Below are 60,948 nucleotides of genomic sequence, written 5' to 3'. Positions count from 1 at the left end.
GTACACTATACACACACACACACACTACACACACACACACACTATACACACACGTACACTATACACACACGTACACTATACACACACACACACACTACACACACACACACACTATACACACACGTACACTATACACACACACACACTATACACACACACACTATACACACACGTACACTATACACACACACACACACACACACTATACACACACACACTATACACACACACACACACACACTATACACACACACACTATACACACACACACACACTACACACACACACACACTATACACACACATACACTATACACACACACACACACACTATACACACACACACACACTACACACACACACACACTATACACACACGTACACTATACACACACACACACACACACTATACACACACGTACACTATACACACACACACACACTATACACACACACACACACTACACACACACACACTATACACACACGTACACTATACACACACACACACACACACACTATACACACACGTACACTATACACACACACTATACACACACACTATACACACACACACTATACACACACACACACACTACACACACACACACACTATACACACACGTACACTATACACACACACTATACACACACACTATACACACACACACTATACACACACACACACACTATACACACACGTACACTATATACACACACACACACTATACACACACGTACACTATATACACACATGTACACTATACACACACGTACACTATACACACACTATACACTTTACATACACACACACACTGAGATGATTGGATGTGTTAAACCATGGGATCCAATTTATTAAATATTTAATAGATAAAACCTGAATAAACCCGGTACTACAGAAACAGATCAGAACCGTGGTTCTCTGGACCTGACCGGGTTCAATTCGGTTCAGTTCTGTTACCGTGGCGATGGGGAAAACAGGTTTACTTCCTGGTCTGACTCTGACCCGGTTCTACAGGAAATAAACCCAAATACAAATAAAGCTTCATCAGCAGAACCTTCAGCAGAACCTTCAGCAGAACCGGTCTCTGTTCTTATGTTGCTGATTCTTTAACTGTACAGATATGAGTCAGATGTGCAAACGCACAAACACAGCTCGTCCAGTTCCAGCAGAGAAACACTGCCAGAAGAATAGGATCAGCTCAGTGTTTAAGAGTAAAAACTAATGTTATCAGAGTTTAACACTTATTCATCTCACCTGATAACCAGGTCAACAAAGGCCACGCCCACTTTCACCACACACACACTGATACCTGAATTACCCCAGACTCCCACCACCAGTCCTGATCTCTACTGACCACAGACCTGCCTGTATTACATCATATTAATCTCATATCACACAGAATAACAGTATAAAGTATGTAATTAGGTAAATATAAGCTCTGGTCTGAGAGCAATATCATTGGTCTGATCATTTGGTTTGATATGTAAATGAGGCTTGAGTCTGAGAAAGGTGAAGACAGCGTTTATTGAAATTATAAACACAGTTTATTACACTGTTTAAATCAGTAAATATAAATATTGCAGTTTATATATTCTGTATAATATTTCAGTAATACTGCAGAGTGATGAGTTATATAATCATCCAGCTTTTAATAATCACACAGAACCAGAACCCCCCCTGGATCAGAACACCACCCCCGCCCCGTCCTGCACGCGCTCAGTACAGCGCTCCGGGGTTAACGTGTGAGCTAAGCTAAAGCTAGGCTAATGGTCAGAGCTGCAGTATAAAACGCCAGTAAGGCTTTAGTGTGTTAATCAGGTTCTGCTGGACCCGGCCGTCACCTCGCCCGACTCCTCACCCCGCCTTCTTAGCCACCGCCAACCCGATCAGACCCGCCAACCCGGCCACGCCCAGCCCGATGCCTCCCACTATCGCCATGCCGACCAGCCCATCTGCAGAGGAAGATCAAAGAGAAAAGATCAGCAGGTGATCAGAGTATTAGTGGCAGGTGACAGGTACAGAGTGACAGGTACAGGGTGACGGGTACAGGGTGACGGCTACAGGGTGACGGGTACAGGGTGACGGGTACAGTGCTGGGTTCATGGTGACGGGTACAGGGTGACGGGCACAATGCTGGGTTCATGGTGACGGGTACAGGGTAAAGGGTACAGGGTGACGGGCACAGTGCTGGGTACAGGGTGACGGGTACAGGGTGATGGGTACAGGGAGACGGGTACAGGGTGACGTACAGGGTGAGGGGTACAGACTGGGGGCTACAGGGTGACGGGCACAGTGCTGGGTTCATGGTGATGGGTACAGGGTGACGGGTACAGGGTGACGGGCACAGTGCTGGGTTCATGGTGACGGGTACAGGGTGACGGGCACAGTGCTGGGTTCATGGTGACGGGTACAGGGTAAAGTGTACAGGGTGACGGGCACAGTGCTGGGTACAGGGTGACGGGTACAGGGTGATGGGTACAGGGAGACGGGTACAGGGAGACGGGTACAGACTGGCGGCTACAGGGTGACGTACAGGGTGAGGGGTACAGACTGGTGGCTACAGGGTGACAGGTACAGGGTAACGGGTACAGGGAGACGGGTACAGGGTGACGTACAGGGTGAGGGGTACAGACTGGTGGCTACAGGGTGACGGGTACAGGGTAACGGGTACAGGGAGACGGGTACAGGGTGAGGGGTACAGACTGGTGGCTACAGGGTGAGGGGTACTGACCTCTCCGCATGGCCTTGTCGATCAGCTTCTCGAGCTCCAGGGCCTGAGTGTTCCCCGGCTCGTTCTTCAGCAGCGTCCTCACGAACTTCAGCGCCCTCTCGTACTCCTGAACACCAACAACAGGTCAAGCGGTGTGTTTGTGAGTGAGGGGTGGGGTTGTGAGTGAGGGGTGTGTGGTTGTGAGTGAAGGGGTGTGGTTATGGTACAGCGGTGTGGTTGTGAGTGAGGGGGGTGGGGTTGTGAGTGAGGGGGTGTGGTTATGGTACGGGGGTGTGGCTATGAGTGAGGGGTGGGGTTGTGAGTGAGGGGTGGGGTTGTGAGTGAGGGGGTGGGGTTGTGAGTGAGGGGGTGTGGTTGTGAGTGAGGGGGTGTGGTTGTGAGTGAGGGGGTGGGGTTGTGAGTGAGGGGGTGTGAGTGAGGGGGTGGGGTTGTGAGTGAGGGGGTGGGGTTGTGAGTGAGGGGGTGTGAGTGAGGGGGTGGGGTTGTGAGTGAGGGGGTGTGGTTGTGAGTGAGGGGGTGGGGTTGTGAGTGAGGGGGTGTGAGTGAGGGGGTGGGGTTGTGAGTGAGGGGGTGTGGTTGTGAGTGAGGGGGTGGGGTTGTGAGTGAGGGGGTGGGGTTGTGAGTGAGGGGGTGTGGTTGTGAGTGAGGGGGTGGGGTTGTGAGTGAGGGGGTGTGAGTGAGGGGGTGTGGTTGTGAGTGAGGGGGTGTGGTTGTGAGTGAGGGGGTGGGGTTGTGAGTGAGGGGGTGTGAGTGAGGGGGTGGGGTTGTGAGTGAGGGGGTGTGAGTGAGGGGGTGGGGTTGTGAGTGAGGGGGTGTGGTTGTGAGTGAGGGGGTGGGGTTGTGAGTGAGGGGGTGTGAGTGAGGGGGTGGGGTTGTGAGTGAGGGGGTGTGAGTGAGGGGGTGGGGTTGTGAGTGAGGGGGTGTGGTTATGTGTAAGGGGGTGTGGTTATGGAACTCTGCATCTTCACCTTGAGTTTGTAGTTCCCGACGGCCAGGTAAAACAGGTAATCCCTCTGATCATCTTTAGTCCCTTTGTGAATCAGATCTGCAAGAAGAGCAAAAGAACATTACAGCACCTCCCGGCCACTATATCGGAAACACCTCCACTGTACCTCCACCTTACTGGTGCTCAGCACTGGGACTGTGGCTCCACCTGCTGGGTAACAGGGTGTACTGCCTCCTCTGCAGTGGTTCGTGTGTGCTTTAACAACATCTGCCCTGTGCTTATTAACTATAGCTAGGTGTTTCTGATAAAGTGGCCAGGGACTGAAGGGGGGGTTCTCACCATCCAGCAGTTCGATGCCTGTTTTGATATCAGTGCTGGATTTACTCCGGATTAAACACCAGGCGTATTCAAATTTAGTGTTTTTAGACACGCTGCCTTTTTCCAGCTCTGCTTTATACTTCCTCCCAAACTTCTGTAAATAAACACAGAAATACATATAGCAGAATTACAGTTATATATATGTATATATATATATATATATATATATATATATATATATATATATATATATATATGTGTGTGTGTGTGTGTATATATATATATATATATATGTGTGTGTGTGTGTGTGTGTTTGTGTATATATATATATATATATATATACATATTGCAGAATTACAGTTCTAAACAGAATTACAGTTATACATCAGAACTACAGCTATATTACTACAGTTCTATATTACAATTACAGTTATATTGATCAGAAATACAGTTAAAAACATAATTAGTTATTCATAAAAAAGTTATTCATTAGACCTACAGCTATATAATGAGGATTGCAGTTATATACAAAAAAGTTATATATCAAAATTAAACTAATAAATCTCTTTGAATCCTTGAAACTCTACAGCATCACTGCACTTTAGATGGGTTCTATCAGTACAGAAGAGTCTGTAGGGCTAATATTAGTATATTAAATAGTGTATTAATTGCTGTATTAGTGTATTAATAAGTATATTAGTGTATTAATTTATAAAATAGTGTATTTTTACCTCCAGATCTTCAGGAGCTACGATCTCCTCCACCACCGCCTCCATGTCTGTTTGTGTTGACGTCAGCAGGTCATGTGATCAACGGAGGCTAAACTCTGACAAAAGTCCTACCGGATGTGTTTTATATGGATATTTATTCAGTTTTTGTTGCACTAAATAAGATAGTCAGGATTCTTTTGTATTATAATAATAGAATAAATTACAAAAGCTGGTGTTTTACCTCAGATTAGCCACAGTCCGCCAACTTCAATTTAAAAACATCAGTTCCATCTTAAATGCTTTATTAGTTCCGTAGGAGGACCTGAGGTGCCCATAAAAACAGCAGCACCATTTAAGGTGGAACGGGAAGTTTCTAAAGCTGGCTATTTGCAAGCTAACTAATCACATAAATGCCTCACTATTAAATAATATGAGTGATTAGTGATTATTGGAGTATTAGTGATCATTAGACACTATTAGTACTATTAGCACGCTTCGATATTTAACGCACGTAGTTCTGGTCTGTCAAACAGGAAGCAAATAATAAATAATATATTTTGGAAAAAATTAACAGTCTAATAATAATAAATAAAAATATGTAAACTATCATTGTAAAAATACATATATATTATTATCTCCTCTAATATGCACGTTTCTATATATATATATATTATTTAGGAGCCTCGACAGGTCACGTGGTTCGTGAGGTTAATTAGTGAGGCTCACCTGTCAGGTGTGTGGGTGAATCGTGAAGCTGTAGTGAAGCTTTAGATTGTGAAACGTTATTTTCTGATTTATTATAATCACATAATTAATTATTAACGATGAATGAGAAGAAAATGATTCGGTGGGTGTTTAGAAGTGAGAATGTGTTAATTCAGCTTAATCTAAGTGGGTTTATTGTGTAACTGTAGTGTAATTTGTGTATTTTGTGTGTTTTTAGTGTTTTTTGGTTTGTATTGTTCTTTGTAACGCGCGTTGGCTGTGCAGTGGACGGTAAGTGACGTGTTACTGTTTTTTATTGAATAGTCTTTACTGATTTTTTTGTGTTAAATCTGTTTATTGATTAGTTTGTTTATTGATTAGTTATACTTTTGTTGATTAGTTTGTTTATTGATTAGTTATAATTTTGTCTAAAACGATTTCGTTTAATGTAAACACGTTTAATTTAGCTTTCACACACCTTTTTTTTAGAATTCTGTTTCACCTTAAATTATTCTGTACTATTTAAGGTGGAACAGAGAGTTCCATAAATACTACCGAGGCGCCCCCAATGTTCCTCTTGCACTATTTAAGGTGGAATAGGAAGTTCCACAAATACTACTGCGGTACCCCATTGTATCTGCCTCACTATTTAAGGTGGAACTGGGAGTTCCATAAAAAAGCGAGTTTTAATCTCGTTTTGATGAGTTTAATTGCCTTATAAAGTTCTTTTATACAGTACACTTAAGTATATGAATAATTACTGAAGTTCTGATTTTCAGGCATGTTTAATATTGGATGCAGTGACCGTCAGTTCTGGCTGGTGGTGAAGTCTAATTTTCTGGGCAGCAGGTTCAGGTTTGAGGTAGAGGAAGGTAATCAGATCAAAGTTATTGATTGATTGATTGAATGTTTGATTGATGGTTTGATTGATGGATTGATTAGTTTGGAGTGTTACGATTTATTATGTCATTCATTTATATGATTACGATAGAGTTTTATACAGTACAGTATAAAACCAACATCACTGCTGTCCAACCAGATCTGTTCATTAAACTTACCCTGCCCCTTATGTGGTAGAAGGGTCAGGTGTGCGGCAGGTGTGGGGTCAGTGGGCGGCGGAGTGCGGATACACCCTGCAGCTGGACTCCTGGGGTGACCTCACACTCCGGGTGTCTTACCTGGCCTGTGGCGTCCAGAACCAGGTGAGTCTCAGGAGTAAAGGAACCCTGTAGTCCTTTTCCACCACCGGGGAACTGGTTCTGTTCCGGTTCCATCCCTAATTTAAACCAGTATTTGTGTTTGTGGGTGACTGTAGCTGGTTGGTGTTGGTGTTGCAGGGAGACTGGGTGTTTGAGGGTGACTGTAGCTGGTTGTTGGTGTTGCACGGAGACTCTGGGTGTTTGAGGGTGACTGTAGCTGGTTGTTGGTGTTGCAGGGAGACTCTGGGTGTTTGTGGGTGACTGTAGCTGGTTGTTGGTGTTGCACGGAGACTCTGGGTGTTTGCGGGTGACTGTAGCTGGTTGGTGTTGATGTTGCAGGGAGACTCTGGGTGTTTGTGGGTGACTGTAGCTGGTTGTTGGTGTTGCACGGAGACTCTGGGTGTTTGCGGGTGACTGTAGCTGGTTGGTGTTGATGTTGCAGGGAGACTCTGGGTGTTTGAGGGTGACTGTAGCTGGTTGTTGGTGTTACAGGGAGACTCGGAGTTCCGGCTGATGCTGTGGTTTGTGAATGAAGGTGCTGCTGAAGAGGGAACTTCTCAGCATCCTCTGCTGCTGTCCTGCAGACTGGAGGAACCCTGGCGGCCCAGAGAGGTCGTCTGTGAGAAGAACTACATGGAGGTACTCAATCCTGAACCCTCATAACCCAACACTCTAACCTGAAACAGCAGCAATTCAAATAACCTTATATAGATGTTGTCTAACGTATAGTTAGTATATACATAAAAAAAGTGTGTGTGTGTGTGTGTGTGTAGATTTCTGTGGAGAAACAGCTTCCTCCTGATAATCAGAAGGGAACCGAGTGGGTCGCCCCCGGACCTGCAGTAAGTGGGTGTGGTTTAGCGGGTCAGCTGGATTTGGTCAGTGTTTGGGGTTCTTCCAGAGGTTTCCATGGTTTGTCAGCAGGTTTAGTAGTTAAAGTTTAGGTGGGCTTTATATCGTGTGTGTGTGTATGTGTGTGTGTGTGTGTGTGTGTGTGTGTGTGTGTGTGTGTGTGTGTAGGATGATACACTGCGTGAATTGCGTGTGTTATTCCGAGTGCCTGATCTCCGGGAACGCCTGAGCTCCGGCTGGCCTCCTCTAAAGGAGGAGAGTATTCCGGGGCACCTGGTGCACCTGCTGGGCTACAGCATCAACATGACGACGTCCCGTATCGTCCTGCGCTGCGCCTATGGGTCCAGACTCGCATATACCCTGCAGGTCAGAGACCCGCCCCCCTAACACAGTGTTAAATCCATAAAGTTCATTTTTATAATTTATATATATTTTTGCAGGATGGTAATGTTACAGTGGAGATAGTCAGCACCACCCTCCTGTACCGACACCAGTGGACCCTGCTCAGAGTGGACACATCAGTGGCCTGCACCACCTGTACGCCTCCATTAACCTGCGCTGCGGTTGGGAATAGGGGGTGGGGTTTGGGGTGAGGTTGGAATTAAGAGTTCTGAAATAAGCCAGGGACTAGGACCAATTGCAATCAGTGTCTCAGAATAAATTATTAAAAGGAGTATTTTTTTGGGACAAAACTAAGTAAGAGAGAAAAGTCTCTGAACAAATAAGGCTATGATTTAAACCAATCACAGGCAGGAGGTGAAGTCTAATAATTAACGATGCAGAAATGCATTGCAGTAAGGGGGAGGAGTCTCAGAACATGGTTCTTGCTGTTCCCCTGGTGTAGATTTCACGCTCATGCTCTGCTATTAGATCTGGTGTTTACTGTTTGAGTTCAGATGTTCAGGAGCTCCAGGCTGCTCTGTAACGATGCTCTAACCCCAGCTCAGGGCAGTTCGGACGGGGCAGATGTTATCTGGATGTTGCCCTGGTTGCTGCCCCCCCTGGTTCAGACCCCACTCAAACAGAAGAGTCTGAAGGTGGCCGTGGGCGGGTACTACATCAGCCAGTGTGAGGCACGTGACCGCGGGTACAGGATTCAGGACAACAACGACACCATAGAGATCCGCATCCCGTTCGGAGCTGATGGAGGACGCCTGAAGGTACCCTCTTCTCTTACAGGTGCTAAAACAAACTAGCTAGAACATCCATTATCTGTTTAAACATCCAGAAATATCTGGAAACCTGGGTTTGTACTAGGGCTGCACAATATATCGTTTAAGCATCGTCATTGTGATGTGTGCATGTGCATAATTCACATTGCAGGACATGCAATGTCACTTAAGGCAATTAAATTAAACATGTCATGTTGCAGTGTTTTGATTCTTGACACAAGTAGTAGATACACAGCGCGGTCTCTGTGCAACTCTGTGTGAGTGACAGGCTGCTGCTGCCTGAGAAGCGCAAGGGGGGGGAGGGGGGGGGTGAATCTGTGCTCCTCAATCCAGCACAGTTTAGCACTGCAGATATTTCCAGTTACAGCTGAATTCATACTTTTAATCCTTTCTCATACAGAGTTCCCCAATGATGGAACAAACTACCCTCCACTACCAGATCAGGAGAATCTCTCACTATCTTTAATAAACTCCTGAAGACAGAGCTCTTCAAAGAGCACTTACTCTCCTAACACCTCTAACTAACTACCTTCTACTACCAGATCAGGAGAATCTCTCACTATCTTTAATAAACTCCTGAAGACAGAGCTCTTCAAAGAGTACTTACTCTCCTAACACCTCTAACTAACTACCTTCTACTACCAGATCAGGAGAATCTCTCACTATCTTTAATAAACTCCTGAAGACAGAGCTCTTCAAAGAGCACTTACTCTCCTAACACCTCTAACTAACTACCTTCCACTACCAGATCAGGAGAATCTCTCACTATCTTTAATAAACTCCTGAAGACAGAGCTCTTCAAAGAGCTCTTACTCTCCTAACACCTCTAACTAACTACCTTCCACTACCAGATCAGGAGAATCTCTCACTATCTTTAATAAACTCCTGAAGACAGAGCTCTTCAAAGAGCTCTTACTCTCCTAACACCTCTAACTAACTACCTTCTACTACCAGATCAGGAGAATCTCTCACTATCTTTAATAAACTCCTGAAGACAGAGCTCTTCAAAGAGCTCTTACTCTCCTAACACCTCTAACTAACTACCTTCCACTACCAGATCAGGAGAATCTCTCACTATCTTTAATAAACTCCTGAAGACAGAGCTCTTCAAAGAGCACTTACTCTCCTAACACCTCTAACTAACTACCTTCTACTACCAGATCAGGAGAATCTCTCACTATCTTTAATAAACTCCTGAAGACAGAGCTCTTCAAAGAGCTCTTACTCTCCTAACACCTCTAACACACTAACTACTTCTAACCTCATCTCCTTCTTCCTCTTCTCTACTCCTCTATCCCATTATTTCCCTCTGATCTCCTTAAGGCCCTATCTATAGATGCTTTATTTTTAACTTCTATTTTTTTTGTACTTAACCTCTTCTATTATTTGCACTTCAATATTGTAAGTCGCTTTGGACAAAAGCGTCTGCCACATGTAATGTAATGTATTGTAATGTAATCCCAGAAAAACGAACGCTCTTATTCACCTTTTAAAGAGACATTTAAATGCTGATTACTGAAGGGGTGATTACTGTTGTTTTGCTGTTTTGCTTGGGTTTTGAGTGTGTGGCACTGACTCAGCTCTTGATCGGTCTGGATGCGAGACAGCGCACAGGTGGGGGGCTGGTGACGTCATGGGCCCTGCAATATTGTGCAGCCCTAGGTTGTACCACAAAAAGCAATATAAGCCTGATAGTTTAAGCCCAAACTCCCATAATTCAACTGCACCCACTATCAGCCCTCACTCCAACTCCCATAATTCACCCGGCTTTACCATAAACACACTGACCAGTGTTCAACCTCACTGACAAGATAACACCTTACAACTGATACAGGTGTGGTTGTTCCCAAGCCTTGGTCCCCTCATGAACTTTGAAGGAACATCAGCGGCGTCAGCAAACTCTGAATACCTGATGTTTCACCCTGGGGGGTGTGTTTGATTGTGTGTTTGTGTGTGTGTGTGTGTGTGTGTGTGAAGAGTGGTGTAACTGAAGGACAGTACTCTCAGCTGTACGAGGTGGACGTGGTGCTGCTGAGGGAATGGGAGGATTCTGCCTGGGGACGAACACAGCAGCGCACCTTCAGGACCCTCAGCACCAACCGGAAACTCCCCGTCATCATCACCGACCGTGAGTTCACCCTCAGCACTGACAAGATACTTCCTGTAAAGACATTCTCTTAGCTTCAGAACAGTGTGACGTAATTGTGGAGAAAGTGAACCTCTGCAGGAATTTAGCAGGGAATTCACTCGCCGTGCTGCATAAACTGGGGGAACTCTGCGGCCGAAAGCAGTACGCAACAACAAATCTGATTGGTTGAGAACATAGACAACAGGCAAACTTGTGAAGGCGTGTTTGGCTTTGTTCAGCTTCATTTATCGCTTACAAATTTAGTTTTGCAGGATGTATTTAGAGGCCTTTATCTAGACCCAGTATTACAGCAGTGTTCAGGGAGAATTGCTAGTTGGGCACCTGAGCCACCTCTACAGGTGGACTTCCTTCCCAGGAGTGTTTTCTAGAGCCTTCCAGAATAATCCATAACCAGCAACAACCAGGTAAACGTGCACTAGCAGGGGGGCGTATAGAGCAGTTACCCACCTTATTCTTTCTGCCCTCTTTCTCTTTTAGACACGGCGCCCTCTGGTGGAGAGCTGCTGGTGTCGGTGGGTGTGTTCCTGCCAGATATTCTTCTGGTGAACGTGAGCACAGCAGATCAGGTGTTCACTTGGGATGAAGCTGAGCGGAACTCTGTCCGTATATCTCAGGTTTCATTCTCCAATGGTACTCACTCTTACCTGCTGCAGGTTCCCTTCAGGCACCCACTCGTCACACAGAAGGTGAGAACATGACGGCCTTTGTTACAGCCTATCTAGAACCCCAGGAGGAACTAATGATGTTCTGCTCACACTATAAGCCTGTTTGCAATGGTGCTGCACGATATGTCAATACTAGAAAAGTATCTCTGGTATTCTTTATTAAAAATTATACAATACTCTGTTTATTTAGTACCGGTACTTTAATAATGAACATGTGGTGTGTGTTTTTTTTTTTGCGCTCACACTACTGCTCACATTGATGTTCTGGCAGCAGAACTGATCTCCAACCCTAAAGGCCAAGTTCTAGTTCTGTGGTGAACACACTGTAGCCTATTTGTACCGTTACTGGTGCAGCCTGAAGCCTTAAACACTACAGAGCAGGTTAAAAACCGACAGGATTTATTTCACTACACGAGATTCCTGACCACGCCCTCCACCATGCTCAAAACTCACATTACTGAGGAGATTCAGAGGCCAACATCTCGCTGCTATTTATGAAAAAAAATGTTTTGGGTACCCTGAAGTATCTGTGCTTAGACCTTTTTATAGTGTCACTGCTGTTGTGTGGGCGGAGCCTTGGAGGATGCAGCTGTGGAGGGTGGGGTTAAGGTGTTGTGGTATGAGGGGTGTTTGTGATAAAGTGGCCGCTGTTTCTGCAGTATGTGGGAGAAGGTTACAGCAGCTACTCCCTCTCGCTGCTGCTCTCCTTCCTGCTTTCCCCCGATGGTCAGATCTTCCACGTCCCGCTGATCCTTCGCTCCACGCTGCAGGACGCAGGTGAGTCCGGCAGGTCCGTCCGGTTCGGTACCTGAACCCGTCCCACCCATCCTGATCCTGCTCCTCTTGTCTCCTCACCAGTGGTGCCTTGGCTGGAGGGGGCGTGTTCAGACCGCGGAGTGCGAATACAGGTGCATTATGGGAATTTGCAGAAACAGTGGGGCGTGTATGTGGGTGGATTGAAGCTGCAGCAGCTGCTTCAGAACAGACAGTACATCCTGGATACAACCGAAGAGTCCGTCTCCATAGAGATCCCACTGTTCGCACCGGGGATGGACTACAAGGTACACATCCACCCACACACAGCTGCTTTAATCATTTTGATGTTGCAGGGTGGTTTTATGGTTTTGGGGCTACACAGTGTTTTTTGTGGGACAGGGTGGTTTTGGGGGTACAGGGTGGTTTTGGGGGTACAGGGTAGTTGGGGCAGTTGGGGCTGAACTGTTTGTTTGAACTGCTGCTTTAATGCTGTGTCTCAGGGTCTGAGTCTGCAGGGACTGGAGGTCAGTGTTTGGGTCAGGTTGGTCCACGTAAAGACTATGGAGGAGCTCTCGCACCTGCAGGAATGTACCTTACCTGTGAAGGAGCTGCTGGGTAATTACAACACACTTGTTTATTTCTCTAGCCTGGGTTACAACCTTTAGACCAGGCTAAATCCTTTAGTCCTTGGTTAACTCCTCTAGTCCGGGTTGTCTCCTCTACTCTGGGGTAACTCCTCTAGTCCGGGTTAAATTGTTTATTTCTCTACTCTTGGGTTAACTTCTCTAGTCCGGGATAACTCCTCTAGTCCTGGGTTAACTCCTCTAGTCTGGGTTGTCTCCTCTACTCCGGGGTAACTTCTCTAGTCCTGGGTTCACTTTTCTAGTCCTCCTTTAGTTTTTCTAGTCTTGGGTTAACTCCTCTAGTCCGGGTTAAGTGTGTGTGATAGTAAGTGGTGTAGTGAAGTGCGCGTACTGAGTGGTGTATCTCTCGGCAGTGTGTCTGCCGGATGGTCAGATGGTGGCGCTGTTGGACGTCTCTGGTGTTTTTCCTCCTGTGGATCCTAAACGCATGGTTCTGCTGGACCCGTCCTGCGGTCCACTGGACACTGACAGTTCCAGAGTGCTCTTCAGCTTCCCCTCAGGATCCTGCGGTTCAGTAGTCACTGTGAGTCTGCAGATCCACACCCTGCTGCGGTTAGCAAAGTACTGCTAGCATTAGCATTAGCATTAACAGTATTCAGACCTCAACCTGGATGTATTTAGACCCAGAACACGGTTTAGTGGATCTGCTGGTTTCTTTATTATCGATAGTAATTAATGAATTGTTTAATTAATTAAAAGGTTAATTAATGCTGAGTAATTATAACACTATTAGATCTCCAGTAATTAAAGTAGAACTGCAGGTTAATTGCCTTTAACTGCTCCTCCAGCATGCAGACGGTCATGTGATCTACGCTAACACAGCAAGGTACCTGCCTCCAGATCCCGCCCATGCCAGACTGCACCCGCACCTGTACAGGTGAGTCTGTAAGGTGGAGTTTGGACTCTGTATAGTCTGTTGGTTCTACAGTAAAGTCTGTTCGAGACCACTAGGGGGGAGCTGGGGTTACTGCTTATATAAACTCACCTGTACACCTGTATCTCCAGCGTTCCTCTGATGTGTGTGTTTCCTGAGAGCGGACCCTACAGCATCTCCATCTACAGACCTCGCTCTACAGCGCCCCCTACAGCACCCCTCATTCCCATACCCTACCCACACACTCCACACACACACAGCGCAGGTGAGGTGTATACACACACACACACACGCACTGTGTTTCAGGTGTACTGACTGTTCTCTGTTCATTTAGATTTAAAATGGCTCCCCCTGCCTGCTGGAGGATGAAGGAACGTCCAGGTAAGAGACTAAGTTGGTCCCTGACGGCTGGAAGGAGTGTTCTGTAAATAATGCACATTAATTTTTGTGTGTGTGTGTGTGTGTGTGTGTGTGTGTAGCTACTTCTCTTGAAGTGTCACACTTACAACATTACCATGACGACAGCGCTGGACCCCAACAGGACAGTGAAATGCGATTGGTCGTCCCCGCAGTCAGGGGTTACTCAATTAAACCAGTTATTAAATAAAGTTTGCTATTTTTCATGCAGTCTGAATGTTGGTCTGATTTTATGGTTTCCTGCATGTCCCAATTCCCCCCAGTCATACCGAACACTCAACACACCAACAGCACTTCGAGTTAAAAATTTTATTTAAATTTATCTTAACACTCTATCTGAATCAATTCTCAGAGATTTTTCTGGTGAATATTAATTGTGCAAAACAAAAAAAAACTATTAAGAATTTTGATTTAATTTCGTTTCCTCTTTGTGATTGTCTGGCCGTGTTGCCATGTTGATCCGGTACTGCTCCCGGAGGTTTCGGCGTCTCTGATGTTCATTGGTCACTTCGACCACAGACTCCTGAGGGAACCACCCCCTCGCCCTGTCGGAGAGGCGCATGCCCTCGTACCATCCTGAGGGGGAAGAACATCAACACCGGTTACACAGCACACGAACGCACACACACACACACACACACACACACACATGCACTAACGCACACTAAAGCCTAGTTTTTACTTTTGCGTTGAGCCTCTACGCATTTCCAGTGAGAGTGCACTACACAGCAGAGCACGTTTATACTTATGCGACTGCATGTCAGCGACGCTCTGCACTTTAAACTGCAAAGGCGGAGGGAGGTGTACACAGAAGTATAAATTGGCTTTAACACACACCCACTAATGCACACACTAACACTCTTTAATAACAATGTTCAGCACGGTCTGGGCGGGTGGAGCCCCTACAGGTAGAACAATGTGAGTATCTGTACAGAACTGCAGTCTGGAGTTTAGTGTTTAATAAAATGACGTCACAAACAAAGTTGCCTCATTAGACGACCCTCGTTAGTGAACAACCCTTTATAACAGTGTTATAACAGGTCAGTCTTACCTTCGTTAGTTTTGCGAATAATGTTGATTATGTCCCAGGGTTCTAGACTCAGCTCATCTGCCTGTTTAGCAGCGTACTGCTGGATACACTGAACCTGTGGGCAGTCTGACACACACACACACACACACACACAGATAAGTAACAGGAAGCGTAGGGGGCGCTCTTTAATCTTCATATGACCCACTGGCTCGGTCTGATAGACTCTATAAGACATTGTAATTTTAACACAGACTGGAGGAACGGTTGTTTCCCTGTAGTTCCTGATCATAAACACCCTGCTGGTGAGATGAGGAACTGCAGCTCACCCCAGTCCTCGTACACTTTCTCCTGCTTCTCCTGCTGGAGCTCACAGACGGAGGGGAACACCGCCATCCACCTGTGCAGGTCAGACCTACAGACAGAGACCTGGTTGGTGCTGAAGGTTGTACAGAGTGAGAAACTGGGATGGTGTTGGTGTTCAGTGTGTGTCTTACTCAGTATTGGCCTTCAGCAGGTGCTCACAGGTGTTTCCCTGGTGGTTCTCCAGCAATGTGAGGCAGAAGGTGTGGTCCAGCTGTGGTCCAGAAGGCTCTATAGGCTGGACCTCCACCAGAGAGCGGTGGGCGTGATCCAGCACCACAAACCGCTCTGGACTTACGCTTATAGATTAGAGAGATCAGTTTAAGTAAAAGAGCAGAAAGAAACTTAGCAGTAAATCTGCTACAGGACCAAGTTCTAACGTTACTTAACAGAATCCTGCTAGGCTAAAAAATGTGCCCCCACAAGTCTGAGCTGTCTGGAGCAGGAGCTAGAAAGTAAATACAGGAAGAAGGTTCTGTGTTTCAGCTGTGAAGCTCTTTTAACACTGAATGTGTTTATAATCAGTGTTTTCAGTGGGATTTTAGCTCAAACTTGAGGAATAATTTGATAGTTGTTTCAGATCGAGGTCTGATCATGTTCTCATCACAAACAGAACCACTGTGGAGTTGGTTTTGAACTGAAGCGAAACCTCCTCTCGCGCGTCTCGGTACGGTCGTTTGAAAGTAAGTGTGATTTTTTTTTTTTCACACCTTCCTAAACAAACCGGCCCAAGAGTCCGATTTAATCAAACTAAACAGTGCTGGAGAGACAAAACCCTTACCATCTGGACCTGGACCTACATTTCTAAAGTGAAAAAAATCTAAAACTTTCGGGGCGTGGTCATGAGATTAGAGAGGGTAGAGGTACACACCTCTTCCTGGCAGTGAGGATGATGAGGTCGTTGAAGAGGAAGATGTACACAGGAGTGAAGCGAAAGCGCTGGCCGAAGAGTGACGCTCCTTTGACGAGCTCCTGCAGCTCGCCCTGCTTCTCCAGACAACGAGTTTTGGACACTAGCGGGATCGCCTGAGCACAGGAGGGACACCTGCTCAGTCACTGTTTCTACTGAAGTCATGAGTATTAAAAAGAGTTTATCCTGCTTTTGTTGGAGTAACTGTCTGGACAGGACTTTCAGCAATAAAAGCAGGTTAGTGAGGTCAGGGTGTTGAATGATCCTAATGTATTGTATGGAGCACCATCATTCTAGAGAACACAGTTCCACTGCTCCACAGATCAATACTGAGGGTTTATACCCCTCTAACACACTCCTGGCATTAGGCACGGACCCAACAGACTCGTGATTATTAATCTGCACCAGAAAGTTCTGATCTACTGGCAGAACTTCACTACAGGAACTAGACGAGCTGTTAGAAGTAATTCAGACTAAGACCGAATAACTTTGTAAATTTCGCACCTTCAGTTTATCGAACTCCAGAATGTTGGCCACGTGCATCAACTCCTCCATCTGCTTCATCTGACCCACCTGAGTGTTCGCCTCCCGTATGATCTGTCCAATCACATGCAAAGATTTCAAACTATTAAAACGTCACGTCTAAAGATTCAACCTAAACAGTGAAACTACGACACTTGGCAAAAAGTCAAACAGAAGGTCAGATTGTACCTCTGAGACGACGGCCAGAGCTCTGGAGGCGGACTCCTCCTCCGCTGAACCTTCAGTCGTCCTCTTCAGAATACTCTACAACAAAAAACAGCACAGTCCAGAACCCAAACCCACAGTCTGATCGCCCAGCTGGAGAAACAATAATCTCTCCAAGGACTTTATCCTGCCTTTACTGGACCTGGATTCTCCATCACTAACAACATCTAGTGTCCCAATGTTCTGCCACCTTACTGGAACCCAATCTGCACTTCTGGAGATGAGTGATCAGCCTTTAATCCTAAAGAACTGAAGACAGTAATCCCTGGTCCTGAAGAACCTCCTGCTCACAACTCACCTGATCAGCCAATCAGGGAACCAGAAACAGATAAATCTACAGTTACAGTAGATACAGGAACAGTGATCTGTGGAACCAAAACTGCTGTGTGATGCACCTGAACGCTGAGGGGAGTCTGATTTCTTTACCCTTTACACCTGTTTTAGATCAGACCAAACTAAAAAGAGGGTTCTCTACCTGTGCTGGTTCTCTACCTGTGCTGGTTTTCTACCTGTGCTGGTTCTCTACCTGTGCTGGTTTTCTACCTGTGCTGGTTCTCTACCTGTGCTGGTTTTCTACCTGTGCTGGTTCTCTACCTGTGCTGGTTTTCTACCTGTGCTGGTTCTCTACCTGTATGAGGATTTTGATGCGTGTGATTCGCTGGAAGGGCAGCAGCATGAAGGAGCTGAATGGAAGTCGCTTGCAGAGCGGAGATTCTTCCAGCCGTCGCATCACCGTACAGAACGCCCGGTTACACTGCCTACACACACACACACACACACACACACACACACACACACACACACACACGGATTGTTTGTTGTAAAGACCTGTGTAAAATCCTGATATATTTTTGTAATTGGAACAGGAAGAAGTTACAGCGTGACCACAGAGTGAAACAACACTCCTACAGGAACCGAAACACAGAACTGTGTGTGTGTGTGTGTTAGTGTGTGTGTGTGCGTGTGTGTGTGTGTGTGTATGCGTGTGTGTGTGTGTGTTTGTGTGTGTGTGTGTGTTAGTGTGTGTGTGTTAGTGTGTGTGTGTGTGTGTGTGTGTGTGTTAGTGTGTGTGTGTGTTAGTGTGTGTGTGTGTGTTAGTGTGTGTGTGTGTGTGTTAGTGTGTGTGTGTGTGTTAGTGTGTGTGTGTGTGTGTGTGTGTGTTAGTGTGTGTGTGTGTGTGTGTGTAGTGTGTGTTAGTGTGTGTTAGTGTGTGTGTAGTGTGTAGTGTGTGTGTGTGTGTTAGTGTGTGTGTGTGTGTGTGTGTAGTGTGTGTTAGTGAGTGTGTGTGTGTGTGTGTGTGTTAGTGTGTGTATGTGTGTGTGTGTGTGTTAGTGTGTGTGTGTGTGTTAGTGTGTGTGTGTGTGTGTTAGTGTGTGTGTGTGTGTTAGTGTGTGTGTGTGTGTGTGTTAGTGAGTGTGTGTGTTAGTGTGTGTGTTAGTGAGTGTGTGTGTGTGTTAGTGTGTGTGTGTGTGTTAGTGTGTGTGTGTGTGTGTGTTAGTGAGTGTGTGTGTTAGTGTGTGTGTTAGTGTGTGTGTGTGTGTGTGTTAGTGAGTGTGTGTGTTAGTGTGTGTGTTAGTGTGTGTGTGTGTGTGTGTTAGTGTGTGTGTTAGTGTGTGTGTGTGTGTGTGTGTGTTAGTGAGTGTGTGTGTGTGTGTGTGTGTGTATGTGTATGCGTGTGTGTGTGTGTGTGTGTTAGTGTGTGTGTGTGTGTGTGTGTGTGTGTTAGTGTGTGTGTGTGTGTGTGTTAGTGTGTGTGTGTGTGTGTGTGTATGTGTATGCGTGTGTGTGTGTGTGTGTGTGTTAGTGTGTGTTAGTGTGTGTGTGTGTGTTAGTGTGTGTGTGTGTGTTAGTGTGTGTGTGTGTGTGTGTGTAGTGTGTGTTAGTGTGTGTTAGTGTGTGTGTGTGTGTGTGTGTGTTAGTGTGTGTGTGTGTGTGTGTGTAGTGTGTGTTAGTGTGTGTTAGTGTGTGTGTGTGTGTTAGTGTGTGTGTGTGTGTGTGTGTTAGTGTGTGTGTGTGTGTGTGTGTATGTGTATGCGTGTGTGTGTGTGTGTGTGTGTTAGTGTGTGTTAGTGTGTGTGTGTGTGTGTGTTAGTGTGTGTGTGTGTGTTAGTGTGTGTGTGTGTGTTAGTGTGTGTGTGTGTGTGTGTGTAGTGTGTGTTAGTGTGTGTTAGTGTGTGTGTGTGTGTGTGTGTGTGTTAGTGTGTGTGTGTGTGTAGTGTGTGTGTGTGTGTTAGTGTGTGTGTGTGTGTGTGTGTAGTGTGTGTTAGTGTGTGTGTGTGTTAGTGTGTGTGTAGTGTGTAGTGTGTGTGTGTGTGTTAGTGTGTGTGTGTGTGTGTGTGTAGTGTGTGTTAGTGTGTGTATGTGTGTTAGTGTGTGTGTGTGTTAGTGTGTGTGTGTGTGTGTGTGTGTGTTAGTGTGTGTATGTGTGTGTGTGTGTGTTAGTGTGTGTTAGTGTGTGTGTAGTGTGTAGTGTGTGTGTAGTGTGTAGTGTGTGTGTGTGTGTTAGTGTGTGTGTGTGTGTGTGTAGTGTTTGTTAGTGAGTGTGTGTGTGTGTGTGTGTGTTAGTGTGTGTGTGTGTGTAGTGTGTGTTAGTGTGTGTGTGTGTTAGTGTGTGTATGTGTGTTAGTGTGTGTTAGTGTGTGTGTAGTGTGTAGTGTGTGTGTGTGTGTTAGTGTGTGTGTGTGTGTGTGTGTAGTGTGTGTTAGTGAGTGTGTGTGTGTGTGTGTGTTAGTGTGTGTATGTGTGTGTGTGTGTGTTAGTGTGTGTGTGTGTGTGTGTGTAGTGTGTGTTAGTGAGTGTGTGTGTGTGTGTGTGTGTTAGTGTGTGTGTGTGTGTGTGTGTGTGTGTTAGTGTGTGTGTGTGTGTGTGTTAGTGTGTGTGTGTGTGTGTGTGTGTGTGTGTTAGTGTGTGTGTGTGTGTGTGTGTTAGTGTGTGTGTGTGTGTGTGTGTGTGTGTTAGTGTGTGTGTGTGTGTCCTACATCAGCTGGCTGTAGGTCTTCTCCTGGTAGACCTGGTTCCGGACGTAGTCGATGTAAACGCTGAAATGCTGATTGGCGTGCCAGTGGATGATGTCACACACATCAGAGATGACCACGCCCTCGTCCACCCGGTCCAGCAGATCCTGCAGGAACCTGTGAGATAACCCTCAGTGTTAATTACCCACAATGCCCTGAGGATAAACCAGCTGAAGGTCTGGGGAAGATCCTCCTGTCTGACCGACCTCTTAAAAAATTCCATTCTGGGGATTTTCTGTAATTTCCTTGTGAACTGGTTTCATCACCACTAGGTCGCTATATAGGACCCGCGCTCATCGTTTCTTCCATGGTATTAAAAATAGTTTATTATAAGAAAATCTCCATATCACTCCATCCTAAAATCACCACATTCCAGAGAACCCAGTTCCTCTGATCAAAACTGATCAATACTGGAGTTTATTCTCCTCTATAACCCAAACCTGATATAAAACACAGAACCTCATAAGTACAGGAGTTGGAGAATGAAACTGAAACACCTGTCATCATTTTAGTGTGGGATTTTAGGTTTCATGTCTAAATTGGAGCAGGCTGGTGTTCAATCTTCATTAATTGCACATTGCACCAGTAAGAGCAGAGTGTGAAGGTTCAATTAGCAGGGTAAGAGCACAGTTCTGCTCTAAATATTGCAATGCACACAACATTATGGGAGACATACCAGAGTTCAAAAGAGGACAAATTGTTGGTGCACGTCTTGCTGGAGCATCTGTGACCAAGACAGCAAGTCTTTGTGATGCATCAAGAGCCACGGTATCCAGGGTAACGTCAGCATACCACCAAGAAGGACCAACCACATCCAACAGGATTAACTGTGGACGCTGTAAGAGGAAGCTGTCTGAAAGGGATATTCGGGTGCTAACCCGGATTGTATCCAAAAAACATAAAACCACGTCTGATCAAATCACGCAGAATTCAATGTGCACCTCAACTCTCCTGTTTCCACCAGAACTGTCCGTCACCACAATCAATTACTGTGCTCTAAAACCAGGTGTTTCAGTTTCATTCTCCAACTCCTGTAGATCTATATATATGATTTAGAGAGTCCTGATCTAACATCAAACATTTGGACAAAGCTGGTATTATTATTATTATTATTATTTTTATTATTATTGTTAATAGTTGTTGTTGTCTGTGTTTGTTTGTTTGTTTGTTTACCTCTCGCTGACCTCGTACACCTGCAGGATGTTGGAGAAGAGCACCTTCCTGTCGTGGATGACGAGAGTGTCGTCCAGCTCTCGCGACCCGAGAAAGTGATCTCTGAGCACCCGGAGTGATCTCAAATACGACGCCTCCGACGTTAACACCTCGAACATACACTGATCACAAATCACAACTTTACACACTGATCTCACTCTCACACTCTTACACTCTCTCTCACTCTCACTCTTACACTCTCTCTCACTCTCACTCTTACACTCTCTCTCACTCTCAACACCTCAAACATACACTGATCAGAGTCACACCTTTACACACTGATCTCACTCTCCCGCTCTCAGTCTTACGCTCTCTCACAATCTCACTCACTCTCTCACTCGCACTCTTACACTCACTCTCACTCTTACACTCTCTCACTCTTACACTCACTCTCACTCTTACACTCTCTCACTCTCACACTTACACTCTCACACTCTCACTCACTCTTACTCTTACACTCTCTCACACTCTCACTCTTACACTCTCTCACACTCTCTCACTCTTAACACCTCGAACATACACTGATCACAAATCACAACTTTATACACTGATCTCTCTCTTACACTCACTCACTCTCTCACTTTCACTCTCACACTCTCTCTCACTCTCACACTTACACTCTCACTCTTACACTCTCTCTCACTCTCTCTCTTACACTCACTCACTCTCTCACTTTCACTCTCACACTCTCTCTCACTCTCAACACCTCAAACACACACTAATCACAGAGTCACACCTTTACACACTGATCTCTCTCTCTGTCTCTATGGCTACGTTCACATTATCAGCCAAGTTGCACAAATCTGATTTTTTGCTCAGATCAGATTTGTGTATCTTGACGGTTCACATTCAGTGTAAATGTAAGTGATCTGTATCTGTGTGTAATGTGAACACAGAATCTGTTCCTGAATCGTCTCACATGCTGCACATTGATACCTGTATAAACGCCTCCTTCTTCACCAACAACAAAAACCCTCATATTAGAGAGAGGAGAGACTCGTAGCTTTATAAAGGGAAATGGATGAGTTAGCAGCTCATATGTGGAGCATCTTTTGCTGGAGTGGAGAGTAAACAGCTGCTCTGAAGTTCATGCTCAGCTCCAGGAGGAGAAAAAAGGACAGGCGGTTTGCTTTTGCTGTTTTTGCAGCTATAGCTGCACAGCTGCACCAAGAGATGCAGTGTGGGTATAAGAGAGAGAAGCACGTAGCGCTAATGCTAATGCTAATGCGCAAAAGCAAAAAGAGACATGAATTTGACCGTTCACACTCATGTCACATGCATGTCCGTGGATCAGATATGTATTCGATTTAGAACCGCATATGGAGGTAACTCAAGTCTGATTAGGCACATTCACACTGCCATGAAAAAAATCAGATCTGAACCACTTCAGACTGGTAACGTGAACGGAGCCTGTCTCTCTCTCTGTCTGACTCTGTCTATCTGTCAGTACCTCCTGTCGCTGGCGCTGGTTGTGGGTGAGGGTGGGCAGTATCCCGCTCTCCTGAACTACAGGAAGGTCCTGCCACAGTTTAATGTTGGTGAGTTGGGCTCCGTGGCGCCCCCTGCTGCCGGAGTCCTGCAGGCCCAGACTGTCGCTCAGACTCCGACGGTGAACCTGAGGACTTTCACCCTGCAGCTCAGCTTCAGCTTTCTTCTGATAGATCTGATACAACGGCTCTGTACACACACACACAATACACACACATTATACACACACACACATACACAATACACACACAATGCACACACACACACACATACACATACACACAAATCATACACTTTCCTCTGACTGATGTGATACAGCAGCTACAAACATTATATGCATGTTTAATATACATCCTGTAAACTGACCGTAATCACTGTTCTGCACCCAATCACTAGAAATCTTCCTGCCGCCCTGCTTCACCCTGAGAGAGAGACAGAGAGAGAGAGACAGAGAGAGAGAGACAGAGAGAGAGAGATAGAGAGAGAGAGAATGAGAGAGAGCGAGAGACAGGAGAGAATCAGTCTCTGGTGCAGACGTGACTGTGTGATGGGTTGTGGTCATTACTGGGTGATGGGGCGTGGTGGTGACTGGGTGATGGGGTGCGGTCGTGACCGGGTGATTGGGTGTGGTCGTGACTGGGTGATGGGGTGTGGTCGTGACTGTGTGATAGGGTGTGGTGGTGACCGGGTGATGGGGTGTGGTCGTTACTGTGTGATGGGGTGTGGTGGTGAGTGGGTGACGGGGTGTGGTGGTGACTGGGTGATGGGGTGTGGTCGTGACTGTGTGATGGGGTGTGGTGGTGACCGGGTGATGGGGTGTGGTCGTTACTGTGTGATGGGGTGTGGTGGTGAGTGGGTGACGGGGTGTGGTGGTGACTGGGTGATGGGGTGTGGTCGTGACTGTGTGATGGGGTGTGGTGGTGACCGGGTGATGGGGTGTGGTCGTTACTGTGTGATGGGGTGTGGTGGTGACTGGGTGACGGGGTGTGGTGGTGACTGGGTGATGGGGTGCGGTGGTGACTGGGTGATGGGGTGTGGTGGTGACTGTGTGATAGGGTGTGGTGGTGACCGGGTGATGGGTTGTGGTGGTGACTGGGTGATGGGGTGTGGTCGTGACTGTGTGATAGGGTGTGGTGGTGACCGGGTGATGGGTTGTGGTGGTGACTGGGTGATGGGGTGTGGTCGTGACTGTGTGATGGGGTGTGGTGGTGACCGGGTGATGGGGTGTGGTCGTTACTGTGTGATGGGGTGTGGTGGTGAGTGGGTGACGGGGTGTGGTGGTGACTGGGTGATGGGGTGTGGTCGTGACTGTGTGAGGGGGTGTGGTGGTGACCGGGTGATGGGGTGTGGTCGTTACTGTGTGATGGGGTGTGGTGGTGACTGGGTGACGGGGTGTGGTGGTGACTGGGTGATGGGGTGCGGTGGTGACTGGGTGATGGGGTGTGGTGGTGACTGGGTGATGGGGTGCGGTGGTGACTGGGTGATGGGGTGTGGTCGTGACTGCACCATGGCGCCGCACAACCACACTACATCATGGTCTTTTGGCCCAGTCAGGACCAGGTTGTTTGGGTGAAGATCTTACTCAGTTTTGTCTGCTGAATCTCTTCTATCACTTTTCTTCTTCTCTAGAAAAAGGAGAGAAACAGTAAATAAACCCCAGTACTAAAACCTGGTAAAACCTGCTAGAACCTGTTAGAACCTGTTAGAACCGGTTCTTTAGTAAAGGCGGTGGGTTCACATACACCCAACAACTGTTTTGATGTTTAGGAACAACCCCAATTTCTCAGTAACTTACCTAACTTTGTTTTTCCTGGACTTCTCTTCTCACAGCTGCTGGAGGTTCTGATTGGTGGACGGCCTCCTCTGGGGGACAGCACGTAAGCAAGGACTGGCTGGGTGGCGCGTCTCTCTTTCTGATTGGTGCGTGGGGATGACTGTGGGCGTGGTGGCAGATCTGGTCTGGGGGGCGGAATGGGGGGCGTGGCAGGACGCTCGTCGGAGGGCTGGAGCACCAGGTAAAGGGGCTCCTCAGGATGTTCAGCAGGGGGCTGGTCAGCCTGCAGTGTGTGATGGGTCTCTGCAGGGGGCGCTGTGGGAGCGGATCGATGGACGAGGTCGTCCAGCTTTTCGTACAGACTCTCGCTCTCTGCCGCACTCTGCCGGCCGTGGTGTCTCCGGAAGCTCTGGCAGTTAATGCACTCTGCCACTGTGGGAGAGTTGGAGTGCGTGTATGTTGGGTTTGCGCTCACTCCTCCGCTCACTCCTGCGTCACCCCCATCCATCTGTCGTTTCGATGATGTCACTCTGTGGTCTCCCTGCTTCAGGGAACTGTTGCTGTGATCGTCTGGAACCCACATCAGCTTCATGCCGGGCCGGTGCAGGTGGCAGATGCAGTGGCAGTGTTTCTCCTGCAGGGGGCAGGAGGGCGTTACTGACCCCTCCTCTTCCAGCCTGACTCCGCCCACACCGTCCTCCATCTCACTTCCATCAGGCTCTGTGGGGCAGCAGATCGTTAGCGTAGAAAACCAGTATCGTCTCATTTCTACCATTCTGGCACTTAGCAAAGTTTTACTGTAGTTAATATCTTAGTTGCAGTTTGGCTGTAGTTAAGAAGTATTTTAGTTGTAGTTTGGCTGTAGTTATGAAGTATTTTAGTTGTAATTTAGCTGTAGTTAAGAAGTATTTTAGTTGTAGTTTGGCTGTAGTTTAGTATTTTAGTTGTAGTTTGGCTGTAGTTATGAAGTATTTTACTTGTAGTTTGGCTGTAGTTAAGAAGTATTTTAGTTGTAGTTTGGCTGTAGTTTAGTATTTTAGTTGTAGTTTGGCTGTAGTTAAGAAATATTTTAAATGTAATTTGGCTGTAGTTAAGTGTTTTAGTTGTAGTTTGGCTGTAGTTAAGAAGTATTTTTAATGTAATTTGGCTGTAGTTAAGTGTTTTAGTTGTAGTTTGGCTGTAGTTAAGAAGTATTTTAGTTGCAGTTTGGCTGTAGTTAAGAAGTATTTTAGTTGCAGTTTGGCTGTAGTTAAGTATTTTAGTTGCAGTTTGGGTGTAGTTAAGTATTTTAGTTGTAGTTTGGCTGTAGTTAAGTATTTTAGTTGTAGTTTGGCTGTAGTTTAGTATTTTAGTTGTAGTTTGGCTGTAGTTAAGAAATATTTTAAATGTAATTTGGCTGTAGTTAAGTATTTTAGTTGTAGTTTGGCTGTAGTTAAGAAATATTTTACATGTAATTTGGCTGTAGTTAAGTATTTTAGTTGCAGTTTGGCTGTAGTTAAGAAATATTTTTAATGTAATTTGGCTGTAGTTTAGTGTTTTAGTTGTAGTTTGGCTGTAGTTAAGAAGTATTTTAGTTGCCGTTTGGCTGCAGTTAAGTATTTTAGTTGCTGTTTGGCTGCAGTTATGAAGTATTTTAGATGTAATTTGGCTGTAGTTAAGTATTTTAGTTGTAGTTTGGCTGTAGTTAAGAAATATTTTAGTTGTAGTTTGGCTGTAGTTAAGTATTTTAGTTGTAGTTTGGCTGTAGTAAAGAAGTATTTAAGGCTGTATTTTGGCTCTGACGGTTCCTGCAGGCAGCTGATGGGTTTTACTGATGGCAGGTGGTTTTCTGTTTAGCCCCTCCCCCCTGATGATCAGACTGTACCTACATCAGACTGTAGTTAAGAAGTATTTTAGTTGTAGTTTGACTGTAGTTAAGAAGTATTTTAGTTGCAGTTTGGGTGTAGTTAAGTATTTTAGTTGTAGTTTGACTGTAGTTAAGTATTTTAGTTGTAGTTTGGCTGTAGTTTAGTATTTTAGTTGTAGTTTGGCTGTAGTTAAGAAGTATTTTAGTTGCAGTTTGGGTGTAGTTAAGTATTTTAGTTGCAGTTTGGCTGTAGTTTAGTATTTTAGTTGTAGTTTGGCTGTAGTTAAGTATTTTAGTTGTAGTTTGGTTGTAGTAAAGAAGTATTTTAGTTGTAGTTTGGCTGTAGTTATGAAGTATTTTAGATGTAATTTGGCTGTAGTTAAGAAGTATTTTAGTTGTAGTTTGGCTGTAGTTAAGTATTTTAGTTGTAGTTTGGCTGTAGTTAAGTATTTTAGTTGTAGTTTGGCTGCAGTTATGAAGTATTTTAGATGTAATTTGGCTGTAGTTAAGTATTTTAGTTGTAGTTTGGTTGTAGTAAAGAAGTATTTTAGTTGTAGTTTGGCTGTAGTTATGAAGTATTTTAGATGTAATTTGGCTGTAGTTAAGAAGTATTTTAGTTGTAGTTTGGCTGTAGTTAAGTATTTTAGTTGTAGTTTGGCTGTAGTTAAGTATTTTAGTTGTAGTTTGGTTGTAGTAAAGAAGTATTTAAGGCTGTATTTTGGCTGTCTCTGACGGTTCCTGCAGGCAGCTGATGGGTTTTACTGATGGCAGGTGGTTTTCTGTTTAGCCCCTCCCCCCTGATGATCAGACTGTACCTACATCAGACTGTAGTTAAGACGTATTTTAGTTGTAGTTTGACTGTAGTTAAGTATTTTAGTTGTAGTTTGGCTGTAGTTAAGAAGTATTTTAGTTGCAGTTTGGGTGTAGTTAAGTATTTTAGTTGTAGTTTGACTGTAGTTAAGTATTTTAGTTGTAGTTTGGCTGTAGTTAAGAAGTATTTTAGTTGCAGTTTGGGTGTAGTTAAGTATTTTAGTTGTAGTTTGACTGTAGTTAAGTATTTTAGTTGTAGTTTGGCTGTAGTTAAGAAGTATTTTAGTTGCAGTTTGGGTGTAGTTAAGTATTTTAGTTGCAGTTTGGCTGTAGTTTAGTATTTTAGTTGTAGTTTGGCTGTAGTTAAGAAATATTTTAAATGTAATTTGGCTGTAGTTAAGTGTTTTAGTTGTAGTTTGGCTGTAGTTAAGAAGTATTTTAGTTGCAGTTTGGCTGCAGTTATGAAGTATTTTAGATGTAATTTGGCTGTAGTTAAGTATTTTAGTTGTAGTTTGGCTGTAGTTAAGTATTTTAGTTGTAGTTTGGTTGTAGTAAAGAAGTATTTTAGTTGTAGTTTGGCTGTAGTTATGAAGTATTTTAGATGTAATTTGGCTGTAGTTAAGAAGTATTTTAGTTGTAGTTTGGCTGTAGTTAAGTATTTTAGTTGTAGTTTGGCTGTAGTTAAGTATTTTAGTTGTAGTTTGGTTGTAGTAAAGAAGTATTTAAGGCTGTATTTTGGCTGTCTCTGACGGTTCCTGCAGGCAGCTGATGGGTTTTACTGATGGCAGGTGGTTTTCTGTTTAGCCCCTCCCCCCTGATGATCAGACTGTACCTACATCAGACTGTAGTTAAGACGTATTTTAGTTGTAGTTTGGCTGTAGTTAAGACAAATTTTAGTTGTAGTTTGGCTGTAGTTTGTCAGTACAGTGACTAAAAGCAGTGCTGAGCAGAAGACTGTAGGACTGTGGTGATGGTGTACCTGATCGCCCGTGTTCCACATGGCTGGTCACCTGATCCTTCATCCACGCCCTCCGACCTTTCTCCTCCACCTGCTTGCTTCCTGTAGGCGGGGCTAAATCCAGTTTCTGGACTTGGTCTCTGACGGTTCCTGCAGGCAGCTGATGGGTTTTACTGATGGCAGGTGGTTTTCTGTTTAGCCCCTCCCCCCTGATGATCAGACTCTGTGTTCGCTCTTTGACCATTCCTGGCTTGATCCGCAAATCCCGCGGGACAGGCCAGGGGGCGGAGCTTGACCCCCATTGTGACTGCAGGCTTGGTTTTGGAGGCAGACTTGGTTTATGATGGACATTATGAGGCTTTGGGGTGGACATCTTCCACCTTTACCTGACACACCTCCTGCCAGGTAACACACCTCTGCCAGGTAACGCACCTCCCGCCAGGTAAAGCACCTCCCGCCAGGTAAATCACCTCTGCCAGGTAAAGCACCTCCCGCCAGGTAACGCACCTCCCGTCAGGTAACGCACCTCCCGCCAGGTAACGCACCTTCACCAGGTAACGCACCTCCCGCCAGGTAACGCACCTTCACCAGGTAACGCACCTCCCGCCAGGTAACGCACCTTCCGCCAGGTAACGCACCTTCCGCCAGGTAACGCACCTCCCGCCAGGTAAAGCACCTCCCGCCAGGTAACGCACCTCCCGCCAGGTAACGCACCTTCCGCCAGGTAACGCACCTTCCGCCAGGTAACGCACCTCCCGCCAGGTAAAGCACCTCCCGCCAGGTAACGCACCTCCCGCCAGGTAACGCACCTCCCGCCAGGTAACGCACCTCCCGCCAGGTAACGCTCCTTCACTAGGTGGAAGCTGGAAGACAGTTTAGTGCTCATTTACCTTCAAAACATTTAAAATATTCTAAAACATTAACTGTTCCTGCTGTTGCTCACTTCTATGCTGTTTCTGTAATTTACTCTTCATACTGTTCCTCACTGTTCCTGCAATTCTGCTGTTTTCCTTTTTGTGTCTCACTTTTCCTCACTGTTTCTAACTGTTGTTTCCTCTTACTGTCCTTTACTGTTTATTTATAACTATTCCAGACCCAGGATCAGTTATGTGTTTATGCTCCCCCTGTGTATAATCAGTATAATAACTGTGTAATTACACACACCACTCACAAACCACACACATCACACAACCAGCACATACACCCCCAGTGCTCACACCCCCAGTGCTCACACCCCCAGTGCTCACACCCCCGGCGCCTACACCCCCGGCGCCTACACCCCCTGTGCTCACACCCCCAGTGCTCACACCCCCGGCGCCTACACCCCCGGCGCCTACACCCCCTGTGCTCACACCCCCAGTGCTCACACCCCCAGCGCCTACACCCCCAGCGCCTACACCCCCAGCACCTACACCCCCAGCACCTACACCCACAGCACCTACACCCCCAGCGCCTACACCCCCAGTGCTCACACCCCCAGCGCCTACACCCCCAGCGCTCACACCCCCAGCGCCTACACCCCCAGCGCCTACACCCCCAGCGCTCATACCCCCAGCGCCTAACCCCAAGCGCCTACACCCCCAGCACCCACACCCCCAGGGCTCACACCCCCAGCGCCTACACCCCCAGCGCCTACACCCCCAGCACCTACACCCCCAGCACCTACACCCCCAGATTCTACACCCCCAGCACCTACACCCCCAGCGCCTACACCCCCAGATTCTACACCCCCAGCACCTACACCCCCAGCACCTACACCCCCAGCACCTACACCCCCAGATTCTACACCCCCAGCACCTACACCCCCAGCACCTACACCCCCAGCGCTCACACCCCCAGATTCTACACCCCCAGCGCCTACACCCCCAGCGCCTACACCCCCAGCGCCTACACCCCCAGCACCTACACCCCCAGCACCTACACCCCCAGCGCTCACACCCCCAGATTCTACACCCCCAGCGCCTACACCCTACACCACCTGCAGCCGACAACCCAGCGTGATATGCCTTCCATCGCCCTCTCACACCTCAGTCTCACTCTTATACGTCTCAATCTCACACGTCTCACTCTCACACGTCTCACTCTCACACGTCTCACTCTGCAGCTTCCTGATGAAGACCTTCCGGTTCCCCAGACCGCCGACACTTCCTGTTAGTTCTGTAGGTTCCCAGGATGAAGCTGAGTGTGGAGCAGGTGTGGAGTGAGCTGATGTGTGTGTGTGTGTGTGGAGTGAGCTGGTGTGTGTGTGTGGAGTGAGCTGGTGTGTGTGTGTGGAGTGAGCTAGTGTGTGTGTGTGTGTGTGTGTGGAGTGAGCTGGTGTGTGTGTGTGTGTGTGGAGTGAGCTGGTGTGTGTGTGTGTGTGTGGAGTGAGCTGGTGTGTGTGTGTGTGTGTGTGTGGAGTGAGCTAGTGTGTGTGTGGAGTGAGCTAGTGTGTGTGTGTGTGTGTGTGTGTAGAGTGAGCTGGTGTGTGTGTGTGTGGAGTGAGCTGGTGTGTGTGTGTGTGTGTGTGTGTAGAGTGAGCTGGTGTGTGTGTGTGTGGAGTGAGCTGGTGTGTGTGTGTGTGTGTGTGTGTAGAGTGAGCTGGTGTGTGTGTGTGTGGAGTGAGCTAGTGTGTGTGTGTGGAGTGAGCTGGTGTGTGTGTGTGGAGTGAGCTGGTGTGTGTGTGTGTGTGTGTGTGTGTAGAGTGAGCTGGTGTGTGTGTGTGTGTGTGTGTGTGTGTGGAGTGAGCTGGTTCTGGTGCTGCTGGTGAAGAGCGCTGGACGCTATTAATTCTAGACTTCTGCTTTTACTCCGAGTCTCTCACCCAGAGAGGAAGTGCTCACACACACACACACACACACACACACACTGACCTTTTAGAAAAGTGTGTGTGTTTGAGTGTGTGAGGAAGTGTAAGAGAGGGAAAGTGTTAAATCCTCTAACACTGAAACAGAGAGAAATAAAACAAACATTAAATAAATGTTATAATTTTTATTTGATGGATTAAAATATAGAATTCATATTTCACTCTGTGGTTCGGTTCATCAGAGAACAGGAGGTTCAGATTAATCTAATTAATCTCCATATTTAACCTTATAGATCCACCCCCCCCCCAAACAAACACCAGCTGAGAGAAGCTGCAGTTAAACCTGGAAAATCATCACTATAGAAGATTAACGACGTCCGTGAATCACAGACACAATTCAGTTACTGCAAGCGATCGATTTATAACTATATTTTATGTTTTATTCTCTTTAATTTACTTTAGGTTTATTTGGTCCAATACTTTTACTCATATGAGAAAATGGGCGGGTTCAGACTGAAGGTGCTGAATCTTCTGAACTGTGTATCAGATCCAGATTAAACACCTGGAAATAAAATGTTGATCTTTTGTCTCATTTTAATCTTTTAAAAATCAAACCTAAATATTTTCAGTCTGCAGTAGAAATAAAGGAATTCTCTCTGTTCCTATACTTTCTATAAATACAAAACCTATTACCAGTAATAACATTATTACACACACACACACACACACACACACACACACACACACACACACACACACACACATATATTATACACACACACACACACACACACACACACACACACTATACACACACACACACACACACACACACACACACACACACACACACACACACACACACACACACACTATACACACACACACACACACTATACACACACACACACACACACACACACACACACACACACACACACACTATACACACACACACACACACACACACACACACACTATACACACACACACACACACACACACTATACACACACACACACACACACACACACACACACACTATACACACACACACACACACACACACACACACACACACACACTATACACACACACACACACACACACACACACACACTATACACACACACACACACACACACACACACACACACTATACACACACTATACACACACACACACACACACACACACACACACACACACACACACTATACACACACACACACACACACACACACACTATACACACACACACACACACACACTATACACACACACACACACACACACTATACACACACACACACACACACACACACACACTATACACACACACACACACACACACACACACACACACACTATACACACACACACACACACACACACACACTATACACACACACACACACACACACTATACACACACACACTCACACTATACACACACACACACACACACACACACTATACACACTATACACACACACTATACACACACACACACACACACACACACACTATACACACACACACACACACACACTATACACACACACACACACACACACTATACACACACACACACACACACACTATACACACACACACACACACACACACACACACTATACACACACACACACACACACACACACACACACACTATACACACACACACACACACACACACACACTATACACACACACACACACACACACTATACACACACACACTCACACTATACACACACACACACACACACACACACTATACACACTATACACACACACTATGCACACACACACTATACACACACACTATACACACACACACTATACACACACACACACATATTATACACACACACTATACACACACACACTATACACACACACACACACACACTATACACACACACACTATACACACACACACACATATTATACACACACACACACACTATACACACACACACACACACACACACATTATACACACACACACATATTATACACACACTATACACACACACTATACACACACACTATACACACACTATTAGTCCAGTACTATCAGCACTGCACTGGCTTCCAGTCAAATTCCGCATAGACTATAAAATTCTCCTGTTAACGTATAAAGCCCTACATGGACTCGCTCCTGAGTATTTACAAGACCTCATCTCCTGTTATGAACCACCGCGATTACTCAGATCTCAGGGTGCTGGTTTATTAGTAGTTCCTAAAATTCAGAGGAGCTCTGCAGGAGGAAGAGCTTTCTCTTATAAAGCGCCTCAACTCTGGAATAATCTCCCCGAATATGTTCGGGACTCAGACACAGTCTCAATCTTTAAGTCTAGACTGAAAACTTACTTGTTTAGTTTAGCTTTTGGTAATTAATGTTTTTCCCTTTAGATAAGGCTGCAGATTCAGGGGTTCATGGACAGAGGAAATTGTGGTAAACTGAGATGCTGGTGCTGTTGTTCTCCCACTGCACACGGTCACTCAGGTTTGTGGACGGTGGAGTGGGTGGATGCTGGTGTTTCAGGGTGCCTCCATGTCTATGTTACCTTCTGGCTCTCTGCCTTTAGTTAGGCTGTTTTATTCAGTTCTGCCGGAGTCATTTGCCACACTCTGATAATGTTTTAATATTCTCAGTTTTGCATAAATCCAGTCAAAACTAATTCCATCTCTCTGCCTTCCTCCGAGTTACTGACTGCCCACCTGTCTGACCCGATACCGATGTTGGACCCTCAGGCTCTCGCGTCTCCTGTCCGGCCAGACTGATGGAAGTTTCTGAAGTCAGCTCTTCTCCATCACCACCACAGATCAGCTGCTCATCGACCATCTTACTCTCCACTACAGATTACATCCAAGCCATTAGTGGCGCTATTACACTCCTGAGTACATAAAACCTATATAGATGTATAAAAGACTTTTTAAATTTCTATTTAAAAGCCGTTTGACCAGTGGTAGGATGGTCCCCCCTTTAATGTGAGTCTTGGTCCTCCCAAGGTTTCTTCCTCCTCCTGCAGCTCTGAGGGAGTTTTTCACTGGGGGTTCTGTATTCTGTATTTTCTATGTTTAATGTTTTGCCTGATTCTTTGTCCTGTAATCATGTTTCTGTAAAGCTGCTTTGTGCCAACACCTGTTGTAAAAAGCGCTATACAAATAAATTTGATTTGATTTGATTTGACTATACACACACACACTATACACACACTATACACACACACACAATATACACACACTATACACACACACACACTATACACACACTATACACACACACACAATATACACACACTATACACACACACACTATACACACACTATACACACACACTCTATACACACTATACACACACACACTATACACACACTATACACACACACAATATACACACACTATACACACACACACTATACACACACTATACACACACACACTATACACACACACACACACACACTATACACACACACACACACTATACACACACACACTATACACACACACACACATATTATACACACACACACACACTATACACACACACACACACACACACACACATATTATACACACACACACATATTATACACACACTATACACACACACTATACACACACACTATACACACACTATACACACACACACTATACACACACTATACACACACACACACAATATACACACACTATACACACACACACTATACACACACTATACACACACACTCTATACACACTATACACACACACACTATACACACACTATACACACACACACTATACACACACTATACACACACACAATATACACACACTATACACACACACACTATACACACACTATACACACACACTATACACACACACTCTATACACACACTATACACACACACACTATACACACACTATACACACACACACTATACACACACACACTATACACACACTATACACACACACACTATACACACACTATACACACACACTCTACACACTATACACACACACACACTATACACACACTATACACACACACTATACACACACACACACTATACACACACTATACACACACACACTATACACACTATACACACACACACTATACACACACTATACACACACACACACTATACACACACTATACACACACACACTATACACACACTATACACACACACACTATACACACACTATACACACACACTATACACACACTATACACACACTATACACACACACACTATACACACACACTATACACACACTATACACACACACACTATACACACACTATACACACACACTATACACACACACTACACACACACTATACACACACACTATACACACACACTATACACACACTATACACACACACTATACACACACACACACACTATACACACACTATACACACACACTATACACACACTATACACACACACACTATACACACACTATACACACACACACACTATACACACACTATACACACACACTATACACACACACACACACACTATACACACACACACTATACACACACTATACACACACTATACACACACACACACACTATACACACACACACTATACACACACTATACACACACTATACACACACACACACACTATACACACACACACTATACACACACTATACACACACACACACACACACACACACTATACACACACACACACACTACACACACACACACACACACTATACACACACACACACACACTATACACACACACTATACACACACACTATACACACACACTATACACACACACACACACACTACACACACACTATACACACACACACTATACACACACTATACACACACACACACACTATACACACACACACTATACACACACTATACACACACACACACACACACACACACACTATACACACACACACACACACACACTACACACACACACACACACACTATACACACACACACACACTATACACACACACTATACACACACACTATACACACACACTATACACACACACACTATACACACACTATACACACACTATACACACACTATACACACACACACACACTATACACACACACACTATACACACACTATACACACACACACACACACACACACACTATACACACACACACACACTACACACACACACACACACACTATACACACACACACACACACTATACACACACACTATACACACACACACTATACACACACTATACACACACTATACACACACTATACACACACACACACACTATACACACACACTATACACACACTATACACACACACACACACACACACACACTATACACACACACACACACTACACACACACACACACACACTATACACACACACACACACACTATACACACACACTATACACACACACTATACACACACACTATACACACACACACACACACTATACACACACACTATACACACACACTATACACACACACACACTATACACACACACTATACACACACACTATACACACACACTATACACACACACTATACACACACACACACACACTATACACACACACTATACACACACACTATACACACACACTATACACACACACTATACACACACACACTATACACACACACTATACACACACACTATACACACACACACACACACTATACACACACACTATACACACACACTATACACACACACTATACACACACACTATACACACACACTATACACACACACTATACACACACACTATACACACACACACACTATACACACACACTATACACACACACTATACACACACACACTATACACACACACTATACACACACACTATACACACACACACACACACTATACACACACACTATACACACACACTATACACACACACTATACACACACACTATACACACACACTATACACACACACTATACACACACACACACACACACACAGGTTTTAGTGGGAGGGTTCTGAAAGCAGAACTGAGCTCAGCGGTTCAGGATCAGAACTTTCTGTTTCGGATCTTCAGGAGGAGAAAAGTTTCAGTTCAGATTTTCAATAAATCACTTTATTGTGTTTTACAGCTTTTAGATTATTAATCATAATCATAAATAATCAATACTTATAATAATTAATAACACAACACAATATCAATCTACTAAGATCTATCACTTCCTCTCAAAACCTCCCTAAAATCAGCAGTTCTGCTATCAGTACAGTACTGTCCCCTCTATCCCTCCATCCCCCTCCTTCCCTCTATCCCTCCATCCCTTCATCCCCCTCCTTCCCTCTGTCCCTGCATCCCTTCATCCCCCTCCTTCCCTCTGTCCCTCCATCCCTTCATCCCCCTCCTTCCCTCTGTCCCTCCATCCCTTCATCCCCCTCCTTCCCTCTGTCCCTCCATCCCTTCATCCCCCTCCTTCCCTCTATCCCTCCATCCCTTCATCCCCCTCCTTCCCTCTATCCCTCCATCCCTTCATCCCCCTCCTTCCCTCTATCCCTCCATCCCTTCATCCCCCTCCTTCCCTCTGTCCCTGCATCCCTTCATCCCCCTCCTTCCCTCTGTCCCTCCATCCCTTCATCCCCCTCCTTCCCTCTGTCCCTCCATCCCTTCATCCCCCTCCTTCCCTCTGTCCCTCCATCCCTTCATCCTTCTCCTTCCCTCTGTCTCTCCATCCCTTCATCCTTCTCCTTCCCTCTGTCTCTCCATCCCTTCATCCCCCTCCTTCCCTCTATCCCTCCATCCCTTCATCCCCCTCCTTCCCTCTATCCCTCCATCCCTTCATCCCCCTCCTTCCCTCTATCCCTCCATCCCTTCATCCCCCTCCTTCCCTCTGTCCCTGCATCCCTTCATCCCCCTCCTTCCCTCTGTCCCTGCATCCCTTCATCCCCCTCCTTCCCTCTGTCCCTCCATCCCTTCATCCCCCTCCTTCCCTCTGTCCCTCCATCCCTTCATCCCCCTCCTTCCCTCTGTCCCTCCATCCCTTCATCCTTCTCCTTCCCTCTGTCTCTCCATCCCTTCATCCCCCTCCTTCCCTCTATCCCTCCATCCCTTCATCCCCCTCCTTCCCTCTATCCCTCCATTCCTTCATTCCCCTCCTTCCCTCTGTGTCCCCAGCGCTCCTCCTCTCTCTCCTGAGGGACAGGTCCTGATATGCTGGAATTCTCTGGTTCTGATATGAAGTGTGATCAGATATGCAGGTAATTCTATTAATCTCTGGAGAGTCGTGCAGGTTTTTGGGCCGTAAACACTTAGAGAACAGAGTTACTGATCAAAAGGTTGTGGGTTTGATACCCTGGTTCACCAAGCTGTTGGACCCTTGATCGAGGCCCTCAGCCCTGATTGTCCCTCAGGAGCTCATTATCCGAACTCTGTGCTAAAGGTCCAGGAAAAGTCCGGGTAAAGTCCGAGTCATGTCTGGAATCCGGTTATTGTTTTTGATTGACCTGTTGGGTAAAGGTTTGTGCGTTCTAGCAGCCCTGTGGGGTGCCAAATCAACCACTCAGCAACCCCGTAGCAACAACCTGAGGTACCATGAGAACTCTAGCAATACACAGGAAACCACTTGTTTCTTTTAGCTAAAGGTACAGTTCAGGAACCCTCTTTCTTTCACTGGTCTTTAGGCTCATCCAGGGGGTCTTTAAGAAATCGAACAGGTAGGAATGTTCTAGACACTCCGCTCTAGTTCATGTTGTTTAGTAAATTATTAAAAAACGATCAGATAAAGCCCTGATACACACTCTTTCTCTTTCTCTCTCTCTCTCTCTCTCTCTCTCTCTCTCTCTCTCTCCCTCCCTCTTTTCTCACAATAGGACACACCCCCCTCCTTTAGCCTCTACGAAGTTGGGGTCGAGGTCTCGGGGCAGTTTTCCATTTTCTCCCCAGACGTTCATTTCTCCGAACACCCCGGTCTCGATCATCTCCTCTTGCCAGGGGATCGGGATGTTCCCCGAGGAGAACTCGTCATAAAACTCGTTATCTTTAGTGTCGATGACCACGCCCTTCACCGTGCTGAATGCCCCCACGTCGTCTATGTTCTTAGCGTACACCATCTTTGGGTCTGGGACAAATGGTGGGGGCAGCATTCCTGGGGGGGAAGTAGAGAGAAGTGAGAGTTTGATCAGTTTACATTAATTTAGCTAAACACTGATAAACACATTCCTAAGCTACAAGCAACTAGGCTAACTTAACAGTTATCACACAGAAAACACTATCTTATAGGAACTTTACATTAACTTTCCGTTACATTTTTATACATTACTACTTAAGGTGGTACTATTTAAGGTGGAACAGAAACCAAATGAATAAGAAGCTCATTAACTTTAGCGTTCAGAGGGTGCTAACATGCTACTGTTGTAATGCAACATGTAATGTAATGTAACAGAGTTAAACCCCAGGTTCCATGTGCTAAAATTAAGCTAGCTGCGTAGCGCTGAGCCATATCTGCAGGGCGGAGCCTCGTACCCGCCTCCAGCCGGCCCCAGTTCAGCTCCTTAAAGTAGGTGTGGTTCTTCAGCTCAGAGCAGTCGTTGTTTTTGAAGCCGAGTCGTTTCTCTGGATCTTTCTCCATCAGTCCCTCGCAGATATTCTTCAGCTCTGTACTGAAGGAGGGGGGATACGACACCGGGTCGCTCAGGATCCGCCGGGTCACTTCCGTGTTCTCCACCTGAACAGAACCACAGAACCTCACCAGCTCACCCTGAGCACTCCACCAACTCAGAGTGTGTGTGTGTGTGTGTGTGTGTGTGTGTATAGTGTGTGTGTGCCTGTGTACCTGTTCCCCTCGAACTCTGAACGGTCCCTTAGCCGCCACCATCTCATACAGCGTCACTCCCAGAGTAAAATAATCAACACTGTAATCATACTCCTTCTGCTGCAGCAACTCTGGAGCCATGAACCCTGAGAGAGAGACAGAGAGAGAGAGAGACAGAGAGAGAGAGACACAGAAACAGAGAGACACAGAAACAGAGAGAGAGACACAGAGACCGAGAGACACAGAGAGAGACAGACAGAGAGAGAAACAGAGAGAGACACAGAAACAGAGAGACACAGAAACAGAGAGCGAGACAGAGAGACACAGAAACAGAGAGAGACAGAGAGAGAGAGAGAGAGACAGAGAGAGACACAGAAAGAGAGACACAGAGAGAGAGACACAGAGACAGAGAGAGACACAGAGACAGAGAGACACAGAAACAGAGAGAGAGACAGAGAGAGACACAGAGAGAGACACAGAAAGAGAGACAGAGAGAGAGACAGACAGAGAGAGACACAGAAAGAGAGAGAGAGACAGAGAGACACAGAAAGAGAGAAAGAGACAGACAGAGAGAAACAGAGAGAGAGACACAGAAACAGAGAGAGAGAGAGAGTGATGGTGTTAATACTGATTATTAAAGCTGGTAGAGCTGATGGTTCTGGTGATTGATCTGGTGATGGATCTGTAACCTGGTGTTCCGGCGTATCCAGTAGTTTTATCTTTTCCAGGCAAAATCTCCACAGCCAAACCAAGATCTGACAGACGGACATGTCCTGAAAGAGAAGTGGAGAAGGGTTTTATTATAAACATGTAGGAGTATAGTACGGTAGAATGCAGTGGGGTCTCACATGTGTCCAGCTATGAGGAGGACTTCTTTCCTGTGCCAACCCCAACTCCCAGACCCCTTCCTCTGGGGGCAGTGCTACCTTCCCCGTTCCACCTTACAGTCCAGGCTTCTGCTGCAGTGCCAGCAGCCTCAGCTCTGATGACCACGGCAGTGTACCTGCGGCAACGATTGACGGAAGCAGCAGCAGCACCAGTCCCATACCCGTGGCTCTAAAGACAGCGGCAGCGCTGGTCTCCATACCCATACCTCTGTCTCAGCGACTCCCATGTCCACGACTCTCATATATCTGTCCCTGTTCATGTATTTATCCCAGTTCCCCATCCAGTCTAGTTCACTCCCTGCCCTCGTTTATGTCACTTTTCCAGTGACTGTGTCCATTGCCTGTCCAGTCTTTGTTCTTCTTTTATGTACCTTCACCTGTCCAGTCCTTTGTCCAGTCCCCTGCCCAGTCACTGTTCCCGTCTCCCATACATTTGCGTATGCTCTCCATGTCCTCTCCCTGCTCCTGCATTTCCTGACATTAACTTACTGTCAGCACTATCCTAAAGAACCACTGTCTACATAAACTGATACAATCATGTTCCAAAACACATTCCATTAACATGGTTAGCATGCTAGCTAACATCTCTATAGAGCATTCAAGGATTCGAGGATTCAAGGAATATTTTATTGTCATTCACATCACATGTGGTTCATGAGGTGCAAAGACATTGTGATCTCATGATCCAGATTACACCCAAGAGCTGTTATTAAAATAGATCATATAGATAAAATAAGATTACAAAAAAAAAGAACACAATGAAAATAGAATAGAACAAAACAGGTAGCAAGTCACAGTCCTGGTGGTAGAGACATCCTCCACACACTTGCTGATGTACCCGAGAACAGCAGATGTGTATTCCTCCAGATCCAGCTCTCCCTCACACTCAGCAGCCTCCCTGAAGACCTGCCAGTCTGTGCAGTCAAAGCAGTCCTGCAGCACAGCGGCGCCGTCACTGGGCCACACAGTGGTGGTCTTAGGCGTGGGTTTGGAGTGTCGCAGCGGGGGGTGTTATTGTCATAAAGCTCTTTTAGCGCGTTGTTAGCATTAGCATCCGATGCTATGTAAACAGCAATCACGAACACCGCCGAAAACTCACGAGGCAGATAGTGAGGGCGAGCTGGAAGGCTGAGTCCGGCATGGTCTGGTTCAGCCAGGTTTCCGTGAGACAAATCACAGCGCAGTTCCTCATCTCCTCAGAAACACTTATCCTCAGCTGCAGCAGGTCCAGATTGTTATCCAGAGAGCGGACGTTAGGCAGAAAAAGCGACGGAATCAGCGGTCGCTTTGCATTAGCCTTTAGCCTGGCTAGCACACCGGCGTGTTTCCCCCTCTTCTGGCGTTGCTCACACCGTTTTGTTGAGGGATGGATTTATTGGGCAGGTGAACATTCAGGACAAGTTTAGGAATTTGAGACACTTTGACCTAAATCAGACTGTCCAAAACATCAGGCAGGTGGTGTGGGGTATTCCTCGTATGCGGTGGTCAGTACCTAACGTGTAAAAGGAAGGACAACCGGAGAACCGGAAACAGGGTCGTAAGTTCAAAACTCATAAATGATGTTCATGGACAGGACTTGTTACAGGATCTACTACAACATTACTCTTTGACCAGATATCACAGAATATCTTCAGAGATCTCCTGAAGGCCAGGCTTTAGTGTGTTGACTAGATGAAAGCAGGAGTAGTGGGTAACAACACCAGGTTTGATTCTTGGGTTAGACTCTGAACTCTAAACCTGTGGAACATCATTTACCAGCAAGAGCTCCAAAAAGGAGTTCGACATTCATTTTGCCTGTTGTTGAGTTCTTGGATGGCTGTTAGGGTTTGTTAGAAAACCCCTCTAGATGGAGTGTGTGTGTGTGTGTGTGTGTGTGTGTATAGTGTGTATGCGCGGGAGTTTGTGTGTACCTGCATCATCCAGCAGGACGTTCTCTGGTTTAAGGTCTCTGTAGACGATACGATGCTGGTGGAGGTGCTCCAGGCCGCAGATGATCTGGGCGGTGTAAAAACAAGCTCGCGTCTCATTAAAGCCTGGGTTCTTCTCGTCTACGTTGTACATGTGATACCTGAGACAGGAGAGAGGGGTATTATGGGTAATACTGAGAGGGTCCTTCAGTGTAATGGACCTTCAACATGCTGTTCTGAGTCAAATTCTGAAATCACAAGCCTCTCATTGGTCGATGTAAGGTCCATACCAACACTGGCCCCGCCCCCATTGCAAACTAAGGTTCAGATCTGACTGCTGGACAAACTCACTCACTAATTAAACTCCACATTCTCCTACCTGTGGATCATCATTCACCTGTAAGAGCTCTGGATAAAATTATACTGCCCCCTATCAGAGCGGTGCTGCACATTACTCCACACATGGTGTGTTTTTTGGGTACTTTTAAAAAACTGCTGCAGGAGCCAAAACTCTAGAGAATGCAGCAACAGAGCGGCAGAGGCCTGCAGACATCAGAGCAAAAAACAAGAAATAATGATGACAATTGATTGATGATTGATGATTAATGATTCATGAGCTTCAATAGCAGAATTAAAAGAGCCTCTTTCTGCACACAGACCCAATTCTGATCTGAGTCCAGCTGTCAGGTACACAAGGATCATGCTAGTGGAGGTCAGTAGGTTGATGGAAATACAGATACTCAGAAACCTCTGGTCAGTTTGGCCCCGCCCACGGTTAGCACATTCTATGAGTGTGTCGGATGAATAAATGAATGGATGATGAGAGGTACCTGAGGTCTCCTCCGTTCATGATGGTCATCACCAGGCAGAGGTCAGTCTTGGTCTGGAAGGCATAGGCCAGCGTGACGATAAAGCGGCTGTGGACTTTCGCCAAGATCCGCTTCTCAATCATCGCCCCCTGAGAGACAACACAGTGGCGTTAACGCTCTGCCCACTACACCCATAAACCCCGCCCACTCCACACACACAACTCTGCCCACTCCACATACACAACTCTGCCCACTACACCTACACAACTGCCCACTACACCCATAAACCCCGCCCACTCCACCTACACAACTCTGCCCACTCCACATACACAACTCTGCCCACTACACCTACACAACTGCCCACTACACCCATAAACCCCGCCCACTCCACACACACAACTCTGCCCACTCCACATACACAACTCTGCCCACTCCACCTACACAACTGCCCACTACACCCATAAACCCCGCCCACTCCACCTACACAACTCTGCCCACTCCACCTACACAACTCTGCCCACTCCACCTACACAACTGCCCACTACACCCATAAACCCCGCCCACTCCACACACACAACTCTGCCCACTCCACATACACAACTCTGCCCACTACACCTACACAACTGCCCACTACACCCATAAACCCCGCCCACTCCACACACACAACTCTGCCCACTCCACACACACAACTCTGCCCACTCCACATACACAACTCTGCCCACTACACCCATAAACCCCGCCCAAGAGTTTGAGGGTCAGGTAAATGGGGGTCAGGTGATGGTGAAGTGTTTGAGGGTCAGGTAAATGGGTGTCAGGTGATGGTAAAGAGTTTAAGGGTCAGGTAAATGGGGGTCAGGTGATGGTGAAGTGTTTGAGGGTCAGGTAAATGGGGGTCAGGTGATGGTAAAGAGTTTAAGGGTCAGGTAAATGGGGGTCAGGTGATGGTGAAGTGTTTGAGAGTCAGGTAAATGGGAGTCAGGTGAGTGGTGAAGAGTTTAAGGGTCAGGTAAATGGGGGTCAGGTGAGTAAGGGTCATGTAAATGAGCTTGGCTCTGATAAGCAACTTTCAGGAGATTGGATATTCAGGTAAGTTGGGATTGGGTCAGTCTTGATCAGGTGAGTTGGGGACAGGTAAGTTAAGGTGAGATCAGTCATATTCAGGTGAGTTGGGTTCAGGCTATATAGACCCGTATAGAAATAGAGTTTCAGTGCCTCTAGAAAGATGTCTGTATTTCTATATAAATTTAAAGTGACATTTGCCTAAATAAAGACATTATGTAAAACCTATTTGTTTTATATCCATTGATTGAGAAAAAAAGGTTGAATTCTTCACATAACAAGATAGAGAGAAGGATCCACTACTCATCTGAAGACTGATCAAAATGCTGGAAGACACTTTGTGGTTTAATCAAAAAACAAAACACTGTCTTCCAACACAAGAACCTCATTCCAATTGTTAAACATGAGGGTGGTAATACTATGTTTCAGATTTATGAATTCTGGATTATTTTAGTTAAAGATAACATTTTTTCAATGGAGTCATTTTGATCTGTGCTCTGGATTTCTGATGAAGATCTAAAATCAGAAATCTTACCCAGGATTTTGCTCCCAAGCAGCGTAAATCCCTGGATGATTTTTTGTTTATTTCTTAATCAGAGTTTTCCACTTCTATCCCTCTGTCTCTATCTCTGTCTCTCTGTCTCTGTTCCTATCTCTCCATCACTCACTCTCTTTCTGCCTCTCCATCACTCTCTTTCTCTCTCTCTCTCTCTGTCTCGATGTTGCTGGTTAGGCTGATTTGTGTTGTATTCTGGAAGAAAGCCTCTTTGCTCTGAAGCCAATACAACATGATTAGAGCTGGCTAATACCCTCCTCTCAGGTAACTCAGCTAATCTTATTTCAGCTCTCTCTCTCTCTCTCTCTCTACAGAAAAAAATATAGAATGATATTTCTTTGCTGTGTTTGAGGGGGAGCTCTGGTGGAGTGGTGGAGTAATCGGGTAGTAAGGGTAAAGTTCTTACATCATAACCTTTACGTTTCTTCAACCTTTTCTTGTTTAGCTTTTTGTTGGCGTACATCTTTCCCGTGGCCTTCATCTGGCAGGCGTGGACCTCCCCAAACCCCCCTTTTCCCAGCACACGAAACTCCATGAACCAGTCCTCTGTGACCGACTGGCCCTCCAGCCACTTAAACTGGACGTAGCGCAGGAAGTACATGCTGCTCTTAAAGCCAGCCAGCGCTTTAGCCTCCAGGTGCTTCAGCAGCAGCTGCTCACTCTCTTTAAAAAGGTCTCCTCGGGTGTTCTTGAGGTCCTCCTTTACTCTGCTGATGGCCTTCTCCTCCAGGAAGCTGCAGAAGGTCTTGGAGCTGGATTCAAAGTACTTGTTGACCATTTTCTGGGCTTTCTGTGCACGGTCCTGCTCCTGGGCCATGAGGTATTCTTCCACGTCCTTCCAGAACTCTTCAGAATTTTTGTGGGCTGCCTCGCTGGCCAGGTACTGCTGGAAGAGGCGCTTGCCGATGGGCTGGCGGACGCACATGCTGTCGAAGGCCGAGTCCACCGTGGTCTTCATGTGTTCACACTCCCTGATGTGGGGCAGGATCAGCTTGGCTCGGTACTTCTTGTCCCGCATAGTTGCGGCGGCGGTGGCGTCAACACTCCCACGGGCCGACACATAGGCCGAGTTGGCCACCACCGTCTCCAGCCCACCAATATCCATGACTGGACCTGGAGGTGAGGAAAGGTTTTGTTACAGAACCAACAGTGTTCATAGTGGAAGTAAACCAGTACCCTGCAATCAGTTCTCAAGGTGTCTCACTGCAACCTACTGGTTTAACCTGACAGTGAAAACCAGTACAGATCATTTCAGTTTGTGTTTCTGCAGTGAATCTGAGGTGAATCAGGCCTGTGTTTCCACAGGAAGGATTAGTGCTGGCGGGTTGATCTGGATCTGTAAGCGAGGCCATGGATCCTGTTTAAAACCAGGCGAGGCTTTAATCCCCCTCCGGCCTCTTCGCCAGATAATTGATTAACCAACACTAATTCTGCTCTAATTGATCCCTGTAGGGGTTTAAAACCACTGCTCCCTTTTCTGGCACCTGACCTGACCACAACTCTAAATCTTACCCAGGAGAGAGAGACAGACAGAGAGACAGATGCAGAGAGAGAGAGAGAGACAGAGAGGAAGAGAGACAGGCAGACGCAGACAGAGATAGAGAGAGAGACAGAGAGGAAGACAGACAGGCAGACGCAGAGAGAAAGACAGAGAGAGAGAGACAGAGAGATGCAGAGAGAGAGACAGAGAGAAAGACAGACAGGCAGACGCAGAGAGAAAGACAGAGAGAGAGAGAGACAGAGACGCAGAGAGAAAGAGAGTGAGAGACAGAAAGAGTGAAACAGAGATACTGTATCTGACTTTAGATTGGGCTGCAGGTTCTGTACAGAAAAACTTCAACTGAACTTCATCTAATTAAATGACTCACTCTCACTGCACACACTCACTCTCACTGTACTCACTCTCACTGCACACACTCTCACTGCACACACTCACTCTCACTGTACTCACTCTCACTGCACACACTCACTCTCACTGCACACACACACTCTCACTGCACACACTCACTGCACACACTCACTCTCACTGCACACACTCACTCTCACTGCACACACTCACTCTCACTGCACACACTCACTCACTGCACACACTCACTCTCACTGCACACACTCACTCTCACTGCACACACTCACTCTCACTGCACACACTCACTCTCACTGCACACACTCACTCTCACTGCACTCACTCTCACTGCACACACTCTCACTGCACACACTCACTCACTGCACACACTCACTCTCACTGCACACACTCACTCTCACTGCACTCACTCTCACTGCACACACTCACTCACTGCACACACTCACTCTCACTGCACACACTCACTCTCACTGCACTCACTCTCACTGCACACACTCACTCACTGCACACACTCACTCTCACTGCACACACTCACTCTCACTGCACTCACTCTCACTGCACACACTCTCACTGCACACACTCACTCTCACTGCACACACTCACTCTCACTGCACACACTCTCACTGCACACACTCACTCTCACTGCACACACTCACTCTCACTGTACTCACTCTCACTGCACACACTCACTCACTGCACACACACACTCTCACTGCACACACTCACTCTCACTGCACACACTCACTCTCACTGCACACACTCACTCACTGCACACACTCACTCTCACTGTACTCACTCTCACTGCACACACTCACTCTCACTGCACACACACACTCTCACTGCACACACTCACTCACTGCACACACTCACTCTCACTGCACACACTCACTCACTGCACACACTCACTCTCACTGCACACACTCACTCTCACTGCACACACACTCTCACTGCACACACTCACTCTCACTGCACACACTCACTCTCACTGCACACACTCACTCTCACTGCACACACTCACTCTCACTGCACACACTCACTGCACACACTCACTCTCACTGCACACACTCACTCTCACTGCACACACTCACTCACTGCACTCACTCACTCTCACTGCACACACTCACTCTCACTGCACTCACTCTCACTGCACACACTCACTCTCACTGCACACACTCACTCTCACTGCACACACTCACTCTCACTGCACACACTCACTCTCACTGCACACACTCACTCACTGCACACACTCACTCTCACTGCACACACTCACTCTCACTGCACACACTCACTCTCACTGTACTCACTCTCACTGCACACACTCACTCTCACTGCACACACACACTCTCACTGCACACACTCACTCACTGCACACACTCACTCTCACTGCACACACTCACTCTCACTGCACACACTCACTCTCACTGCACACACTCACTCATTGCACACACTCACTCTCACTGCACACACTCACTCTCACTGCACACACTCACTCTCACTGCACACACTCACTCTCACTGCACACACTCTCACTGCACACACTCACTCTCACTGCACACACTCTCACTGCACACACTCTCACTGCACACACTCTCACTGCACACACTCACTCACTGCACACACTCACTGCACACACTCTCACTGCACACACTCTCATTGCACTCACTCTCACTGCACTCACTCTCACTGCACACACTCACTGCACAAACTGTCACACTCACTGCACACACTCACTCTCACTGCACACACTCACTGCACAAACTGTCACACTCACTGCACACTCACTGCACTCACTCTCACTGCACACACTCACTGCACAAACTGTCACACTCACTGCACACACTCACTGCACACACTCACTCTCACTGCACACACTCACTGCACAAACTGTCACACTCACTGCACACACTCACTGCACACACTCACTCTCACTGCACACACTCACTGCACAAACTGTCACACTCACTGCACTCACTCTTAATGCACTCACTCTCACTGCACACACTCTTAATGCACACACACTTATTACAGTGTTTTGTATCTCTCACTTTCTCTTTGACACACACACATACACACACACACACACACACACACACACATACACACAGTGCTTCTCACCTGTGTTGGTGTTCCTCTCACTAAAACACTCCTCAAAGTTCAGCCATTAAGAACCGCAGAACCTCAACAGCAGAACCTTTCAGTTTAACTCCACTGACAACCGTTCTCTCCTTCTCACTCTCTCATCCTCTCTTCTCTCTCCCTCTCTCGCTCTGTGAGGGATGTAATAAGGGTGGGCTGTGGGTGTGTGTGTGTGTGTGTGTGTGTGTGTGTGTTCTACTACAGGTGATTAGTGTAAATCTGTCACAGAGCCTGTCACACTTCTCAGCACACACACACACACACTAACTGTAATACTAGCTGAACTGGTACCATCAGATCACAGTTGTTTTTTATGTGTTCAGCTCTTTACTCCGGTGCTGCTGCTGAACTGCTGGATTCATCTCAGCTCGACTGGCTGAACTGGAGAAAACTGAAGATCAGTCCAGAGCTCTGGATCAGCTGGATCTGATGGATCTGATGGATCTGACGGTACCCAGAGCAGAACAGCCTAAAGACCTCGAAGATCATCTCCACCAGGCTGTTCATACTGTTTAAATCATTCATATTAATTCAGTTTTTACTATTTTAGGAATCAAAATTTAAGCACACAGCTCTACAGCGCCCCCTGCTGATAGGATTAAAGAATTGCAGAGTTTAAATTAAATAATCTTTACTTAATATTTTTTTAATTAAGTATTCCTATAAACAACTAACAGAAGAAAACCCTTTTAACAGCTTAGCTTTAAATTTCAAAATAAAAGTCATTTTAAAATGGAAGTTGTAGATCTGAAAGAACATTAGCAGAAGATTTATTATTTTAAACACATTTAATTATTCAATATTGCTGATACACTAAACCACTAAACTAAACCACTATTATTTAAGCATCGTATTTTTATACAGCGCTAACCGTTTTAAATTGACTTTATTTTTTATAAATTATTAATATTCTACAAGATTTGTAAATGTGCTTCTTTCCTAATGTGCTTATTAGAGATTTATTATAAAGCATATGTTAATATAAATATATGTTATTTTATATATACCATTTAATCAGCAGTATTAAATTACAGATCTACGTTCTTTATTCATTCATTAATTTCTTATAATATTAAGAAAACACAAATATAAATACAGTAAATAAATAAGTACTTAAACAGAAATATCAGAGGGCGCGACTTTTATTCTGAAAGAACAGAGTGACGCCAGTTCCTGGAATCCGCAGCGCTGTTAGCTAGCTGCGGCTAAGCTAAAGTTACTAAACAGGCTTTTTATCTGTGAAGGTAAAATGTTTTACAGGATTTAAAGTGTTTTAATGTGTTTTTGGAGAGTTCGGTTTCAGTCCAGCGCCGGAGCGAGACTGCGGTAACTGATTCAGTTTTTAAGGTGGACCAGATCAATGTGATTCCAATTCCAAATCGAAACAAAGTAACAGTTTTGTGTTATTTTGGTTACTATGGTATCTCGGGTGGTTGTTATGCTGTTGGAAAATTGTTGCTGTCAGTAAGACTCAACTGGAGATCAGTAAAAAGTGTGAAATAAGTCAATTTGAATTGATTTGAAAATAATAAATATATAGATACATTTTTCAGTTAGTTAAATACAGAACTCTGTGGTTGAAGGAGCTACAGACTCTCCCAAACGTTCATCCAGATACTTTATGATCAGGAGAAACTTCAGACAGTAAATACGATCAGAAACCGTCTGATATAAACTGATGATCCAGAATCAGGTGGATCCAGTCTGGAGTAGCTCCACACACTTTCCTCATAATCAGCCTCTAGATATTAAATCTCTATCCTGAGTATTTTAGAATAATTATTCTCTTGAATAATTCTTCATATACAGGTGAGTCTACCTGCACAGGTGAGTGCTGACCCGTCATGGCCCGCCCACTCTTCGGAGGAGCTTTATCAGCACTCATCCCCTCCAACGCCACAGACGTCAGGTACAGCACACCTGATCTGCACACACACACACACACACACACACACACACACACACACACACACACACACACACACACACACGTTCTAATAAGCGTGTAAATAAAAACATCCTCTACAGAGACACTCCTGTACACTCTAACACACTCCAGTACACCATACAGCTTGTTCACTGTTATTTACTGAATTCAACAGATTAGAGAAAAATATACTAAATATGGAGTGTGGAAATGCAGTCTGTTAATAAATTCACCTGTAAATAAAAAAATCTCTCTTTCTGTATCTCTCTCTCTCTCTCTCTCTCTCTCTCTCTCTGCAGTGAGCTGAGGGAGGTTCCTGATAATCAGGAGGTGTTTGTTCACTCTCAGACAGATCAGAGTGTGATTATAGAGCTGATGGAGTATCAGGATCAGGTGGACGACGCTCAGGCAGCCAGGTAACTCTCACTCCACTGGGTTCTGCCTATTAAAACCCTTCATGATGATGGGGCTGAGTGCACAGCAGAGCTCAGAGACATTTTAAAAACGTCTGTGAGAACATCTGCAAGCTCAGCTCCTCAGCTCACTCCTCTCACCCCTTACTATCACCACTCACTCCTCTCACTATCACCACTCACTCCTCTCACTATCACCACTCACTCTCACCCCTTACTATCACCACTCACTCCCCTCACTATCACCACTCACTCCTCTCACTATCATCACTCACTCCCCTCACTATCACCACTCACTCCTCTCACTATCAACACTCACTCCCCTCACTATCACCACTCACTCCCCTCACTATCACCACTCACTCCCCTCACTATCACCACTCACTCTCACCCCTTACTATCACCACTCACTCCTCTCACTATCAACACTCACTCCCCTCACTATCATCACTCACTCCCCTCACTATCACCACTCACTCCTCTCACTATCAACACTCACTCCCCTCACTATCACCACTCACTCCCCTCACTATCACCACTCACTCCCCTCACTATCACCACTCACTCTCACCCCTTACTATCACCACTCACTCCTCTCACTCTCACCACTCACTCCTCTCACTATCAACACTCACTCCCCTCACTATCACCACTCACTCCCCTCACTATCACCACTCACTCCCCTCACTATCACCACTCACTCTCACCCCTTACTATCACCACTCACTCCCCTCACTATCACCACTCACTCCTCTCACTCTCACCACTCACTCCTCTCACTATCAACACTCACTCCCCTCACTATCACCACTCACTCCCCTCACTATCACCACTCACTCCCCTCACTATCACCACTCACTCTCACCCCTTACTATCACCACTCACTCCTCTCACTATCACCACTCCTCTCACCCCTTACTATCACCACTCACTCCTCTCACTATCACCACTCACTCCTCTCACTATCACCACTCCTCTCACCCCTTACTATCACCACTCACTCCCCTCACTATCACCACTCACTCCTCTCACTATCACCACTCACTCTCACCCCTTACTATCACCACTCACTCTCACCCCTTACTATCACCACTCACTCCTCTCACTATCACCACTCACTCCTCTCACTATAACCACTCACTCCCCTCACTATCACCACTCACTCCCCTCACTATCACCACTCACTCCTCTCACTATCACCACTCACTCTCACCCCTTTACTATCACCACTCACTCCCCTCACTATCACCACTCACTCCTCTCACTATCACCACTCACTCTCACCCCTTACTATCACCACTCACTCCCCTCACTATCACCACTCACTCTCACCCCTTACTATCACCACTCACTCCTCTCACTATCACCACTCACTCCTCTCACTATCACCACTCACTCCTCTCACTATCACCACTCACTCCTTACTATCACCACTCACTCTCACCCCTTACTATCACCACTCACTCTCACCCCTTACTATCACCACTCACTCCCCTCACTATCACCACTCACTCTCACCCCTTACTATCACCACTCACTCCTCTCACTATCACCACTCACTCTCACCCCTTACTATCACCACTCACTCCTCTCACTATCACCACTCACTCCTCTCACTATAACCACTCACTCCCCTCACTATCACCACTCACTCTCACCCCTTTACTATCACCACTCACTCTCACCCCTTACTATCACCACTCACTCTCACACCTTACTATCACCACTCACTCCCCTCACTATCACCACTCACTCCCCTCACTATCACCACTCACTCTCACCCCTTACTATCACCACTCACTCCTCTCACTATCACCACTCACTCCCCTCACTATCACCACTCACTCCCCTCACTATCACCACTCACTCTCACCCCTTACTATCACCACTCACTCCTCTCACTCTCACCACTCACTCCTCTCACTATCAACACTCACTCCCCTCACTATCACCACTCACTCCCCTCACTATCACCACTCACTCCCCTCACTATCACCACTCACTCTCACCCCTTACTATCACCACTCACTCCCCTCACTATCACCACTCACTCCTCTCACTCTCACCACTCACTCCTCTCACTATCAACACTCACTCCCCTCACTATCACCACTCACTCCCCTCACTATCACCACTCACTCCCCTCACTATCACCACTCACTCTCACCCCTTACTATCACCACTCACTCCTCTCACTATCACCACTCCTCTCACCCCTTACTATCACCACTCACTCCTCTCACTATCACCACTCACTCCTCTCACTATCACCACTCCTCTCACCCCTTACTATCACCACTCACTCCCCTCACTATCACCACTCACTCCTCTCACTATCACCACTCACTCTCACCCCTTACTATCACCACTCACTCTCACCCCTTACTATCACCACTCACTCCTCTCACTATCACCACTCACTCCTCTCACTATAACCACTCACTCCCCTCACTATCACCACTCACTCCCCTCACTATCACCACTCACTCCTCTCACTATCACCACTCACTCTCACCCCTTTACTATCACCACTCACTCCCCTCACTATCACCACTCACTCCTCTCACTATCACCACTCACTCTCACCCCTTACTATCACCACTCACTCCCCTCACTATCACCACTCACTCTCACCCCTTACTATCACCACTCACTCCTCTCACTATCACCACTCACTCCTCTCACTATCACCACTCACTCCTCTCACTATCACCACTCACTCCTTACTATCACCACTCACTCTCACCCCTTACTATCACCACTCACTCTCACCCCTTACTATCACCACTCACTCCCCTCACTATCACCACTCACTCTCACCCCTTACTATCACCACTCACTCCTCTCACTATCACCACTCACTCTCACCCCTTACTATCACCACTCACTCCTCTCACTATCACCACTCACTCCTCTCACTATAACCACTCACTCCCCTCACTATCACCACTCACTCTCACCCCTTTACTATCACCACTCACTCTCACCCCTTACTATCACCACTCACTCTCACACCTTACTATCACCACTCACTCCCCTCACTATCACCACTCACTTCTCTCACTATCACCACTCACTCTCACTCCTCACTATCACCACTCACTCCCCTCACTATCACCACTCACTCCTCTCACTATCACCACTCACTCCTCTCACTATCACCACTCACTCTCACCCCTTACTATCACCACTCACTCCTCTCACTATCACCACTCACTCCTCTCACTATCACCACTCACTCCCCTCACTATCACCACTCACTCTCACCCCTTACTATCACCACTCACTCCCCTCACTATCACCACTCACTCCTCTCACTATCACCACTCACTCTCACCCCTTACTATCACCACTCACTCCCCTCACTATCACCACTCACTCCTCTCACTATCACCACTCACTCCTCTCACTATCACCACTCACTCTCACCCCTTATTATCACCACTCACTCCTCTCACTATCACCACTCACTCTCACCCCTTACTATCACCACTCACTCCCCTCACTATCACCACTCACTCCTCTCACTATCACCACTCACTCTCACCCCTTACTATCACCACTCACTCCTCTCACTATCACCACTCACTCTCACCCCTTACTATCATCACTCACTCCTCTCACTATCACCAATCACTCTCACTCCTCACTATCACCACTCACTCCTCTCACTATCACCACTCACTCTCACCCCTTACTATCACCACTCATTCCTCTCACTACCACCACTCACTCCTCTCACTATCACCACTCACTCCCCTCACTATCACCACTCACTCCCCTCACTATCACCACTCACTCTCACCCCTTACTATCACCACTCACTCCTCTCACTATCACCACTCACTCCTCTCACTATCACCACTCACTCCCCTCACTATCACCACTCACTCCCCTCACTATCACCACTCACTCTCACCCCTTACTATCACCACTCACTCCCCTCACTATCACCACTCACTCTCACCCCTTACTATCACCACTCACTCCTCTCACTATCACCACTCACTCCTCTCACTATCACCACTCACTCCCCTCACTATCACCACTCACTCCCCTCACTATCACCACTCACTCTCACTCCTTACTATCACCACTGACTCCCCTCACTATCACCACTCACTCCCCTCACTATCACCACTCACTCCCCTCACTATCACCACTCACTCCCCTCACTATCACCACTGACTCCCCTCACTATCACCACTGACTCCCCTCACTATCACCACTCACTCCCCTCACTATCACCACTCACTCCCCTCACTATCACCACTCACTCTCACCCCTTACTATGACCACTCACTCCTCTCACTATCACCACTCACTCCCCTCACTATCACCACTCACTCCCCTCACTATCACCACTCACTCCCCTCACTATCACCACTCACTCTCACCCCTTACTATCACCACTCACTCCTCTCACTATCACCACTCACTCCTCTCACTACCACCACTCACTCCCTTCACTATCACCACTCACTCCCCTCACTATCACCACTCACTCCCCTCACTATCACCACTGACTCCCCTCACTATCACCACTCACTCCCCTCACTATCACCACTGACTCCCCTCACTATCACCACTCACTCCCCTCACTATCACCACTCACTCTCACCCCTTACTATCACCACTCACTCCTCTCACTATCACCACTCACTCCCCTTACTATCACCACTCACTCTAACCCCTTACTATCACCACTCACTCCCCTCACTATCACCACTCACTCCCCTCACTATCACCACTCACTCCCCTCACTATCACCACTCACTTTCACCCCTTACTATCACCACTCACTCTCACTCCTTACTATCACCACTCACTCCCCTCACTATCACCACTCACTCCCCTCACTATCACCACTCACTCCCCTCACTATCACCACTCACTCTCACCCCTTACTATCACCACTCACTCCCCTTACTATCACCACTCACTCTAACCCCTCACTATCACCACTCACTCCCCTCACTATCACCACTCACCCTCACCCCTTACTCCACTTCTCCTACTCTCTCTATACTATCCCTCTCTTTCTCTCTCTTACTCTACTTCTCCTACTCTACCTCTGTACTCTTTCTCTCTCTCTTCCTCTCTCCATCTACTTCTCCTACTCTCCCTCTATACCAACTCTCTCTCTCTTTTCCTCTCTTACTCTACTTCTCCTACTCTACCTCTATACTCTCTCTCTCTCTTCCTCTACTTCACCTACTCTACCTCTAAACTATCTCTCTATCTCTCTCTTTTCTTCTCTACTCTACTTCTCCTACTCTACCTCTATACTCTCTCTCTCTTCCTCTACTTCACCTACTCTACCTCTATACTATCTCTCTATCTCTCTCTCTTTTCCTCTCTTCCTCTACTTCTCCTACTCTCCCTCTAAACTATCTCTCTATCTCTCTCTCTGTTCTTCTCTACTCTACTTCTCCTACTCTAACCCTTTACTAACTCTATCTCTCTTTTCCTCTCTTACTCTACTTCTCCTACTCTACCTCTATACTCTCTCTCTCTTCCTCTACTTCACCTACTCTACCTCTATACTATCTCTCTATCTCTCTCTCTTTTCCTCTCTTACTTTACTTCTCCTACTCTACCTAACTCTTTCTCTCTCTTACTCTACTTCTACTACACCTCTATACACTATCTCTCTATCTATCTTTTCCTCTCTTACTCTACTTATCTTACTCTACTTCTACACTCTCTCTATATATATAAATATATATATATATTCTTACTCTAATTCTATACTCTCTCTTACTCTACCTCTATCTCTCTTGCACTCTACTTCTCCTACTCTACCCCTAGACACTCTTTATCTCTATACTCTATCTCTCAATTCAATTCAACAGTGCTTTATTGGCATGAATGTAAAAGTCAACACTATTGCCAAAGCATGAAACAGAAAACAAACAATAATAATAATAATTAATAATAAATAATTAAAAGAAAGATTACATATATACAATTACACCAACAGAAATGATTATTTACAGGATTAACACTTATAATTATTATTAATGATCATTCAAATAGAAGGAAATAAGAGTGTGGAGACTTTATAAATGTGTAATAATATCAATGAATCAGTAATATTAGAAATGAGTTATAATAATTTATATTGTGTGGTTTTGTCCCTCAGGTTGTGACAGTCTGTAACATATCGAGCTGCCTGAGTGATCAGCTCTCTCTTCTCTCCCAGTATATACTGGAGCTTCTCAGAGTCTGAGCAGAGCTGGAACTCAGGGCAGACTCTGCTCGTTCTCTGGTAGAACCGGGTTCTCACAGACTCATATCTAGAACATTCTGTGAGGAAATGCAGCTCTGTCTCCACCACTGCGAGATCACAGTGAGAGCACAGCCTGGCCTCTCTGGGAGCCCAGCTCTGTCTGTGATGCCCAGTTTCTACAGCCAGACTGTGCTCACTGAGTCTGTACCTGGTGAGGATCTTCCTCAGTGACCTCTCTCTGAGAACTGTGAGGTATGGGGCCAGTGTGTAATCACGATTGAGGGCTGTGTAGCATTGCAGTTTGGATTGTTGTTGTGTAGTGTGGGTCCAGTGTGTGAGGTAGTGTTGTTGTTGTTGGGTTGTGATTTGGTTGGGTCTGATGGTCTGAGTGAGTGTGTGGTGAGGATATCTGTTATCAGTAATGTTGTTGGGTTTTAGGTCACTGAGGTTGAGGACCAGCTGGCTGAGGGGACTCCGCTCAATGTTGAGTTCCTGTTCGGACAGTGCTTGGTAGTGCAGTGACTGGGGGTCACTGGATTTTATGTGCTTCCAGAATTTTAGAGCTCGTTTCTGTATGGTGATGAGGAGGGGGTACTGACCTAGCTCAGCCCTGCAGCCGTTATTGGGGGTCTTTCTCTGCACGTGCAGGATGCTCTTACAAAATTCTGTGTGCAGAATTTCAACCGGATGTTTGTCCCAACTGGTGAAGTCGTTTTGTGCCAGGGGTCCCCACACCTCACTGCCATACAGGGCTATTGGTTCTATAACAGATTTAAAAAGTTTGATCCATATTGTAATGGGTATTTCAAAGTTTATTGATTTTCTGATTGCAAATAGAGCTCTCCTCGCCTTCTCTCTGAGTTCCTTCACAGCCAAGCCAAAACTTCCTGTGGAGCTGATGGTTATCCCCAGATAGGTGTATGATTTAGTGTGTTGGATGTTGGTGTTGTTAATTGTAAAAGTGTGATTCCGTTGTTTTTTAGATCTTCTCTGAAAGGTCATTATTTTCGTTTTTTGATGATTGACTTCTAGAGCCCAGTTTTGACAGAAATTCTCCAGAACTTTTAAGCTTTCTTGCAGACCCTCTCTGGTGGGTGACAGCAAGACGAGGTCGTCTGCATATAGAAGGCACTTGATTTTGGCATTCCCCAAAGTGAGGCTGGGTATTGAGTCACACTGCTCTAATGTTTCAGCCAGTTCATTAATGTAAATATTAAAGAGTGTGGGGCTGAGGCTGCAGCCCTGTCGTACTCCTCTTGACTGTGGAAAAAACTCTGTCCTTTGTGTTCCAATTTTCACTGCACAATTACTGTGAGAATACATTGATTTAATAACGTCATACACTTTCCCTCCCACACCACTTTCTATAAGTTTAAAGAATAACCCTGTGTGCCAAATGGAATCAAACGCTTTTTGGAAATCTACAAAACATGCGAAGATTGTGTCTTTGTTCTGGTTTACATATTTATCGATGAGCGTGTGGAGGGTGAAAATGTGGTCGGACGTTCGGTGGTTTGGTAAGAAGCCGATCTGAGTTCTGCTAAGGATGTTATGGTCAGTGAGGTAGTCTGTGAGTCGAGTATTGAGAATGCTACAGAAGACCTTACCCAGGTTGCTGTTCACACAGATTCCTCTGTAGTTATTTGGATCATATTTATCACCAGATTTGAATATGGGGGTGATGAGACCTTGGTTCCAGACAGAAGGGAAATGTCCTGTATTTAGAATAAGATTGAAGAGTTTTAGAATGGCCAATTTAAATTTAGGATCTGTGTTTAAAAGCATTTCGTTTAAGATGCCGTCTGTACCGCAGGCTTTTCTGGGCTGGAGGTCTCGGAGTTTTTCCTCTAACTCTGATTGTGTGATGGGGAAATCTAGTGGGTTTTGATAGTCCTTGATTACTGTGTGGAGTGTTTCTAGTTTGTTTGATACTTTCTTTTGCGCTGTATTTAATGATGGACGACTGTACAATGATTTAAAATGGTTTCTCCAAATGTCTCCGTCATTAATTGTTAAATCATCTTGTTTGTTTTTATTTAGGGATTTCCAGTTGTGCCAGAATGAATTGGAATTGATTGAATTCTCTAGGTTGTGTATTTGTTGTTGTGTGTGTTTGTACTTTTTAGCTTTGAGTGTATGTTTGTATTCTCTCAGTATCTCACAGTATTTAATGCGTAATTCCTGATTATGTGGTTCCTTGTGTTTTTGATTGGATAATTTTCGTACTTCATTTCTCTTGATCTTGCAGTCATGATCAAACCATTGATTTGATTGGACTATTCTGGATTTGTGTTTCTTGATGGACAGATTTGATATTTGAGCTGCATGATCAAAGATTCTATTTAGGTTTTCCACAGCCACTTCAACACCATCTTTACTTTGGGGAAAGGTGTTTGACAGAAAGGAATGGAGGCATGTCTGGATTGCCTCGCTGTTTGTGGCCTGCAGATATTTATCTGTACTGTCCTGATCCCACCTGACAGGAAGTCTGAGTTTGATCAGTTTGTTTGGGGGTTTCCTGTGGTCATGTGTAATAGTTCTGTTCAGGTATAGGGTAATTTGGCTGTGATCTGAAAGGGGTGTTAGTGGCTTGAGTGTAAAGGCTCTCAGGAAGGCCGGGTCCAGATCGGTTATAGCGTAATCCACAGTACTGCTGCCCAGAGCCGAGCTGTGGGTGAACTGACCGAAGGAGTCCCCTCGCAGCCGTCCGTTTATGATGCACAGACCCAGGCTTCTACAGAGCTGCAGCAGGTTCCTGCCGTGAGCGTTTACAGATGTGTCACAGTTTTCTCTGGGGGAAGAGGCTGGGAAGTTTATATTAGTCCCTGTTATAAAGTGATCACCGTGAGGGCTGATAAAGTCTGGCTGATATCCTGTTCTAGCATTTAGGTCTCCACAGATGATGATGTGTCCTTGGGATTGGAAGTGGCTGATCTCTTTCTCCAAATCTGGAAAGGTTTCAACACTAAAGTATGGTGATTCTGCTGGGGGGATATAGATGGCACAAAGAAGTATATTTTGGGGGGTTGAGGTTAACTGCTTATTAATTTTTATCCAGAGATGATTTTCTCCTTTTTTGACCTTTTGAATAGAATTGATTAGTTCAGATTTATACCAAATAAGCATCCCTCCTGAGTCTCTTCCCTGAGTTATACCTTTTAATTTAGTAGAGGGAACCACTAACTCCCTGTAACCTGGGGGACAACCAGTGGGCTCATCTCCTCTACACCATGTCTCCTGCAAAATTAATATATCCACATCTCTTAT

General features: G+C 46.0%; 6 protein-coding genes across 24 annotated transcripts in view; 3 read left to right on the top strand and 3 right to left on the bottom strand.

The window, feature by feature from the left end:
* Positions 1 to 1,508: 1,508 nt before the first annotated feature.
* LOC103032948 (mitochondrial fission 1 protein) lies at positions 1,509 to 4,856 on the bottom strand. The gene is made up of 5 exons (XM_022686147.2): positions 4,730 to 4,856; positions 4,020 to 4,152; positions 3,703 to 3,779; positions 2,735 to 2,840; positions 1,509 to 1,955 (listed from the first exon to the last, which is right to left on the bottom strand). The coding sequence occupies exons 1-5, from the start codon at positions 4,772 to 4,774 to the stop codon at positions 1,858 to 1,860; spliced, it is 459 nt and encodes a 152-aa protein (XP_022541868.1). The 5' UTR covers positions 4,775 to 4,856; the 3' UTR covers positions 1,509 to 1,857.
* Positions 4,857 to 5,419: 563 nt separating this feature from the next.
* Positions 5,420 to 14,351, top strand: LOC111196783 (uncharacterized). 3 transcript variants are annotated; one of them, XM_049482756.1, is made up of 19 exons: positions 5,420 to 5,555; positions 5,652 to 5,704; positions 6,193 to 6,285; positions 6,494 to 6,615; positions 7,105 to 7,251; positions 7,386 to 7,454; positions 7,633 to 7,830; positions 7,905 to 8,001; positions 8,407 to 8,624; positions 10,614 to 10,764; positions 11,263 to 11,471; positions 12,110 to 12,227; positions 12,309 to 12,511; positions 12,707 to 12,821; positions 13,204 to 13,373; positions 13,639 to 13,727; positions 13,856 to 13,989; positions 14,059 to 14,105; positions 14,204 to 14,351. In XM_049482756.1, the coding sequence occupies exons 1-18, from the start codon at positions 5,533 to 5,535 to the stop codon at positions 14,091 to 14,093; spliced, it is 2,244 nt and encodes a 747-aa protein (XP_049338713.1). In that variant the 5' UTR covers positions 5,420 to 5,532; the 3' UTR covers positions 14,094 to 14,105; positions 14,204 to 14,351. The 3 variants fall into 3 exon arrangements, with proteins under 3 accessions (XP_049338713.1, XP_022541872.2, XP_022541870.2); XM_022686151.2 differs by having other exon boundaries at positions 6,491 to 6,615; XM_022686149.2 differs by having other exon boundaries at positions 6,491 to 6,615; positions 13,856 to 13,994.
* A 131-nt stretch (positions 14,352 to 14,482) lies between these two features.
* arhgef15a (Rho guanine nucleotide exchange factor (GEF) 15) lies at positions 14,483 to 30,973 on the bottom strand. 15 transcript variants are annotated; one of them, XM_049482498.1, is made up of 18 exons: positions 30,388 to 30,973; positions 29,043 to 29,153; positions 28,854 to 28,909; positions 28,312 to 28,797; positions 24,698 to 25,396; positions 24,485 to 24,527; positions 23,269 to 23,324; positions 22,865 to 23,091; positions 21,376 to 21,536; positions 20,167 to 20,319; positions 17,817 to 17,946; positions 17,153 to 17,227; positions 16,946 to 17,038; positions 16,403 to 16,557; positions 15,666 to 15,830; positions 15,498 to 15,583; positions 15,193 to 15,297; positions 14,483 to 14,717 (listed from the first exon to the last, which is right to left on the bottom strand). In XM_049482498.1, the coding sequence occupies exons 4-18, from the start codon at positions 28,661 to 28,663 to the stop codon at positions 14,539 to 14,541; spliced, it is 2,679 nt and encodes an 892-aa protein (XP_049338455.1). In that variant the 5' UTR covers positions 28,664 to 28,797; positions 28,854 to 28,909; positions 29,043 to 29,153; positions 30,388 to 30,973; the 3' UTR covers positions 14,483 to 14,538. The 15 variants fall into 15 exon arrangements, with proteins under 15 accessions (XP_049338455.1, XP_049338309.1, XP_049338379.1 ...); XM_049482352.1 differs by having other exon boundaries at positions 28,312 to 28,909; XM_049482422.1 differs by having other exon boundaries at positions 28,312 to 28,909; positions 29,062 to 29,153.
* Positions 29,238 to 30,445, top strand: LOC125781459 (uncharacterized). Its single transcript, XM_049465196.1, has 3 exons — positions 29,238 to 29,248; positions 29,531 to 29,756; positions 29,846 to 30,445. The coding sequence occupies exons 1-3, from the start codon at positions 29,238 to 29,240 to the stop codon at positions 30,443 to 30,445; spliced, it is 837 nt and encodes a 278-aa protein (XP_049321153.1).
* Positions 30,974 to 38,240: 7,267 nt separating the features above from the next.
* On the bottom strand, positions 38,241 to 49,765 carry grk1b (G protein-coupled receptor kinase 1 b). Its single transcript, XM_007242780.3, has 8 exons — positions 49,089 to 49,765; positions 45,519 to 46,225; positions 43,519 to 43,646; positions 42,692 to 42,849; positions 40,584 to 40,667; positions 39,916 to 40,040; positions 39,606 to 39,807; positions 38,241 to 39,228 (listed from the first exon to the last, which is right to left on the bottom strand). Exons 2-8 carry the CDS (start codon positions 46,215 to 46,217, stop codon positions 38,945 to 38,947), a joined length of 1,680 nt encoding a protein of 559 aa, XP_007242842.3. The 5' UTR covers positions 46,218 to 46,225; positions 49,089 to 49,765; the 3' UTR covers positions 38,241 to 38,944.
* A 479-nt stretch (positions 49,766 to 50,244) lies between these two features.
* Positions 50,245 to 60,948, top strand: part of rangrf (RAN guanine nucleotide release factor) — a 37,412-nt gene continuing 26,708 nt past the window's right edge. The window contains exons 1-3 of one of the 3 annotated variants that reach the window (XM_049481890.1): positions 50,245 to 50,353; positions 50,919 to 51,018; positions 51,336 to 51,452. In XM_049481890.1, coding sequence (XP_049337847.1) covers positions 50,954 to 51,018; positions 51,336 to 51,452 — 182 coding nt within the window. In that variant the 5' untranslated portion in view covers positions 50,245 to 50,353; positions 50,919 to 50,953. Of the gene's footprint in view, positions 50,457 to 50,918; positions 51,019 to 51,335; positions 51,453 to 60,948 lie in introns of all 3 variants that reach the window. The other 2 variants (XM_049481923.1, XM_049481974.1) reach the window with 2 other exon arrangements.

Source organism: Astyanax mexicanus, chromosome 1 (genome assembly GCF_023375975.1).
Source record: "Astyanax mexicanus isolate ESR-SI-001 chromosome 1, AstMex3_surface, whole genome shotgun sequence".
NCBI lineage: Eukaryota > Metazoa > Chordata > Actinopteri > Characiformes > Acestrorhamphidae > Astyanax > Astyanax mexicanus.
This window is presented reverse-complemented; position numbering and strand designations above follow the sequence as displayed.

Excerpts from the sequence above, each read along its gene's own strand:
- grk1b (XM_007242780.3), bottom strand. The coding sequence starts at position 46,217 with ATGGATATTGGTGGGCTGGAGACGGTGGTGGCCAACTCGGCCTATGTG. Across the intron at positions 43,647-45,518 it reads AGAAACGTAAAGGTTATGAT|GGGGCGATGATTGAGAAGCG; the intron begins GTAAGAACTTTA and ends GTTGTCTCTCAG. Across the intron at positions 39,229-39,605 it reads CTGGGGCCGGCTGGAGGCGG|GAATGCTGCCCCCACCATTT; the intron begins GTACGAGGCTCC and ends CTTCCCCCCCAG.
- LOC125781459 (XM_049465196.1), top strand. Across the intron at positions 29,757-29,845 it reads CCAGCGCCTACACCCCCAGT|CGCCTAACCCCAAGCGCCTA; the intron begins GCTCACACCCCC and ends TCATACCCCCAG.
- LOC111196783 (XM_022686151.2), top strand. The coding sequence starts at position 5,533 with ATGAATGAGAAGAAAATGATTCG. Across the intron at positions 6,616-7,104 it reads CCTGTGGCGTCCAGAACCAG|GGAGACTCGGAGTTCCGGCT; the intron begins GTGAGTCTCAGG and ends TTGGTGTTACAG. Across the intron at positions 7,831-7,904 it reads GACTCGCATATACCCTGCAG|GATGGTAATGTTACAGTGGA; the intron begins GTCAGAGACCCG and ends ATATTTTTGCAG.
- LOC103032948 (XM_022686147.2), bottom strand. The coding sequence starts at position 4,774 with ATGGAGGCGGTGGTGGAGGAGATCGTAGCTCCTGAAGATCTGGAG. Across the intron at positions 2,841-3,702 it reads TCGGGAACTACAAACTCAAG|GAGTACGAGAGGGCGCTGAA; the intron begins GTGAAGATGCAG and ends GTTGGTGTTCAG. Across the intron at positions 1,956-2,734 it reads CGACAAGGCCATGCGGAGAG|ATGGGCTGGTCGGCATGGCG; the intron begins GTCAGTACCCCT and ends CTTCCTCTGCAG.
- arhgef15a (XM_049482352.1), bottom strand. The coding sequence starts at position 28,663 with ATGTCCACCCCAAAGCCTCATAATGTCCATCATAAACCAAGTCTGCCT. Across the intron at positions 25,397-28,311 it reads TGTGGAACACGGGCGATCAG|AGCCTGATGGAAGTGAGATG; the intron begins GTACACCATCAC and ends GCTGCCCCACAG. Across the intron at positions 24,528-24,697 it reads TCCAGGAAAAACAAAGTTAG|AGAAGAAGAAAAGTGATAGA; the intron begins GTAAGTTACTGA and ends TCCTTTTTCTAG.